Genomic DNA, 53,613 nt, shown 5'->3' with positions numbered 1-53,613 from the left:
CGGCAACTCTCCGCTCCCCACTAGAGGCTGAGCTAGATTTACCCAACCCCTCGAACATAGTTTAGTCTTCAATGGTATGGCGTCACACGTCACACACACAGATGCGCGTGTACGATAACGTCAATGTGTAATGTCTGTGTAAAACGAGGAACACTTCATTAATACTAAACATAGTATGAAGTGTCTGGGGTGTGGTAGTGGCAAGAAAAATATACAATTAAGTGAGTAGGTACGTTTTATTTACAAGCATCTTATCCTCGTATCATATTTTTTAAAGTGAAAAGATACGTAGGTCAGCAAGCAGAAATAGGTAGGTATTTTGTTAAGGTAAGTTTACCTGTCTGTTTTCATTGTAAGTTACCTTTCTTTCTGTCTCGTCTGGTCTGTTCTATAGTATACCTACATACAAATGTATATATTTTTTTAATCACTGTACGTTCAGATCTACCGCTATGCGCAATACAGGTCAGACGTTCAATTCAATGTACAAAAAGATGTTTAACTAATAATTAGTAGTTAAAAACATGGACATTACACACATGTGTCGTAAGTAAAAAAACTAGCTGACCTTGAATTATAATTTCTCGAAATAAAGTGAGGACCCGACCTCTGGAAAGGTTAAGAGCACATCACTTTTATTTGCGTCTGCATATCTACGCGGGACGAGTTTTTCAAACGCCTTAAGTTATGCATACTTATTATCACTAACCTATTGGTACGGATACCTAGAGACGAATATTATTAATCTTCACATTGGCATCTTTACTTGTTAGTATTTTTCTTATTACTTTGACCTTTTCTATTTACTAAGTACCAGATCGTTTCGTTCGATGGTTGCGCTTGCATTGTATTATTTTGCAATAGGTAAATAGTTGACGAGGGTATGTAGGTGCTCTAGGTACACCAGAAATGGGTAATTTTATCAATCGGAGAGAGTAGATGTTGTGTGTTGTGTGAGTAGTCATAATGATGAACATCAGGAAAGCTATCTTAGTATTTTCACAGTTACGAATACTGTGGAATTAATATAATATTCATAAAAACCCGTACAAAATAGGTAACAAAGTTCCAGAAAAAACTTACCTGAAAGTATCTATGGGTAACATTTTTGTTTACTTACCTGAAACAATTCAAACAGGAATGTCAATCGTTTATAATGTTAACGTTCTCTACCTACACACAATACGTAACGGAATAACGCACAAATTCTACTAGACAACCACTAGACACGCACCTAATAAGGTCTAGGTTAAGCGATTCGTAATGTCATATATAGTATTACATAAGAAATAAATTGTTAAGTAAACAGTTGCGAATTCGTCTAATTGTTGCGTATGTACGTCGTGAGCACACAATGTCGAAGCACACAAACGCATCTTTTGAACACTGCGGTGACCGAATCAGGGGAGCCGGAATAACGACATACCTATTTGTTTTTCTTTGAAATATCTTCGAGATAGCTCGGGGAATAATATAAAAGAATTTGTCACCTCAGTATCGGCATCAGTCGGTCTTCTGCACTCTCAGTGGCAACCTAACAAAAATCTACCTATCAAAAATGAAACTGGTACGTACAAAGGTTTTGCATAGCTGAATAAAGTTAAATTAGAGAATATAGTTGAATAAAGTTATTGTTTGAATAAGCGTATTTGACATTATATTCTTTTACAGCTCGTGGTTGCCTGCGCCCTCGTGGCCGTCGCCTGCGCCGCTCCCCCTGCCTCTGACGTAGAGGCTAAGATCGTGCGCTCCGAATTCGAACAGCAGCCCGAGGGAGGCTATGTTTACAGGTAATTATACCTTTGTTTACATTGTCATTCCCGTTTTATCGTCTGTATCGTTTCGTGTGATGTGAATTTTGTTATAATTTGTAACAACAGAGGTCTCTCCAAATTGCTGACTCCTGTTATGTAACTTAAATTGTGTAGTTTATTAAATAAAATATTGATATAATAAGGAGCAGGAGTTTTTGATTAGTTCCATGTTAATTGTTAATTCTGTCCCTCCAGCTTCGAGACCGACAACGGCATCAACCGACAGGAGAACGGCGAGGTGAAGGAGGCTCTCGACGAGGAGAACAAGCCACACAACGTGGTGGTCGTCCGCGGCTCGTACTCGTACACGGACCCTGAGGGCAAGCCGCAGACCATCACCTACGTCGCTGACGAAACCGGCTTCCACGCGGAGGGTGACTCCATCCCCAAGGAGCCCGTGTCCAGGAGATAAGCGCCATCCAAATGTCGCCGGTGAGCCCCCGTCAGTGGATCACTGCCGGTTGATCTTCGGCTGTATGGTGCCTCTAGACTAAGACCAAGTTGTTGCCACAACTGTTGCTCGTTATTGTGCGATGCTCACTGCCATGTTTGTACCTTAAGTTTTGTTAAGTTTTATACGAGAGTACTACGAGAGTATTATCAATAAACATCACTGTACTACTATTTTGTATCTTTCATTAATAATTTCCATCTGAATTTGCAATCTTGGAAGGTTACTTTATATAATAGGTAGACTGGACAGTAAGTACTTGTTTAACACTTCCGTGAGTTTGTTTGGGTAGATTTTCCGTATAAATTTCGAAAAATCTTTCCTTACTTCTTGTTACAATAGTAAAGGTCCCCTCTGTCGTAGTATTTCTTTTTTGTGCCTTTGTGCCCACTGCCCTTTTTTCCCTAAAAAAGACAAGAGCGTGGCTCTTAAATTAGTGATGATGATGATGATGCCTTTGTGCAATGTTGTAGCTTGCTAAGTCCAAGGTCCAACCCACAACTTTTATATTAAGTATGTGATGTGATTACTGTAATAATATAATAAACACCCTTTTCTATAGTTTTCTTGTGATTAAGTAGTAGGTATAACTAGATTTTCTATAACTTACAACGTAGGGGACTAAGGTAGATATTTTCCGGTTCAATAATTGACATGACGTGATTGTGTTGAAAACAACATAATAATAATTGGGTAGTTTCCTAAGTCAAACATAAATTATGTAATACCGATGACTAAATAAAGACGGTTCTGAAGGTGACAAAATACGTTTTCTTTATTCTATTTAACTTATTTATGAATTTTAGTAAAGAAAAATATAATAAACTGTGCAACATGTTATCACGTTTTTATATGACGTCACAGGTTGCTTTTTCATAGTAATTTCGTGTTTTGACGTTTAACATACATCTCTCTCTCTATTTAAGAGTTGCGCTCTTGTCGGTGGAGTAACATACATACATACATAACATAATACATATATACATAAACTGTACCTAACTGATTTGACTAGTTAGAAACTACCCTATTGGTGTAGGTAGTTCCCAAGGATATTTGGTCTTTGGTAGTTCCGATGACTACAGTAGCTTATAAATAGACGCCTATCTTGTTCTTAATTCAAATTATTCATTAAAGATCTATTTTTAAATATTGCTTAAGTATTTCAAAACCGAATGCAAATTGATTCTGTGGTGCGAGATGAACTTTTAATAAATATAATTATATTTATGCTTATTGATTGATGGTATCCACTAAATTATTAAAAATCAAATTCAGAGAAAATAATCTTAAGAAGCAACTATCAGCAGCATCATCATAATCATGTGGTTGGAGATTTTGGCGACATTATAAACTTGAATTTTAACTTTCGCAATGAACATGTAAAATAATACGAGAAGCATTTACAAAAAACGGGCAACAATCCTTAGATACCATAGACATCAAGGGTCTCCCGACGTCATGCCATGACAAACTTTTAAGATAACGCGCCCACCAGCTAGCAGGGCAAATGAATGTTTGTTTTATTTCCTTAACATGCGTGGTACGTGATTTTGTTCGTATTTTGACAGAACGAAATGACTTATTTGGCTTCACAGAGGTAGTAGCACCAATCGACAAAACTACATAATTATATCGACAGAATCGATAAAATGTTCGTGACAATTTTTTATCATCTTGCGCATGTTAGCCCTACAGGTGATGTACATCACCTGTAGGCGTGTAGGCGTAGGCGTACATTTGATGATGTAACTTCTTCACATAGAAGAAGTCACATCATCGCATACTCCCCCTTGTTACGAAGAAAATAAAACAATATAAGTACAACAATCAATATCGTGCCACAGCCTGTCTTTGGACACCTGTCTTTTTTTTCTTGAATGGAGGACACTGTCTCCCGATATCATTTTTTTTTTAATTTTAATTTTTTTGCCATTTTTTTTCTTTTAAAATAACGCGTTTCCCAGCCAGGATGCTGTGCCTAGAAGAAGTTACATCATCACAGGAGGTACCTACCCCGGTCTTATAATACCCGACCCATTTGATTGTGTTCTTTGAAATTGTAAGTCATAGTTCCACCTACCCCGACAAATAATAATAGCGTTATTACTTAGGTTCAATAAACTCTTTGGAATTTTAAAATTATTTAGTAAGCCAACCATAGAAATATGAATTATTGTTACAAATTAATATTTATGACTCCATACTGTAAGTATTATGTATAGTATAGTAAATTACAAAAAGTAGATTGACCAATATACAGACCTCGCTAGCACGGTCGATGATTTCCTTCATTTTATCGTTATCTAATTTATTTTTAAATATTATTATTATTTTCAAATATAATTCTCACAGGCGAAATTCGACGTTTGCGCCCAACTAAGCACCCTCAGGCCTGTTGTCTTAAATTTTGTACCGGATGAGAGCCCTCAGCGCTCCTCATTTGTTCGGCCAAGTACCTAGTTAATGACATTTACATTATATAAAATAAGTCACGTCAAAAAAAAAAGTAGAAATAGTAGTACAGTGATGTTTATTGATAATACTCTTGTAGTACTCTCGTATAAAACTTAACAAAACTTAAGGTACAAACATGGCAGTGAGAATCGCACAATAACGAGCAACAGTTATGGCAACAACTTGGTCTTAGTCTAGAGGCACCATGCAGCAGAAGAACAACCGACAGTGATCCACTGACGGGAGCTCACCGGCGACATTTGGAAGGCGCGGCTTATCTCCTGGAGACGGGCTCCTTGGGGATGGAGTCACCCTCCGCGTGGAAGCCGGTCTCGTCAGCGACGTAAGTGATGGTCTGCGGATTGCCCTCAGGGTCCGTGTACGAGTACGAGCCGCGGACGACCACCACGTTGTGTGGCTTGTTCTCCTCGTCGAGAGCCTCCTTCACCTCGCCGTTCTCCTGTCGGTTGATGCCGTTGTCGGTCTCGAAGCTGGAGGAACAGAATTAACAATTAACGTGGAACTAATCAAAAACTCCTGCTCCTTATTATATCAATATTTTATTTAATAAACTACACAATTTAAGTTACATAACAGGAGTCAGCAATTTGGAGAGATCTCTGTTGTTACAAATTATAACAAAAGCTTCACATCACACGAAACGATACAGACGATAAAACGGGAATGACAATGTAAACAAAGGTATAATTACCTGTAAACATAGCTTCCCTCGGGCTGCTGTTCGAACTCGGAGCGCACGATCTTAGCCTCTACGTCAGAGGCAGGGGGAGCGGCGCAGGCAACGGCCACGAGGGCGAAAGCAACCAAGAGCTGTAAAAAATACATTACTAATTATATTTATATACATAAACAGCCTATATGAATCCGATTACTAGGCACAGGTTTTCCCTCAGTCAACCAGGGGGTATATGGAGCATATTCCACCACGGTGCGCCACTGCTGGGTTGTAGAGGTGTTTGGGATCGTACTTAGCTCACCAATCGGCAGAGTTTTCAAACCGTCTGATGGCCTCCAACTTAGCTTACTGATTATTGACGTAATTAATTAATTAGTCAATAGCCAGGACCGACATGGAGGGCACAAACATTTACACTAACGAATTATTTATTTTAACTGCACAAGTTTTTACGCACCAGTTTCATTTTTGTTGGTTTAGTTTTTGTTAGGTTGCTACTGAGAGTGCAGAACTGCGACTGATGCCGATACCGAGGTGACAAAATCTTTTATATGATTCCCCGATAGCTATCTCGCGTCATTTCAAAGCAAAACAAATAGGCATGTCGTTATTTCGGTTCTCGGCGTTCGGAAATCGTGATGCGCGAAACTACATATCGTGTGTTCTTCAAGTAAGAGCGAAAATACTTTATTTATTTTTTGTGTCTAGGACATTAATTCTTCTTCTATCCGATGAGTTAAATTACTTACCAACGTCATCAACCCTGGTGTCAGGGTCATTATTGAGCCGCCAAAGGCTCATGTAACGACTACTTACTTACATCGGGGGGGTTAAAATGGCCACATTGAAGCAATTCATCTAAGAAAGCAAATATTGCAATTTGACATTTGCGCATATAAAAGTAAGTGCGCAATGCAAACAAATGTCAAATAGCAATATTGCTTTCTTAGATGAATTGCTTCGATGTGACCATTTTAACCCCCCAGTAAGTGGTAACCGGCACCAACGGCTTAACGTGCCTTCCGAAGCACGGCTCATCTTACTTGGACAATCAGGTGACCAGCCTGTAATGTCCTAAACAAACTAGAGATCACAAAGTGATTTTTGAGATATGTCTCCACGGGGATTCGAACCCGGCACCTCCGGATCGTGAGCCCAACGCTCAACCACTGGATCACGGAGGCCGTTAGTTAAGTAGGTGGGTATATTTTAGCATGTTATAATATGACCAGATAATACTTGGACTGTATGTTTAGGAATACGGTAGCGTTAGGTATCTATATATTTACTACTACTCTACTTACTTTTGTTTTCCTTTGTGTTTTCCTGTGTGTGTGAAATAAAGTATTTATTGTTATGTTTTGTTACTAGTGATATCGTGTTTAAAGCTTGAAATACATGCGGCACGAACAGCCCGGTTCCGGGCCGGGAATTATGGCAATGTTTGAGTTTATTCATTGTTTTAGGTTTACGCGGTTGTTATGATAATTAAAACACACCCTGATAATAACGCGGTAAGAACCCGGTATTATGTGTTTTAATAATGTTTCAGTTTGTCGCACTCACGGCTTCTGTGTGTATTGGACTTAAAGGTGGTTCATAAGGTCAGGTAGTAGACGAATCACATTATTATTATTTTTCAGTAGCTATTAATTAGTTGCTAATGTTTGTGTACCGTCTATAACTAAAATTATTAAATATAGATCTAGAAAGCCGGTATATCAAGATTTTTACACTTCTTTTATTTTAGTATTAAATGTTCGAACGAAAATACTTAGGTATATAAGAATCTGTATTCGAGATTGAAAATTAGTTGCATTTCTGTAGTCTTTGTGTACCATAATATCATACCTAATTCAGAAAACTAACTCAAAATGAAAGTGGTAAGTATTTTTTTATATCTTCAACATCTTCACCGCTCGTTTTCGATACGGGACGGATTGATATCTTTAGGGTGGCTTATCTTTAGGGTATCTTAGTGTACGATGTCGAAACTCTTTCCACCGCGTTTACTCCTAGCCAGAAAGTTATAATGCTAATTTTGTTATCCCATTATTGGAATTGATAAGATGTTATGCCTATTTTTGGGTAACCTACATACATTTGAATCTACTAGCATAATAGTGTTTTTACTTCCGCTTCCAGTATTATAGTCAACAGAACCCGGTCTAGTAGCGAATGGCATTCGAAGCAAGATGTATTTACAATAAGTAATTTCACAAAAAACCTTTCGCATATAATTGTGCTGTCTCGTACAGGTAATTGTCGCCTTGGCTCTCGTGGGTCTCGCCGCCGCCGCCTCCGTATCCGACGAGGCAGCGCAGATCATACGTTCTGAGTTCGAACAAACTGCGGGTGGTTATGTATACAGGTACTGCTACTGCTTACTTCAATATATTTCATGACAGTTTATACAATACTTTAACTATATAGATATTATGTACAGTAGGCTGCGAGCGAACACAAATCATAAAACTCGAGTAAAAACCAACTGAGAGAATGTGGCATTTTTAACGTAATGGGTTTAGCGGCATGGATGTTTGTGTTCATGTGTACGTGTGTGTGTGCGTAGACAGCATCAAAAACACACACTCCAACTTTATAAGTATGTATACTGATATAGATTGCTATATTATGGTCAATTTACCTTTATACATTTTCTATTGACATAATAATATATTATTCTGGTGCTATAATTCCCAATGAATTACCAATTGTAACGATTTTATTTTATTTATTATAGCTACGAAACTGATAATGGTCTGTCTCGTCAAGAAACCGGCGAGGTGAAACAAGCTTTAGACGAGGAGAACAAGCCACATGACGTGGTGGTCGTCCGCGGCTCGTACTCGTACACGGACCCTGAGGGCAAGCCGCAGACCATCACCTACGTCGCTGACGAGACCGGCTTCCACGCGGAGGGTGACTCCATCCCCAAGGAGCCCGTCTCCAGGAGATAAGCGCCTTCCAAATGTCGCCGGTGAGCCCCCGTCAGTGGATCACTGTCGGTTGTTCTTCGGCTGCATGGTGCCTCTAGACTAAGACCAAGTTGTTGCCATAACTGTTGCTCGTTATTGTGCGATGCTCACTGCCATGTTTGTACCTTAAGTTTTGTTACGTTTTATATGAGATTTAAGCGAGAATATTATTAATAAACATCACTGTACTATTAATTTGATATCTTTTATTAACGCATCTACTTGTTAAAGGTGTTTTGTCCCGCCTCATCACTATTTTGCATCCTATATTGTAACTAAATGTATATTCATATACATTATTATCAAAATAGCTCAACGTAATATAAATCCTTAAACTAATCATTTTTTTTAATAAAAGCTTGTACAAATATTTTATTAGCGATACAATAAAATTCAGAATAATACGTACCATCTATAAAAGAATACCGTGGAATTCGTCGCCGTTGTCGCTAACTGACGTATCTGATATTTTAGGCGAATCTGATTTGCACCTTCTATAATTGTCTTTAAGACACAAATTGTTTTAGCAAGATATTGCAGATACGTCATTTTGCAAAATCAACCACGAATTATGACATAGATGAGATACTGAATTTATTACTTGTTAATTAGGTATATTAAATGATGTCATGTCAATTTATCGACATATTAAATGAATGTAAATTATTCCGTATGGCTCTTTTTAACCTTTAGGTAGACGTTTCCGCGTTCTGACCTGAGGTTCTGACCAAGATATGGTAGAGCGCAATGTGGTGTCACATGCCAATCAAAAACACAAGAGTTTATCTACAAACCGACTATACTTAGCAAATAAAAAAAATAAATAGAAGCTTACTTTATGTAAAAAAGCTTATTATAAGATTAATGATTACCTAAATGATAAAAATGCCTGGTATTAAATGTGTTCCTCTAGTTATTAAATAACTTGTAATATACCCTCATTGATTTAAAAGATGTGTTGCTATTGCATTTTCTTATCATTTCTTCTCCTCAGTCATAACACCTTGCGAAATGACATAAATTCAAAAATTTTACATTGACCTTCAACAAGTTTATCCATGATAATTACGTTGAATAAATGATTCTGATTCTGATTCAAAGAAAGCATTGAATCAGATGTAACTTGACCCTAGAGCAATTGTGACAGTATTACCTACAACACAACAACATCATCACGCCTGTATTCCCGGAGGGGTAGGCAGAGGTGTATATAATATTGTACGCACCTACTTCTCGCCAGCTATGTTTAAGTCCCATGTAATATGGGACGAGTATTCAAACCTAGCTACACATAATTAGTTTAGTGAACCAGTAAGTCTTTGTATGTGTGCAATTATTCTGTCATTTTCCGTGTTTATTGTAAAAAAAAACTTTCGTACAAACTATGTACAACACAAATAAAACAAATCAATCAAATCTCCAAATTTATAGTTTTTATCACGGAGCTACTTTTACAATAAGTACTGTAAGTACTTAGATTATAAGATAAAGACCAGTAGAGACGATTCATCACGTTTATTGTTCCTTAAAAACAATATAAGTAGATGGTGCTGTACAGATTTTTCTTCGTTTAATCTTCTAATTTCATTTATTACAGACATATGCATCTCTTATCTTTGTTTTTGAGCATAAACGATGACCCTTTTTTTACACCCATGCACAATTACATCGTGAACCCATTATTATTCTGATCAAAATAAAGAGAAATAATATAGGTAGCAATATAGTACTGTATAATGTGATCCGAATATCAAGCGATAATTATTTTTATATATGCTTCTGCCATTACATTGTATTTTGGAATAATTATGTACCCGAGTGTACGCCGTAAGCGTGGCCAACTATTGGTCAGCATAAATATAGCATCCATGGCCACCGACTCGCAAAGAAGAAGAAGATGTACCCGAGTAATGAGAAAATATGTAATTATCACGTTGAAACACACAGACAGAGGGATTGCGTCCTCTAACATGATGGACTAATGTTATGGGCGATAGGCTGATCCCTTATCACCATAAGGTTCATCATATCCATCTTAGGACTTCGTATCAACAGTGGCTGCAAGTTGTCTTTGATTACTTGTGGCTCTGCCCACCCCATTTGGGATTGCGGGCGTGGGTTTATGTAATTGTCACGTTGAAACTGTACAACGCCATCTATACCGTTTTTGGTGAACGTAGCCTGGAAAGCCCTCATGACATCGTATTGATAATACTTAAAGGGGGATTGGTATTTACAGAGCTTATAGAAAACCAACATTAAAAATTCTTTCTTTATTTGCGTTGTAACACTATAGTCATCGTCATCAGCCCATTAACGTCCCCACTGCTGGGGCACGGGCCTTCCCTATGGATGGAAAGGGAGATCGGGCCTTAAACCATCACGCGGGCCCAGTGCGGATTGATGGTTATTAACGATGCTAATGCAGCCGGGACCAACGGCTTAACGTGCCTTCCGAAGCACGGAGGAGCTCGAGATGAAAACTTTTTTTGTGGTCACCCATCCTATGACCGGCCTTTACGAAAGTTGCTTAACTTCAACAATCTCAGACCGAGCGCGTTTACCGCTGCGCCACCGAGCTCCTCAACACTATAGAACACTATAGTAAAAGTACAATAATAAGATACAGCATGTTCACGATAGTACTATAGGCATACCATTGGACGGCCGACCACGGCCCACATTCGCACTAGGATCTAACCTGTATTGCGGAGTTACATGTGTTAGGCGTTTGCGCCATCGATACTCTGTCATCCGACATCTACTTTAAGGGTGGTATTAATAAACTAATCTCAGCTGAGACTGCGCTCAGGACCATGCTCAAGTTGTACTGTTTTTATATGAGAACTGTCACATTGACACGATCCTGAGAGCAGATATGAAGCTGAGGTTAGTTTATTAATAACGCCCTAAAATTGACTTTTTGAATAACGCGCCATGTAACCTCTTCGAGGAACATCATCATCTATAATAACAGGGTCCCGTCTTAGTAATAAAAAAAAATTAAATAAAGATCTTGCAAAATGTTTCCTTATCATCATCTCCTTAGCAGTATCCCGTTTTTCACAGGGTCCGCTTACCTAACCTAAAGATTTGACAGGTCCGGTTTTTACAGAAGCGACTGCCAGACAGGCAGCAGACCTTCCAACCTACGAAGGGAAGACAAGCCGAATACAGTTTAGGTCACTTACGTGCGAAAATGTATTTCTCGGGAATGTGGGTTTCCTCACGATGTCTTCTTTCACCGCTGAGCACGTGGTAATCGTGATAAATGTTACCTTATCTGTTTTAGTATTTTTTACATGAGAAGATATGCAATATTACGATGCTCTTAGCAGCTCTTATGATAACAAATAATAAATAATAAAGTCGAGTGTGATTTACTTACATTTAGATTAGTATAAGCGTAGTGTGATATTGGTGATGACTCCATTGTTTTAAGTTATAAGTACCTGTTATTTTCTTATCTGCCGACAAGGAAAGGGACGGGTAATCGACAGGCATAAAGTTTATGAAGCACACGTCAATTTTAGGCAGAAATTTTAAAAACCTCCCCCGACAGAATTAAGTTGATCGCACACGTCGAACGTGTTGCATATCAGCGAGATGCCTATTATATTCGCCCGTGTTTTTTTAAAAAATTAACAGTTGTCAATCATCGAAAGGAGGTGTCTGCAGGGAGGTGTGATCGGGTTAGTTAATATAAATTGTACGATGCTGCTTATTAGGTACGTATTCGACTGGGATCAAGGCTTTTCTTTTATAAAAATATTACTTTTTACAGGTATGAGATAAGAGTGTTTATTCACAATTTATACGTATAGACTTTCAATCCCAATCAGACTAAGTAATGCAATTATATTTTGTACAACATGCTGCCGGTCGACACATGTCAGGAGTGCAATATAAATAAATTCAGTAAATCTTTATTTAAACATCTCATGCAAAATATGTATCTTTTAGCTGTTAGTTTAGGTGTGTAAGTATTTTAAAACATAATAACTTTAAGCGAACTCCACTCCCATAGGCAAACCGAGGAATTGCTTTTGTGGGGTTTTCATTGTACCAATATTTTCTATATTTTTATGAAAAATAAACATTTTACTTACTTACTTAATTATTAACAACTTAAGAATTTTACGACTGTTTTATGAACGAACACATAATGGGCATTTCTACGGAAGGGTCTATTTTTTCTCAATTCGGTGCCGAAATTGAAATTAGGCTTTTATGAATATTTTAATAACAAATATTGAACTTTATTCCATCTTGAATCTAATGATGCAATTGGGACCAGATTTGGTGAAGTGGTTTATGAGAAAAGTTAATCACCGAATTGGGCAACCATCGAATTGAGAAAATGAAACACCGAATTGAGAAGCGGCTCAGCGAATTGAGAAAATGAATCACGGAATTGAGAAATAAGCCAGCGAATTTAGAAATGCTGTCAGTTATTATAGAAATAATGCAATGAATGACCAATAATGATGTGGTATGGGCATCTGATGAAGAGGAATGGAAGTCATATTAGATGGTATGTGGTGAGTATGAATGTGCATGGACATAGGGGGTAGGAGACGACCGAAAAAGGTGTGGATTGGATTGCGTGAGGACGGATATGTGTATGAAAGATGTATTAAGATGACGAAAGACAAACAAATGAATATCGTAAAAAATAGGAAACTTTTCCCCACAAAGGGAAGAAAATGATATATTTCATGTCTTGCCTAGGCTTGACCATGTGAGATTACACCTTCCTCACTTCCCTTTGACATGCGTATCAACGCTGGTGGAGGAAATACCCAAGCTAGGTCGAAGTCCCATGTTTTGCTGAATGCATCTATGAAAATAGCACCTTTGTCCCCCACATCTCAGGCCACACAAATCGGAACTACTTTCGAATGAGAAGTTGCGAAAAGGTCTATCTGAAGAATTCCCCGCTTTTTGAATAGAAAGTTCGTCACTCGATCCGACAGATGCCAGTCCGCTAGAGAGGCTGTCGGCAATCTCGTTGAAAACACCTAGAATGTATTAAGCAAAAATTTCTATTCTGTTCCTTTGAGCAAGTTCCAGAAGTTTTGCTACTAGCTCTGTTAAGAGACTGGAACTTAGCTGTGCAGCGATCCAGTTTGATACCCTTGCAAATGTGAGCGGTGCAGTCGATAGGCCGAAAGGTAGGCAAGTAAACTGAAGTTTTCTGTGTTGATGTACTATTGTCAGGAATTTTCTGTGACCTGTCTTTATAACTTTATATCTATTTTAATGTAGCATGGTATTCATCTTGTGGCAAGATAGTATTTCTTCTTTGCTCAATAGCTTCTACCTTGCGACCGCATATATATTGTAGGACATCATCCGATATATTTTTGAAACCTGAGTTTGATCCTAAAAATGTATCCTTAAGATCCTGTTTCAGAGTAGGATGTTTGGTTCAAAGTTCCTTCATAGTATTGCCAAGCGTTTCTCGTTGCAATAACAAGCCGTGTAAAGTCGTCCCGAAACCGGTTTCGTGCTTTATCAAACAATCAGCTGTGGCATTTGACGAGTTAAACTTCTTTAAGCAAGGGTTAACTCAAAAGACCGGAAAGACGAATAACGTATCTGCTTTTATGCTAGTTCACCCAACCTCAAGCACTTGATTCCCTCAAGGATCTTGTTCCTTAGTCATGGAAGCGAAATCAAAATCTTCTACATCTTCTTCAGGTAATAGATCCGGAGCTTTTCAGGTGAATGATTTCGTTGTATCCTCCTCAAGACATCCTTTGTGCGAACGACATTCATCGTCTGAAGTATTATCGAGCCTCTTTAAGATGTTGGAAAGCATGTCCTTCATCTCACTAAAGTTCTGTTTTAATTTATCGACCCTGGACAATTTCTTTGACTTCGATGATGAGGACCGAACTGTAGATAGATCGTCTGTATCTTCACTATCTGCTAGCTCCTTAGACGCATCCTTACGGCTTAAAAGCAGTGGTTTTAATTCAGCGAGTGAAGCCACTATCAGCTCATTTAGAACAGCTGATCCTCTGATCCTTGAACTGATTTAAGGTGTGCCAATTATGAGACCTATACAAAAGGGACATCCCAGTATTTTAATTTTCATATCCCGGTAGGTCTTCTCCGGGAGGGATGTACATTCTGGGCAATATGCTCTTGCAAGCTCGACTGTCGGGAGAGCGAATCTAATTGTGTTCAGAACAAGCGGGTCCAAGTTTGGGCCTAAGAGGTCTTGTCTCGTGTGAGGAATGACTTTCCACTGGAGCCATCCCTCCGGTAAATACGTTCTGGCCAACTGCTTTATTCGCTTTAAATTTTGATTGAATTATTACATCTAATACTAATAATGTTCTCAGAATAATAATAAACTAACCCTATCCCTAACCTACTCCTTCGGGGTAACAGGCGTGATGCCATTTGTTATGTAAACATTATCAAATCTCAATTCGGTGCAAGTAATTCTCAATTCGGTGCCCCATTTTCTAGGGAATTGAGACCCATCGAATTGAGAAAATATCACATTTCATCAATTATCTAGTAAAGTTATCAATTAAATCAATTAATACAAAACATACAGTCAAATATCACCTAAATACTTAATTAATTTAGCACATATATTATTAAATACTTCATAAACAAAATTAATATCTTCCACCGATTTTAGAATTGACCCTACCCCAAAAAAAACGAACGATTTCGACCCTTCGAAAAACTCTCCTCTATGCAGCAGTCCGCCCATCCACACATCTCGGGCACTCGGGCGCACCTGGCTCTCTACGGGAACCGGGTAGTGATGATAGTACTGCGCGTAGGTAGTGATGTAAGTTGACAAAACTTAATTTCACCGAATTGAGACACATGCTGGCTTCAAAATTAAAATATGTTATTGTACTAAAACTAAAAGGTTCACAATAAACACAATTACGTATTTAGCTTTATTAACTATCCCTTGTTCTGTGAACGTTGGAATTATGTTTTGGAAACTAGTAGTTTAGAAGTTATGAAGCAATAACGAGTCAATTCTGGAATGGCTTCACGTCATTTTAAGCCAAATTTTGCCCGTTTTCAAACTTCGGGATTTTTTTTTTGACGCTTTTATAAAACTTTACGGTCTTCTAAATTACTCTCCACGCAGCCAAGAGTACTATAAATACGTGAGTATTTTTTCCAAGTACGTAATTAGATGCTACAGGTACTTTTTTCACTGGAATCACTCAATCGGCTCTTCCCGTAGAAATGCCCTAATAGATCTATGTCAGTATGTTGCTAGGAGATAGCATTATTGAAATATCCGTTAAGCTTAGATTTTGCTACGATGTGCAAAATAATAATTCTAGTTTGAAATCGGTCAAGGCGTGTCACATCATGTCACCAAGAGCTTGTTCTACAAACTTTTAGGCACCTATACAGGAAACCGGAATGTCGAGTTTTTTATTGGCATTTGAAAACGAAATTAAATGGATCGGGAGATGAGTATAAAAGAATTTGTTCACAGGATGTCGACATCAGTTGCTCAACAGGAGTCAGCCGCAAAAACAACCCATCCAACATGAAAGTGGTACGTGTCTTGGAACTATTTAATTTATTTGTTAATTGTCACCTTCATCATCTAGCCATAGCTTCCTAAGCAATTTCCTAGAAAGTACCTAACTCTTTGTTTTATAAAACAGCTAGTCATCCCGTTGCATCCTTTTCATTTGTTTTATACGGCCTCTGTGGTCCAATGGTTGAGCGTTGGACTCACGATCCGGGTCGTGAAAAGTAGATAGTGATCCCCGGATTCGAATCCCGGTGGAGACATATCACTAAAATCATTTTGTGATCCCTATTTGGGTAAGTAGTCGTTTCATGTGGCCTTTGGCGGCTCAATAATGACCCTGACACCAGGGTTGATGAGGTTGGTAATTCACCTCACAACCCACACGATAGAAGATTTGTAAATTAGGAAAGCCTACAATGCCACCTTCATCATCTAGTGGTAGTTTCCTAAGTTATTCCGTAGAAAGTACCTAACTCTTTGACTCTAGATTTATAAAACAGCAGTTAGTCATCCCGTTGCATTATTTTCTTTTGTTTTATAGAATTTATTTTATTTATATTTTACTTTTCATTTGTTGTACAATAATTCATGTTACTTCCCATGTTTAAGTATTTGTTGGTCTTAAATGTCATCACGAATAACGATTCCGGTTCCTCGTTAGTAACATCCTATGATATCCGCATAAAGATGGGTAATATTAGATAAAAATGTCAGCTATTGTTTAGCCAAAAGGTTAAGCTAAATAAATACCATAGGAAATAAACGCAATGGGATTCACGAATGTTAATGTCCTCTCTTTGTATCTTTAGAAGGGTAACACTGTATCTACTTTTCATGATTTTTTAGATTCCGTCGGTTATATATTTTTTTAAATCTATATCGTCATTTCAAAATACTCTTATCTGCTAATACTACAAAGAAAACATACTTTAATTCACGCCTAATACCTACGGGGGTAATCAGAGACTGCGGAATTCCTTTCCTTCAATTCTCACTTAGTTTTCTTAATTTCTCCACAGTAAAGGAAATAAATTGAAAATAGCTAGGTTGATAATATATTAGCGGTATAAGTTTTATATTATTGTATTCGTCGTTGGTTGTCAGTTAAGTGTATGTTGTATGAAATTTATCTATCTTCTTCTTCTTCTATCGTGTGGACTGTGAGGTGAATTACCAACCCCATCAACCCTGGTGTCAGGGTTATTACTGAGCCGCCATAGGCCCCTGACATGACTCATGTAACGACTACATACTTACATCAGTAAGTAATAACCGGGACCAACGGCTTAACGTGCCTTCCGAAGCACGGATCTTTTTACTTTTTGGACAATGAGGTAATCAGCCTGTAATGTCCTAACCAAACTAGGGATCACAAAGTGATTTTTGTGATTTGTCCCCACCGGGATTCGAACCCGGGACCTCTGGATCGTGAGCACAACGTTCAACCACTGGACCACGGAGGCGTTTGTCTGTAGAAAACCTAATAATATGACATTACTCCTCTTTGCAGGTACTAGTCGCCCTCGCCCTTGTGGCTCTCACCGTCGCTGCCCCTCAGGGCTCCGTGGAGCGCGTTCCTCAGATCGTGCGCAGCCAGTTCGAGGCCCAACCCGAAGGCAACTACGTCTTCAAGTAAGTTGACAACTCTATAGAAATACAAACAACAGGCAGAAGGCAAGATGGAAACCACTGCTCTATTATTCCCTAGAAAAGTAGCATGGAGAATGTTACACCGACAAGATCGTGGCTCTTAAATTAGTTATAACGTGATGTTGTATTAAAATCGCTCTTATATTATTTTAAATATCCCTATTGCACTGTAAAAAAAAATACAGAGGCTTATCTAGATAGGCAATTAGCGGCCTTATTTTATAATATAGGAACGGGCCTTAGCCAAGTTGCAAACGTATCCGAAAAGCGACAGAGTAATCGAGTAAATTGTACGGAATTGACATCTTACGTCTCTTTCCCACCTTAGTCTTTTTCTTGTCATTATACCCTTTTGAAATGACTTATTATATAGGGTATAAGTGTATACTTATAGGGTATAAGTGTATACTTATATACACTATCGGGGAGTATCCCCGAGCAAACTACCTATACAGGTATAATCTTAGTTTGCATACTCCTTTCTCACAACCTTATACGTCCGGGTCCAAACTCTTATACGGGTTTTCAAAAAAAAAAAAAAAAACAGTCGAGGTAATGTAAGTAGTGCACAGCATAATGTAAGAACGGTGATAACTGTAGTAAAAGTTACAACAAATAACAAAATCTACAAACCAAGCCCTAAACATCAAAAGGGTGTTAAATCTTAAAAGCATTTCAATACACATCATCTCCATTATCCCGTTTTTACAGGGTCCGCTTACCTAACCTGAAGTTATGACAGGTCCGGTTATTTACAGAACCGACTGTCATACGCTAAAAAAATATTTCACATATTTTTTTACCTCTTAAAATATCATCACCTTTTAAGTTTTTAAAGACAAGCGCATTTTTAAATGTGTCTAGATAGACATTTTATTTAGTAGTTATTTAACTAATGAATTTAAAAGATTGATGGTCAACCTCGATTTCTGCAAAAGTCACGATATTCCTACAAATTCTGTTAAATATTCCATTAAAAATATATAGGTAATATTAATTATGCATCTTATATCTAAATATTTTTCTTTGATTATTGGATTGGGGGAGAATAAAAAACATAGAATGTGTTCAGCTGTATATTTTCCCGATTGAGTCCAGTATATTGGCGATTACTTTCACCATACGGTTCGTCTTGGGCATTTCTTATCTTTGTCTTATAATGTGGTACTCTCCATTTTATTAGGAATTACGGGCCTGAGTTTACGTATGTATAAACATAAAACATAATCAACCATTATGTACTTACCTATAAAACATAATGTGCATAACACAGATACAACACACAGAAAGCTCGGTTCAGTGTGGGTACTTCGTTGGTTCATTTTGCGATGGATGTATAGGATATAGTCATGAGCTTATGTTATGTGTGTCAAAGTTCATTGTGTGTTATGTGTTGTGATATATGTATAAAATATTATTTTATTTTCTGTAGCTTCGAGACCGACAACGGCATCCAGCGCCAAGAGACCGGTGAGCTGAAGCAGGTGGCTGATGAGGACAACAAGCCCCAGAACGTGGTGGTGGTCCGCGGCTCCTACACCTACACCGACACCGAGGGCAAGCCCCAGACCGTCAACTACGTCGCCGACGAGACCGGCTACCACGCTGAGGGAGACATCATCCCCAAGGCCCAGGCCAGGCGATAAGCTCTGACGACCACATATGACCACACGACCACCAAAAGACCTACGGTCTACGGCGATGAACGCTAACTACTATGTTTCACACGCTACAATTCAGTTTAATAGGTTTTTATTTTAGTTCGATTGTTTTGTTTGTTTTTACAGGATTTTTGTAAATAAATGTCACTGTAAATAATTAATTATATCTTTTCTTTCTACCCATTATACTTGAATAGTTTATTGTATACATAAATACCTACAAAAGTTCGTGACCCTGGTAAGGCAAAGGTAACCTGAGTTTAAGGTACCATGAATACTTGCAGCTACTCTAGTATTGCTGTGGCATTATAATGTCCTAATATAAAGACTAAGATAGAGACCATAGGTCTAAAAAGGCTACATTGAATCAATTCAATTTAAAAAGCAATATTTCACTTTGACATTTAAACATATTAATAAAAGTGCGCAATGTTAACAAATGTCAAATAGCAATATTGCTTTTTAGATGAATTGCTTCAATGCGGCGCTTTTAACCCCCCAGGTACCATCCCGTCTATTAATTAATTCATCAACGTCCGTTTGTAATTCCTATCGACGAAAGCGAAAGTACCGGTTTTTAGAAAATTGGTACTTATAAGTTTCGTCATTGGTATCTCAATATTTTAATTGTACCAACCCAATAAAGCTCTACATATAAGTAATCTCATAGAGTTCAACTACATCTCCGGGACAATAACCAGCATTTACATGCTGGTATACAAATTTTCTTTTTTGTACCTGCCCACATGGTAACGAATTGAACAATAACATAATTATAATCGCACTATCATATTTTGTTTCGAAAACCTTGAATATTTTTAACATCTTTACAATTCTTTACCTAAAATATCACGTAAGTAAGTATTTTAAACATTAGTAACCGTCGAGTTAATAAACCTGTAGTTAGATGCATATTTTTATTATCAAACTTAATATTTGATGTCACCAAAGTCGCACCTTGGCCCATTCGGCGTTATACCGACGTTATAGGATTTTATATTGTCACAAATTATTTAGTAAATGTTCGTGAACAAAACCTTCAAATTACTGCGTGATCACATGTGCACACACACAGACACGTTCGCAATAGAGACTGGGCGTGCACACACGCAAACATTTGCGATCATCGATGACCGAATCCGGGGAGCCGAAATATCGACATCGTGTATTTGCTGGCGTTTGACATTACGTTAGATTGCCGGGAGAAATGTATAAAAGATTTTGTCACGATCGTTTGGGCATCAGTCGCTCATCAGCAGTTATCTGGTAGCCATCGAACCAAACTTAACCAATCAAACATGAAACTGGTATGTGAAGGTTTTTACCATCATGTTTATTATACAGTCAGTAAAGTTGTGTGAACGGTATTGCTAGTTTGTTTGTAGCCTGGTATAATGTGGTTGTGCGTTTGCGCAGGTAATCGTCGCCCTCGCCCTCGTGGCCGTCGCCTTCGCCGCCCCCCAGGGCCAGCCCGCCGAGCCCATCAAGATCCTCCGCTCCGAGTTCGACCAGCAGCCTGAGGGCGCTTACGTCTTCAGGTACTTATATGTATTTATATTTATTTCCAATATTTATATTTAGAGTACTTATAAGTAATATTTTCTAAAAAAAATGCAGTGTGCTCTTTTAAGTTTGGTTTCGTAAACCTTACAGAGCTTGAAATTAAATTCATGCAACAAGCAAATTTCAACAAACTGTGAAATAAAAACATTATTTTCCAGCTTCGAGACTGAGAACGGAATCTCCCGTAATGAGAACGGTGAGGTCAAGGAGGTGCCCGGTGAGGACAACAAGCCCCAACAAGTGGTGGTCGTCCGCGGCTCCTACACCTACACCGACCCTGAGGGCAAGCCCCAGACCATCAACTACTACGCTGATGAGACCGGCTTCCACGCGGAGGGTGACGCCGTCCCCAAGGCCCCCGCCCGCAGATAAGCAGCCCCACTGGACGCCGGTAAACCATCGACTGCCACAACACTCGGTGGTTCATCAGCTATCTGTAGTATAATAAAAATGTTGCCATAACCAGGGGCGCGACGCGGCATCCGTCGCCACCCCTATTGTTGCTCGTTATTATTTGATGCTCACTGCCATAATTTTTGTACATTTTTGTTATGTTTTGATATGTGATTTAAAAGATCAATAAACCATTTTTAAAATTATGCATGTATTTTTGTATGTTTCTCCTTTTCTATGACGTGAATAAGTTGGGTATAATTTTAGGATAGGTTTTGAATTTTATAATCAGTTTTATTTCTTTTATGTCGTTAAATTACACGTAAAAATATATGGAATTCTTGATAGTAATAGCCGCTGCTAAAATTAATAATACTTACTAATAAACATAATCTAAAGTCAAGTACATATATCAAACGATTTGTCATCACAATATTTAAGCAGATATAACATTTGAAAAATGAATGTTTCTGTATGTTAAAATGTTTTTTTGAGTTCTAGTTAACTTAATGAACATAAGGTAGTTTTTGTTATTCCAATTTTAAAAACAACCAAACATAAATCTGGGACTCAACCATCATCATACTATATGTAAAGAGAAGTTAGAGTTACATAATTGTATTGACAATAATGTAAGATATTATATTTTATTCGAAGCAATATGATCCTATTAGATACGCGTCACACGGTATTTTATACGAATATATTACTGTGAAGATATTAGCGTTGCAAATACCAATAGGTCAGGATAGTGTACGAAACAATCAATCATATATTTTTCCATATCTCTAAAATATTTATTGCATAATTTGTAGTTATATAATTCAACTGTTCCTCTTCAGTGGATTACTGCGTATGTTGACCGTGAGAACAGTGATTCAACCGATACTTCATCTACAAAAATACACGTAAAATTAAAAGCATGTAGTATTTCATTAATCTTAATAACAGACAAATCTGACAATATCAACAATTTATAGCTATTTTATGCTAACCGTTCTGAAATTGGACTCTTAAGGATATGAGGTTGAAGTCAGACCGCTCATTTAATACAAATAATTTTAGTTTAGAACTGACAAGATTTATATCACATTTTTTGTTATATAACGAATATTGAAGGCTGTTTACGATATCAGTTTAAAATAATAACACTGGTCGAAAATGTACAAAGTTCACTGAGTTAAAACTGTGGATAATTGGACATAATTCATTAAGCGTGGAACTAAAAGCGTATCTAATCTGATATTACTAAAGTTGCACGTACTTGGATACAAATTATTATTATTTTTATAAGTTTACTCTATCTTTGAATAATCAACATTATAATAGGGTAGTTTCCAATTAGTCAAATCAGATACTTATTACTAAACGTCAAACACGAAACGACCATGGAATTTGTATGAAAAAGTAACCTAGGACGACGCGTCGTAGTAAAACGCGACAAAATGTCAAAAAGCGAAAAAAAATGGAACAAGAAAACGTTTTCTGTCAGCTCTTGTCTTTATTTAGTAATCAAAATTTCATCGGACTGACAAAATTGGCTGAGGATCCAAATGTTTTAGAACCCATTGTATTATTTTAGATTTGATTTAAATAAAAACGTTTATCTGTCCACGTTTATTGAAGTTTCAGACAAGTAGCTAATACCATTTGGGGCAAAACAATAAGTCACGTCAAAAAAAAATCAGTTTATAGAAGTGAATGAAGAGATCATATGTTAGATGTCTACCATAATAGGCGAATTATTGGCCATAAATAGGTCATTGACCTCTCATTTTATATCACAACTACATGCTTGCTGCACACACAGCCGACAAATCAGAGCAAGCAATATTCCCAACGTGTGCATTAAGCCTAAAGGTGATTTAAGAATCTTTCAGTGACTTAGTTCATACTTTGCCTACTCCAGTATTGTTGTTGTCTTGTATGGGTTGTGAGACCAATGACCACCTCATGGCCCTGGACTACTGAGTGACTATTGAGCTGCTTTAGGCTATGCATTACTTAAGTAAGTAGTAGCCGGGACAGACAGATTCACGTGCAGTATTTAAAAAAAAATATGTTTATGTATGTACTGATTCAAAAAGAGTAACAACATTTAAATACTAAGTAGGATAAGGTGGTTAGTTAGTGCAGTCGTTTTTGGCGGATGAGACGTTCCTTATGTAAAATTAACGATTCAAAGTGTAACTATGTTACCTATTGAATAAAGATATTTTTGAATTTGAATTTGAATTGAATTTAGCATATTAATTACTTCTATATGAGATACGTACATCAATTAGATTATACATTTTTTATTATTATTTTGAAACGGGCTTACCCGTGTGTAACCAATTTTAAGATAAGTATGGTAACCGTATAATTCTTGAAATAACACAATTATGCATATTATGAGACACGAGGATTTATCATTACTGCAAGATTAAATAATACTTTTCAAAGTGATTGCATCTTTTTAATGAAATATTTGGAATAGTTCTTAAAGATATGTTAACCTATGGCCACAATCTAACCTGATGGTAAGAAGGGAAGAAGGAAAGATGTGACTTAAGATTGTTGCTTACGTAGTAAATGTCTATTCACTGTCGTTTTGAAGAATAATAATAAGGCAAGGAGATAGCAGTGGGGCGAGGTACTAATACGAAGTTGGTCAACTCGGGTCCGTACCTACGTACACCAGAACCTCAAACCTCTTCCTCTAACAGCTACTCCAGACATGCCGGAACACGAGTTTCGTCCCTTGGCGGCAAGACTTTGTGGTGGTGATAACCATCCTCGGCCAAAGCCTACCACCGGTAAATGTGTTTCTCGATTAGCACCACCAAGGGGTCAAGTGTATAGAATCTCGAGGGTAAGTATTACGGACGTGAGCTACTCCAACCTATGAACCTAATTGAAAGACTGAATATAAAATTAAAGAAAAGGGAAAGAAAGAAAATAATTTATTATTAGCACGCGTGACCTTTCTATACAAAAAACTATTAATGAAGAGATCCCGTTGATGTCTTTTATAAGAAGGTATTTTTTTCCTCTGGCTTCCGCAGTTAGCTATGCGCCAATGACAAATCTTGAGTGATTTTGATCTTCAAACATCTTCGTCGTCAATAATAATTATGATAATATGACTCTTTATGACTTTTTATTATGGTGCAGCAATTAAAAACGGGAAATCTTTTCAGTAATAAAATATACCAATATGACGGCCTTATTCAGCGTTGATATGACGTTCAGACATGTCTTGTTTTGTTCTTATTTCATGTTTTATAGCAATAAACTTTTTTGGGAAGGTTTTTTTAGAATACTCATTATATTTTTTTAAATATTCTATAAATAAACAAGTAGCGACGTCCAGTTTGAAGGCTTCAATTGACTAAGACAAACATCTCAATATCTGGTAGCTGTGCTGAGCTTAGTATAAATTATACAACATATAATCCCAGATTTCAAGATACCTCTCATTAACTGGTTCACAAAAAGTCAATCACATATAAAACGAGTACATAATGATATTCTTAAAAAAAGACAAATTATAATTACGTCGGATAATTGACAAAGAGATGCATATCTCAGTTGTTATGTGTTCGAGCTTAATGAAAACACAGTTTTCGACCTTCTTTTAATGAATTATGATTGGTTGCATGGCTTACCCGCTCGTGTATTTTATTTGGGTTTTGTATGGAATCATTGTTTTAATGACAGTTACTTTACACAAACTGTGTGTTCTGAAATAATGGTGCGTACATTCCGTAACTACGAGTTACCAAATGATTAGATATAATAACTCTTTTTTGTGTATGAATGGGAATGCGAAAATTTTATCCTGCTTTGTTTGTATTTTTTAGTATCAATTATTATTTTTAGGGTTCTGCACATTAAAAGGAAAGCTAAAGCTGCTTATGTCAACACTACCATGAGATACGGTGTTTAAGTTTGTAAAAGGTTAAACTCATTATCATATAATTAGTCCGTAAGACGATCGCTAGATGGCGCTGTACCGAATTAAAACGCGGTATCGAGATGTTCATAAGGAACTTATATTTTAGATTTAATGACCAATAAATTTTGTCTGATTTACCGAAACATTGGTTTTCATTTTGGTTATATCCAAAACCTTTTTTGGGACTTGTTCATGGTCCTTCGATTGCCGGTGTAGGCTTTCGGGGTAGACAGTGCACTGTCCAACTGCGCCGACGAGGTGGTGGTTTGCTGCCTATGGTGCGGGTACAGGCGAATGCCTGTTTGAAGAAGTAGCTAGGGGAGCTACTGGGTCACGGAGAAGCGGCGGAGGGGGGCCCCCCGCGGTACCCCCAAGTGCAGCACAAGTTTCGACGTCACAGCTAGTTCGAGTCATCACCAGTGCGTCTTCGTGGGAGTGTGGCTTGGCGTCACAGATACGTCATCGCTTGGGACGGATGACGGTGGGGCGGGAATGCCCAAAAGTGAATAAAGTGCATATATGTGTGAGTGAACAGTGCTATAGTGGTAACAAACTGGACAAAACTGTAAGTACAATTTGCGACCTTATATCTTAGAAGATCCGAACTTTAACTTCAAATTACTAGTGCATGGACTTAGAATAATTTTGCAAAAAGTGTTCCGACGGGGAACCTATGCCGGTTTGCGATTCGAGTGAAGTGCTAAACACTTAGAAAAATTTGGACATTTTTGAACTGGACTTGGAATATTTTTGTTCAACTTCGACTTTAAAAATTTTATGGACTTGTAATTTTTCAACATTTTGTGTTACTTTAAGTTCTCATTACTCTATTGTGTAAGCTCGAGAGTACTTATCAACTTGAAAAAGAAATTAGTCAGTAGTAAGAATTGTAATTAATTCACTAGTAATATTATTTTGTATTAATTGGTGTTATATACATAACTTACAATGGCAGAAAAATATTATGAGGTGCAAGAAAACATTGCGGAAACTACACTTCTCATCAAAAAAATCGAAACACCTTGCAAGTTTACGTTTTGTCAGGATTATCAGAAAAATGTGTACATTTAGGAATAAATGTTAAATGTCGTTTAATAGTGAGTAATATGAGCTTATCAAATCTTAATGTTAATGTTCTAAATTTAAATGAATTTTTCATAGGTTTCGTATTTTGTTAAATGAGTCATTTTTATTCCGTATGGAGTATAAAGGAAATGGATAAAACAACACACGTAAATGAAAAAAAAAGCTAAAAAACGTTTATTTAATAACTTGTATTCCCTCCCCGAGCTCTAATTACTGCTTCCATATGGTTCTTCATCGATCGGATGAGAGTCACGATCACATGCTGTGGTATATTGTCCCATTCCTCTTGGATTGCATCTTGCAGCTGGCTAAGTGTTTCTGGGGCAGGATCTCTTGCTCGAATTCGTTTCTTTAATTCATCCCACAGATGTTCAATGGGATTCATGTCCGGGCTTCTTGCTGGCCATTCCATAATAGAGATATCGACTTCGTTAAGATAATCTCGTACGACGCCCGCGGTGTGAGCCCTAGCATTGTCGTGCATGAATATGAAGCCGTTGCCAATAAAATGTGCATAGGGCATCACATGAGGCTCGAGACACTCTTCGACGTACCGATGACAGTTTAGTGCAGGCAGACGTGGCCCAGACACGAAAGCAAGCTCTGTCTTACCGTCGGCGCTGATTCCTCCCCAAACCGTCCACGAACCGCCACCATAGCTGACCTTTTCTTCAATGCAGCATTGTGCATAGCGTTCTCCGTCTCTTCTGTAGACCTTGTTCCTTCCGTCGTTACCATACAGCATAATTTTACACTCATCAGAAAAGAGAACTTTGCTCCACTGTAGGTATGACCAATTTAGGTGCTCACGTGCAAAGTTAAGTCGCGCTCTTCGATGGTCTGCAGTTAATTTCGGCCCATTTGCTGGCTTATGCGGTACCAGTCCACGATCCTTCAACCTTCTTCTAATTGTAGAGTCACTTACAGCCACCCTTCGTACAACACGAAGCCGCTGCTGCAGTTGAAAAGCGTTAAGGCGTCGATTTCTTAAAGAAGTTGTTACAATAAATCGATCATCTCGCTCAGAAGTGACTCGATTCCTGCCAGATCCTGAACGGCGCGTGAACAAACCAGTCTCCCGATAACGTTTATAGTCTCTATGAACAGATGACAGGCTTAGATGCAGTCTTGCAGCCACAACACGCTGACTAAGGCCAGAATCCAGCAATGCCACAACTTGGGCGGCTTCTGTGGGCGAGGTATCCATACGTTTTAGAAAAAAAACCTTTTTTCAGACGTCCCAAAGTCACAGTATTGTAATAAAAAACAAAAAGTTTAAGGATAGGCGCCAATTTTTAGTTTTTAAACGCTAAATGTACTCCAACCCTAAACACACATTTGTCTCAAAACAGTGATTCATTTCGTTTATAAGATAAACAAATGAAATTCTAATTTTGAATTTAGAATTTTCGCTTATTACTGTAATGGCCAAACTGCCAGCTATACATTTATGTATTTTTTTTCATCGTACGAATTCTTTTTTGTGTTAAATTCGGACAGAAACAATGAAAACGGAAGTGTTTCGATTTTTTTGATGAGAAGTGTATTACAAAGGCTCAAATTAATTTTAAAAAGGCTCCTAAAGATAGAATTACTCTCAGTTATATTGAAACACGTTTAGACAATTTAGATCAACATTGGAAGATTTTTGGTAGTAATCATAGAAAAGTTGTGTATGAAATATCACGTGAGGAATTAATTAGTTCAACTTACTATAAAAATGATACTTATGGAAAGGTTGAGGAACTTTATATCGAATATAAGTCACAGTTGAAGGATAAATTCGCAGAATTGAAACCCGCGGACAAATGTGCAAGTAGCTCAAGTGGTAGTAGCAATAATGATCAGGGAAGTGATAAAAAATCAAATGTACAATTGCCAAAAATTACAATCCCTAAGTTTTCGGGAAATTATTCTGAGTGGGCAAGTTTTAGAGATTTGTTTACTTCACTGATCCATGCTAACACTAATATTGACAACGTTCAAAAATTACATTACTTAAAAAGTTCTGTCACAGGTGAGGCAGAACAATTGTTACGTCACATCCCATGCACTGCAGATAATTATAAAAATTGTTGGGCTCAATTAGAAAATAGATACAATAACAAAAAACATTTGGCAACCAACATTTTAAAGAAGTTAGTAAATCAAAAATCTATCACTACAGAATCCTCTGTTGCTATTAGACATTTACTTGATTGCACTCAGGAGTGTTTGTTAGCACTAGAGAATATCGGTGTTAAAACAAAATCATGGGATATGATAATAATATTTTTGATAGGACAAAAACTAGATGCTGAATCCCGTAAGTTATGGGAACAAAAAAATTGTACTTCAACTCAAGAATTGCCAACCCTTGCCGCATTTTTTGATTTTTTAGAAACCAGGTTCCGGTCTTTGGAGTTCTTGGATGATTCCAATCCGGGAACGTTGAAGACTCGGAAACTGGAAAAGCTGGGTTATTCGCACGTTGTCGCCACTGTGGCGTCGTGCTCATTTTGTTCAGACAACCACAAATTGTGCAACTGCAAGAAATTTGCAAAGGAGGATATAGACGCGAGACGTGAATTTGTCCAAACTCACCGTTTATGTTTTAATTGCTTGTCCCCCGGTCACTCAGTTTATCAGTGTAGATTGTCTACCAAATGCCGAATTTGTAAGAAAAAGCACCACACATTGCTTCATCCCAAAGGTTTCAAACCAACCAACGACCAAGGTAAGTCAGACCAACCTAGTCAGTCGGTAGAGGATAGGGTAGTTGTTGCTACCACAACTGAAATCCCTTCGTCCACGACACCTGATGAAAATTCAAACCATCAAGTGTTCACAACTTGTTTTTCAAATCATAGCAGTCAGGTACTCTTAGCTACCGCTCTAGTCCGGGTGGAGTCCCAGAAAAACAAGACCAGTTTTGTGTTAAGAGCATTGCTAGACCAGGGCTCGCAAGCCTCATTCGTGACAGAGGCTGCAGTCCAGTTACTGAACCTCAGAAAGGTACCTGGGGCCAGTATTGTTTCAGGTTTGGGCGGCGACCAGGGTGCGACGATAGCTTCAAAGTCCACCGTGTTGATTAAGATTCAGTCTCGCCTTGACCCCAGCTTTAACATCACAGTTAAAGCTCATGTGCTCAGCAAGCTCACCACTGTACTACCAAGTAGAAAGATAGTTATAGACGTGTTACCAAAACTCCAGTCTACGGAGCTAGCAGACCCTTCGTTCGGTACGCCGAACAAGGTCGACTTGTTATTAGGTGCCGAAGTGTATAGTCAGATTTTGTTAGTAGGGTTGATCAGGAGTCCGTCAAGCTCTGTAATTGCACAAAAAACCAAGCTTGGTTGGATTCTTTCTGGCAGACTATACGAATCACCTGTAAATGACAGTCACATTAACACTTTTCACAATGCTGTGACCAGCATGCATTTAGCTCAATCTGAGGATAGCGAGCTACTAAAAAGATTTTGGGAAATCGAGTCAGAGCCTATCTCCAGCAAAGTCAAACATTTGACTCCTGAAGAAAAGCGATGCGAAGATCTCTTCGCTCACACTACCACTAGAGATGACTCTGGCCGATATGTAGTCCGGTTACCATTTATTAGAGACGACCCTCTCTGCATACATGGTGGCTCTAGAGACATTGCGATGAAGCGATTTCTCCAGTTGGAAAAACGCCTTTCAAAGGATCCGGTGCTTCAAACGGAGTACTCAAGAGTCATAGACGAATATCTTCGTCTAGGGCACATGGAAGTAGTTCCTTTGTCTGAAATAGACAAACCAGAGGTTATGTATTTGCCTCACCATGCAGTAGTACGTCCAGATAAAGACACCACCAAAGTTCGTGTGGTATTCGACGCGTCATGTGTAGGTACAAACGGTGTGTCGCTAAACCAAGAGCTGATGGTCGGTCCATCTCTTCAGCCTGATCTTAGGCATTTAGTCATGCGGTGGCGCAGTTACCCTATTTCACTTGTCTCAGACATTGTCAAAATGTATAGACAAGTGAAAGTGGCGGAGGAGGACGTGGACTACCAACGAATCCTATGGCGAGAAAATCCGGATGCTGATTTACAGCATCTTCGACTTATGAGAGTCACGTTCGGAACTTCTTCAGCGCCATACTTAGCTGTACGTGCATTGCAGCAAGTGGCCCACGACGAAGGTGCGCAGTTTCCACTGGCTGCACCCAGAGTCATTCATGATTTTTACATGGACGACCTCATGACAGGTTGCCATTCAATTGAAGAAGGTCTTCAAATTTACGAGCAAATCACTGAAATGCTCAGTCGTGGCGGCTTTCCGCTTCAAAAGTGGTCTAGCAATAGTACTGAATTGCTAGAGCTAATCAAAGACGAAAGTAAGGATACAGAACAGAACATAGAACTGAAGACTGATGAAACCATAAAAATACTTGGTCTCATATGGGATCGTAAGGCAGATGAATTCCGCTGCACCGTGAAGCTTCCCCCAGTGGGAGATACTGTAACAAAGCGACGAGTGATATCAGATATAGCTCGGTTGTTTGACCCTTTGGGGTGGATGGCTCCAGTTATTACAACAGCGAAGGTTTTCATTCAACGCTTATGGCTGTCGGGTATTGAATGGGATAGTGAGCTGCCAGCTCCATTGCTCAAAGATTGGCTAGTCTTCCGCTCTGACTTAGGAAAACTTGCTGAAGTGCGCATACCGAGATGGATCAACGCAAATAAAGAAGACAAAAGTCTGGAGCTTCACGGATTTGCAGACGCTTCAAACGTCGCCTACGCGGCGGTCGTTTATGCTCGCATTACTGATCAGAATGATGATGTTCATGTTCGCTTAATCACGTCTAAGACGAGGGTTGCGCCTGTTAAACAGGTTTCAATTCCCCGTCTCGAGTTGTGCGGTGCAACTCTATTGGCTAAACTTCTGATTGAGGTAGCAGAGATTTTGAGTGTACCTAAGCCGCAACTACACGCTTGGACGGATCCGTCTATAGTTTTAGCGTGGCTCCGAAGCCACCCCAGCCGATGGAAAACATTTATAGCGAATAGGTGCTCAGAAATATTAACCAATATGGAAGGAAACCAATGGTCACATGTGGCGTCTAAGGAGAACCCTGCTGACTGCGCCTCACGGGGTCTTCACCCCGCAGAATTGATTCACCACGAGCTCTGGAACCGCGGACCGGAATGGTTACACCTGAAAAACATAAAGTACGAACAAGAAAAAGTCACTGATACTAACCTAGAAGAAAGAAAAGTAAAGGAAAAATGTTATACGGTTACCTGTAACGTTGACGATGACCTGTTAGCTCGTTTCTCGTCGTTGAAGAAACTGCTCCGGGTCACAGCGTTCTGTAGAAGAGTACTGCAGTGGAAGAAATCTGAAAAGAAAAAACCTAGAAAAGGATTAACAGTGGAAGAATTGGATAAAGCACTACTTACATGTATTAAACTGAGTCAGAGGAAAGGTTTTAAGGAAGATATAGAAAGTCTAGAAAGGACAGGAAAAATAAAAAAAGGAAGCAAACTTACCTCACTGAATCCATTTTTGGATTCCAATCAAGTGCTGAGAGTAGGTGGAAGATTGCAGAATGCTCAACTCCATGAGGATATGAAACATCCTGCAATTATTCCACAGAAATCGCATTTCACGCATCTCTTAGTAACCGAGGCTCACACCAAAACGTTACACGGTGGTCCTCAACTCATGCTCAATTACTTGAGAACCAAGTATTGGGTGATCGGAGCAAAAGCTACTGTCCGTCAGTTTGTGAGAAGATGTGTGAGTTGCATTCGCTACTCAAGTCAAACCAACCATCCGATGATGGGTCAACTTCCCGAATCGCGAGTTACTGCTCATAAACCCTTCCGTAAAAGTGGTGTGGATTATGCAGGTCCGATTAACATTCGCACGACCAAGGGCCGCGGACATCGCTCCACAAAAGGATACATATGCCTTTTTGTCTGCATGGCCACAAGAGCAATACATTTGGAAGCGGTCAGTGACATGACTTCACAGGGCTTTTTAGCGGCGTTCAAACGCTTTGTAGCAAGAAGAGGTCATGTCTCTGACCTTTGGAGTGACAATGGAACTAACTTCGTTGGTGGAGCCAGAGAACTCCAAGAGCTACTCGACGTAGAGAAATCTCACGTCGCAACAGAGATAGCTGACTGGTTAGTTTCCAACGGTACAACTTGGCATTTTATCCCTCCCCGTGCTCCAAACTTTGGAGGACTGTGGGAAGCGGGTATAAAGTCGACCAAACACCACCTAAAACGGGTTATAGGAGAGAGTACACTCACCTTTGAGGAAATCACCACGGTGTTGTCTCAGGTCGAGGCATGCCTTAATTCGAGGCCTATATCACAGCTCTCAACCAACCCTGAAGATCCCTTCCCACTGACCCCAGGTCATTTCCTGGTGGGGGAACCTTTGGTGTTAGCACCGGATGCGAATTATGAGGATTCCAACTTAAGCGGCTTGTCCAGATGGAATATTACGCAAAAAATGGTTCAGAATTTCTGGCGTAGATGGTCCCAGGAGTATCTCACTCTATTACAGCACAGGTATAAATGGGTTAACCATGTTCCAGAGCCTGGGATTGGAGACGTTGTCTTAGTGAAGGAGGAAGATCTACCTCCAGCTAAGTGGCTGTTTGGAGTAGTAAAACATAAACACCCCGGTTTGGACAATATTACACGCGTTGTTACGCTTAAATATAAAGGCAATAATATTAAAAGACCTGTGTCAAAACTAATTGTATTACCATTAAGTCACACCTAGTTGTTTTAAAGGTTAACCATCTTATATGGTATGATTATTTAATTTTATTTTATTGTTTTGGCGTATTTTTTTGGCACACACTTTTGTTTATTTTTAGTCACTTTGTTTATTTGTAGACACTTGTTTATTTTTAGTCACTTTGTTTATTTGCAAACACTTTTGTTTATTTTTAGTCACTTTTGTTTATTTTTTGTCATTTTTGTTTATTTTTACTAATGTTAATTTACTTATACCAAGGTTAATTTAGTTTACTTTTCTTGTTGCTTAAGGTCATTGTATACCAACATTTAGTTGAAACTTAGAATTATTGTTACAAGTTAAGATTCTTTAATGGATTCGGTCCATGGGGGCCGGAATGTTTAAGTTTGTAAAAGGTTAAACTCATTATCATATAATTAGTCCGTAAGACGATCGCTAGATGGCGCTGTACCGAATTAAAACGCGGTATCGAGATGTTCATAAGGAACTTATATTTTAGATTTAATGACCAATAAATTTTGTCTGATTTACCGAAACATTGGTTTTCATTTTGGTTATATCCAAAACCTTTTTTGGGACTTGTTCATACGGCATTCTGTATATGACTAAATACACTGCATAGGATATATTTTTTTATAACCTGTAGAGCATTTCCTGTTCACCATTTAGGATCATAGACAGTTTGAAACTATTCAAGAAATATAGGTACGTCTTTACTAAAAACTGATTTACTTTCAATTCTTGAATCAAAAGCTCGTGGTTCGTGTTTAAATTCAAAAAAATCAAAAATTCAAAAATATCTTTATTCAGTAGGTAACATAGTTACACTTTGAATCGTCAATTTTTACATAACGAACGTCTCATTAAATTAAGTACTTAATTAGCTGTTTATTTAGGGTTCAGATTCAATGTTTCCTAATGATTGGAATATTGTATCTAATGCCGTTATTATACCTGCGTAGCATGGCTAGCGATACTTGGTTCATAATATCATAATGTCATTTTCCAAAAAAGGGGCCTGTGCCGAGGTTTTACTTGCAGCTTCATTTCCCCGGCTATACAAGTTGTGAGAAGCTGCAGTAGTTTTAGGCGAGAGAGATCTGTGTTATGTAAAAAATGACGTTTAATTGTGATACCTACTAAATAAAGATATTTTTGAATTTTGAATGTGCTGTGGGTAGTTTTAACAAGTGATGCATTGCACTTTCGAAGTCTGACTACGGTAGGGCTGATGAAGAAGTATGTTGTAGATGATGATGTTGTGATGGATAGGGAATTGTTATTGAAATATGAAACGCAATAGGGAGAGGGCGAGGGAGGGGTGGGGGAGACCTTTCCCCAGTAGTGTGACACTTTAGGACGAAAAAAAAGAGGCAGTAAGTGGATTCATTGCACAGCAAAGAACAGAAACAATCAACTAATCAAGTGAATTTCCCGCTCACCTGATATTTGGTGACCACGGACAGTAGCAGCGTTTGTCGTGTAGGTATTTGCTACTGGTGATTATGTCTGTGATGAAAACATGTTCACTTAATAAATCTAAACAAACCCCTCATTTGTGTGTCAGTCAGTAATCGTTGAAACCAGATAATAACTCAATGTCTGAAGCAGAGCAAAATAAGGGTACCTGTTTTGTAATAACCAAATTGTAAGTAATAGACCACCTTGGGATATTTGTGCAACTTATGAGTGGATAATAGAATACCATGTAGCGGGCTCGTAACATTTACTGTAATTTCGGGTTGAAATTAGTAAATGCTCTGGCTTACCGTGCTCGTGTTCAACAAGCTCAACAGAATACTCTAAGTATAACTCGGTTAATAACAGCTGGTAGATAGAAGGGACGTGTGTGAACCTCACGTTCGAGCGATGGCATAACAAAAAATATCAGCACAAAGCAACCCTGCTGCCTATAAATGGAATATTTGGATCTCACGCCAAACAGTAGCACTTTGAGAACACCGTGTGCAGTTGGATTTAACAAAATAATTAAGGTAAAAATGTTAATCATGAGTGCCTGAGTGTGACGACATAGCATTGTGCGAACTTAAGACAAGTGCGTGTTTTTGGTGGAATCATATCGATAGGAATGCACATTGTAGTTAAGGGGACTTGGTGAACCAATTTACTTGACTTTTGGAAAAATAAATCTCTTGTGATAAAATAATAATTTACTAAACGTTAGGTACTTACTTACGAAAACAGAAAGCTCGGTGAAGCATGGGTACATCCGACTAGTCCAATTGGGAGTATAGACATGAGCTTATGTTATAATTATGTTACTTATTGTTGGATATTTTCCAATCTTTATATATCATATATGATCCTTCAAATTCACTTAAAATTTCAGTCTCATAAAGTCATCAAGTATTATCTTGACAGTCGTTGAAACGGGTAACAATTAGCGCCGACAGGTATGGCAGCTTGTTTACGTTCTTATCTTCCTATCTATAAACATTAATTTACCTCTATTAAAACATTTACCGTAGTTTTTTAAAGTTTATGTCGAGTAGTTTATGTGTAGTATTAAAGTTACTTATTATAAATATTAAAGACAATTATCTCGAAAAAACACCTTAACTTATTTTGCAAATAGACTATTATTAGACACTTGAATATTTTGACAAAAAATATGTACCTATGTATATTATAAACTAAAAATAAATGTAGATTTATTAGACAAGGCGCAATCAGGAAATGATGGATCATTAATAAATGTCGTCACTGATCGATCTCCCGCAGTTTTTTATTATTATACATAAAATTAATATTCGAAAGACAACTGACAGCCACTGTAATATTGGAGTGTTTTTGTATTGGCGTCCCAAGATATTTATCATAAACTGTAGGTATATAGTGGCACAGGTACACTACGGACGTTTGTACAGTTATGAGCAATGTAATGTACCCACTAGGACTCTGTCGCACTAACATATTTGAAATTTAGTGAGACTTCCAGTTCAATTTGTCAAAAAAGTTAATGTGACATGGTACCAAAGTGTATACATATTAATGCTCGTGACCGTACCTTATTATTTATAGGTATAAGTAAGTGAGTAAAATGTTTATTTTTCATATTTTTTTTCTGTAGCCTAGTTAGTGTCCCACCGCTGGGCCTCCCCCTTCTTTCTCCAACTCTCCCTTCATTTTTCATATTAATACAAAAAAATATTGGTACAATAAAAACCCCACAAAACCAATTCCTCGGTTTGCTTGTGGGAGTGGAGTTGGCTTAAAGATATTTTGTTTTAAAATACTTACGGTTCACCTATAGCTAAGAGATCTTTTGCATAAGATGTTTAAAATGAAGATTTACTGAATTTATTTATATTGCACTTCTGAAGTATGTCGACTGGTAGCATGTTGTACAGATACGGTACTCGTTTACGGAGTCTTCTGTCACCGAAGTGGATGGCAACTCGTGGTACAACATACCTGCCCGTCGACATCGTCCACGTACACTGGCCATGCTCAACAAGTTCTCTATGGTCTGGATTGCTATGGTTATTTAATATATTAATAAATAAGTGTGTTTTAGACTAACAGGAAGTATATTACATATCTTAAATAGTGCTGTATACCATCGAGTAGTGAATTTCATCCGAAGAAAATCTTGTCCACTTATAAGCATGTGCCAAATCCTGTCGGATTACTAGGGTTGATTAATTCTTTCTAATAATAATCCTCTCAGAAGACGTTTTGAGCCAAAGTTCGGGACCAACTGGGCACACTTAGGCCTGTTGACTTTAATTTTGAACCGAGTGGGATCCCTCAGTGCTCCTCATTCGTTCGGCCAAGTAATCGAAGTTAAATATACGATAAGTCACGTCAATAAAAGCCCAATCCTGTGACGACGAAAACAAGACAAGTCATATCTAACATAAAGAAAAAGGGCGTGATCCTATAGCAGACTATTAACGTTATGCTTTTCTTTCAGATGTTGCGGCTACTCAGCTGTGTGTTGCTCTATCTGTCGCTTACAAGTGGACAGGTGGTCCCGTATGGCCCCACTACAGCCCCGTTCGCCCCCAATATCCCCACAGCCATAGCGCCCACCGTACCTCCTGTAATCCCAGCAGCAGGGCCGTTCCCCTTCGGTCCCACACCACGACCAATCGTACCCGGGTACAACGGATATAATAATGGATATTATAATCGATTCAATCCCGCCGCGGGACCAGCAATCCCGATCTTAACTTACTCGAATGATCACGTCGGGGATGGAACTTACTCTTTCAGGTGAGTTTTGTGATGTTCTTTTGAAAGTAGCATTATCGTACTAGGTTGTATAATCGGAATGTGTTAAAGTTAAATATAAATTGTAAGCATAATAAACGTGTTAAATTGTATGTCATCACCATGATTAACAGCCTGAGTTCGTCCACTGCTGGACATAGGCCCCTCCTATGGTACGCCACTGAGCTCGGTCCTCGGATTTCCGCCTCTAGCCGCTGCCAAATATCCTCATTCTATCAAATCCAAGGGCATGTACTTGTAGTCCAAATTTGAATACTTACCTATAAAAATAATATCAAATAATGGATGAAGACGGTAAATGGATGCGCCAGAGTCGAAGTTTAGGTTTCACGCGTGTGTATTCAAGGTAAAGGAACCAGTAGACGTATTTCGATTGATTAGGTATGATGTATTGGAGTTGAAATAAATAAATAATAAATAAATGTCCAAAATTCAATTCACGTGTATGCAAAATGTGAATAATTTGAGCGCTGAAGGCTACGTTATTTATTTTCACACCTGTAATCCCTAATGGGATAGGCAGAGCCATGTGTTATCAGTAGACAACTTGCAAAATCAAATCGTGACACATGATCAACCCATCGCCAATAGAATGGTCCACCATATTAAAATGGATATAATCCTCTGTCGGTTTTTATGACATGCCTGGGAAGATAAGCAGCTGGACGCGTCCTACTGTTTGTTTTCTGCTTCCAGTCCAATCAAAAGCAAAAAGCAAAGCTGAAGGCTACTTTATACCTTTTCAAGATAACATATAATTGTTTCTGTAATTTCAGCTTCTCTACAGCGGACGGCAAACAAGCTCAGGAGAGCGGGTACTTGAAGGACGCGTACATCGACAACGCCGGCGAGCCTCAGGGAACACAAGTTAGTTAACACTAACAAAAATAATGAAATAATAAAGATAAAGTTTACAGTTCGACCATTATAGATGGTGATACGGCTCATCACCTAACACGTTGGTCTAACAGAAAGCTCGGTGAGGTGTGGGTACTTATATCGTCTTACGATGGATGTACCTCTGACTACTCCATTATCTCGTGTTTTACAGGGTTCGCTTACCTAACCTGACGGTGACAGGTCAGGTTTTACAGAAGCGACTGCCTGTCTGACCTTCCAACCCGAAAAGTGAAAACCAGCCCAATACAGGTTAGGTCACATAGGTACCTCCGAAAATACACTTCTCGGGATTGTGGGTTTCCTCACGATGTTTTCCTCCATCGCTGAGCATGTGATAATCATTTATGATCCAAATATGAATTCTACAACAAATTCGATAATCATTGGTTTAGGCTTATGCTGGATTCGAACCTGAGACGTCAAAGTGAAAGGCAAGCGTTTTCTACCAACTGAACTACCTTTATCTACCTACCTCCCAATGGAGTAGCATTGGGATATCTATATAGTCGAATGTATTGTCCCAGACTACATAAGCTTAGGTACTTGTGAGCTCAATATAGCTTAGCTTTATATTGGAAGCTTCTTCGTCTTACTTTATTAGTAAAGCAAAAGGGTTTAATAATAAAGTATAATAAAATACTTTGCACTTACGAAACAATTTAGTACCTATTGTTTCTATAGAAATGTTTGCAACATGATGAACATTTCAAATATAACATATTGTGCTTCCATGTCGTTAATTTTGGCGATACTTGTTTTATTGTCTATACAAATTACCACAAATATGTGAGCGTACGATATGAGAACTTCTAGTTTGCGAGCAAATCGCTGACTCAACCGCTCTGCGCACACAACTTTAAGGTCACATGTCGCAAGGGTTCAAACTAATTAAGGACAGAGACACGAGTAAATAAAATGTTTTAGCTCATCTCCATAAATTTGTATTTCTTTGATTTATTACGATTTTAATAAACATTTACGAGTGAGGTTCATGTTTGGACAGGTGGTTCAAGGGAGCTACGCGTACGTTGCGCCCGACGGCACGCCCATACAAGTGAGCTATGTCGCTGATGAAAATGGTAATCCAAACATTTATTATCAACATACCCATGCTTGCCAAATCCCTATTACTTGACATACATATGAAGTTATGTTTCCCGGGTGAGAGCCTTCAGCAGTCCCCATTTGACTGGCCAAGAAGTTAATGCCATCTGAGTCAAAAAAATTTGCAAAATATTAATGAAATGCAATGATTTATTTCGTCTACGTAATCAGAGAATAATTTGAGTACTTACTTATTTCAAATAATAATTGAGTAACTGATTGCAAACTGAAATATTAGAATAAGCTTCGTGTAAGAAATACTGTTAATATGGAACTCGTACAATTCCAGGTTTCCGTCCCTCTGGAGTGCACATTCCCGCGGACGGGAAAGCCATCCCCCCCGTATTGCCGATCGTAGATGGGCGAAAAGACAAACTGCTAGACCCATTCAATCGATTCGACCCTTACAACCGATACGACCCGTATTCGACTGCTTATCGAAACCGTTTCTACAACAATGGCGTTGTCAACCGGCTGAACGATCCGCGGTATCCTTACAACCCCGCCCGGTATAACCCTCTGAACCCGCTTAACCCATTGAATCCAATAAACCCTTTAAACCCGTACCGTCCCATCCCGCCGGTCCCATACGGTCCCAATAATACCGCCAAGGACGAATCGAAGAAGGTTTAAATAAGAACAGTATTTACGAAAGAGGCATATTATTTTGTACCTAAGTAGGCTATTGATTAACTATTGTTTATGAATAAATAAATGCGTAATTGATGAATTGCGTTTTATTTCAACATGATTCTGATTTATATACGTCTATTGTGTTTAGGATTCCGTTGAATCGTCCCCATTTCAAAAGTTTCATTACAACACTTATTTCTCTACTTGTCAATTGCAACTAAGTCGATGGTCGCTGTCTGCATCCACACAGCATTACATTTACAATAAATGATTTTACAAGAATTTGAGCAGAGATTTAAATCTGTTTGCTGTTGAGATGAAAGATTTAGGTGTGATGTCCTTTGTGGACAGTCATTGCGCAGAACTTCGGCAGAGTTCGCGTGGTTGCGCAAGCGACGGTACAGCGCGCGTCCCATAGCCGTAGGGCGCATATTAATCAATGCGGCACGGGAGATGAATAGCCGAAACGGATAAGAACTGAGGATGTTGGAAAAGACCTTGCTTATATTGCTTTGTCGGCGAGACTTCTCCGTTGTTACCCAGGGCTTTTCAAGGTAAAGCCAAAAGGAACTTTACTGAACGTGCTTTATCTTTGCCATCTTACAAGATAAAATCTTGAGTTGTCTGGAATAAGATATGCGATTTTATTTTAAAATCTAAAAAAAATGATGTCGCTTAAAAAGTTACAGATGTAAAATATGATATGTTTTGATTTTGGGATTATTCCATGTTTGCGATGAAAATATCAACATTTTGTCCAATATGTGTTATCCCACCCTATGTTTGGTTCTGACAGCGCTGACGTTTCGTACTTGAAACATCGGGCATAAAAAGGCTGAGAAAAATGTTAATAATGCCTTGTTAAGTTAACGATAATGACTTAAAATGTACTTTATAGGAACTCAGAAATTGACAAATATTCGTAGTAATAATATATTTCGAGGTGTGTGTTGTTTTGATACGTTATGGCTAATGTTGGTTTTTTTAAGAAATAATTTTAATTGGAACTTATTATCACCTCCACCAACCCGCATTGGAGCAGCGTGGAGTATGCTTCATACCCCCTCCGGTTGATTGAGGGGAGGCCTGTGCCCAGCAGTGGGACGTATGTAGGCTGTTTATGTGTTATGTATGCTTAACTTATTAATCAAACATTTTTTTTATTAAAAGACCAATATCATACCTACCAAAGATTAATAAAGCTTAAGATTTTACCTATTTTTAGAGGTAAACCGAAGTTTTCAGAGATATATCTAAAAAAAATATTTTTATCTATAATCTTAAAAGCTCTTGTAGGCATACAGGCAGGTTGTAAGGATATTGTTGGTTGCGCAGTATTTACTTACGCACATGGCAATAAACTGTATGTTGCGAACCTTTGCAAATAAAATATATTCTTATGGAGATAAATGTCATTGGGCATTCCATAAGTATTCGTTTTGTGAACGAAGCCTTGATGAGGCAATTTCAATAATTTCTTCTTCAAAAAGTATTGGTCAGGTTGTAATTTTCAGCTATCGTTGAGGAGTCCGTACAATTCTTTAATTTGAAACATAAAAACAGCAATGTATCTTTTTTACAACTGATAGCTGATTTTGTACAGACCAATTCAAACAATGTATATTTTTTCAAATAAACCAGCGGTTTATTTTGGAACATGAGCACTTATTATATTATTTGTTTAGTTGGATCCAATTTTGCTTGGCTGTCAAATACTTATAAACATATTCACCGTTGTGTCTATTTTTGATAAGTAAGGCGGTTAGTATTTTAATAAGATGCCATATTATCACATTACTTACACATAAAAGTATATTACACAGAACCAACTGCCTACAAGTCAGTAACTTGCAACATAATGGTAATTTATGTCCCCATAAGTAAAAGCATTCTATAAAAAACTATTTAATAAGTATAGGTACTAAAATAATGAGAACGTGTTTTGGATCTGTTTCCTGTTAAAGATTTTGTGTTTTATTCGGGGAACCCTAGCAGCCTTCGTGAAGTATGTCACCGGAGCGTCTGTGGTTTGAGATCCGTCTGAAGATCTCATTTTGACGTAACTTATGGTAGACTGGAGCGCTTACGGTTTTAGAAGAACTCTACGAGCGCTTGGAACTTGCTGAAACTGTTTCATCATCATCATCAATTTAAGAGCCACGCTCTTGTCGGTGTAGCATTATCCATTCCAGTCTATCAAAGGCCAATTCCTTGACTTCCCTATAAGATACGACGTTAACCTTTTCTTTAATCTGTTCCATGTAAGATCTTCTTGAACTCCTCTCCTCTCTTCTTCTTCTCTTTTTCTTTCTGAAACTGTTTAGTATGTTTTATTTGTTATGCTAATAATTTCATTCAAAATTTAAACATAGAGAAGTTTTTAGGTATTTAGTAATTTGTCGAGTAATTTGATAAAAAATAATGCAATATGCCAAAAAGTAACATAATGGTTTTTACAACTAGTACAAATATATTATGTACTGCGCTATGTTCCAATCTCTCGTTTTTTTAAATAGGGTCTTCCTGATAGTAAATAACAACGCGATCTAAGATAGAATGGAGTATGCTTGCCTAGTAAACGCATGAATTGACTAAACCTTGCTTGCTATGAAAAGGCCTGAAATTCAAAATAAAATAAATTAATTATAAGCCCATCAATATTAAAAGTGATATAACAAAATTGGCCACTGTTTTATTATTGATTGTGGTAAATAAATTGGGATTGTGAAATATTCTTAAGTACTCATTAATATTATTTACAATTAGGAACACATTTGATAAACCCATACTACGTAATTCTTTAGTTGCTTTCTCCCAATGTGTAATAAACTGTTGTTGGGATTGCGAATTGTATTCAAACTATTATAATTTTATGCAAATTAAGTCGAAAAACGTGTAACCACACATAACATTATAATGTAAGTAAATGCATTCAAAAGTTCCTTCTTTACGGTCTTCTTCTTTCGTGTGGATTGTGATGTGAATTACCAACATCATCACCACGACATCATCGAGCTGCCAAAGGCCTCTGACATGGCTCATATACCGACTACTTATTTACATTAGTAATTTGTGACCGCAACCAATGGCTTTACGTGCCTTCCGAAGCACGGGTAATCTTACTTCTGGTGGTCAGCTTGTAATATTCAACCAAACTAGGAAATTCAATGTGATTTTTTGTAATTGATAAGTCCCTACCGGGAGTTGAACCTGAGACCTCCGGAACGCTCAACCACTGGACCACAGAGGCCGTCGTTTAAGGTAGAAAATATATTTACTTAAAAAAAAACATTGTTAAGTAGTAGCATTATTTTTTTTTCAAAAAACTAGATTTATCTAGCCAATTAGCATACATTTATTGACAGTTCTAAATCATTGATAAAATAATATTGGCATTAAGTATTTACTTAATATGATTTTATCTAAATAGCTTCAATGAAGATTTATTTAAAAAAAATGTTAATTTATTTATTTGTCTAATAAGTACAACTATAATTTACCATACATGCCCAAGGCGGTAAATTATACAAATATGAATATAAACTTAAATTATGACAAATATTTACAGTAGGTACGACGCTTATCAAATATCCTTAATTATCTCTATCATTAATACATATTATAATAACTAGGTACTTACCATAATTTCCTACAGAACCTTGTTAAGATAAGGGTCTTGGTACTTGCCAACTACATAAATACCATAACGTATGACACAGTTTCTGTGACGATACGTAATTGCGGTAAAAATTCACGTATAAATACTGGGGGTGAGTCCCGAGTGCATCATTCTCACAGCCTACTTGCAACTGCAGTTTATCCAACATGAAGTGCACTGTAAGTGAAACCTTTTATTCGGTGAAATTGATTCGTGATTTTTAAAGTACTTTTACGAATTAGTTCATCATTTAACCTTCGATTGGATAGCTTTAATTATTTTCTCATTCATACATGCATACATTCACCACGCCTGTAATGCCTGATGGGCTGGACAGAGTTACAAGTGTTTATTGTAGTTTTGAAATCTACATTGTTTGAGTTCATTGTTATCAAATCTTTTGGGGGATTATAAAGGCCACATCAAACCAATTATTTATCTAAAACAGCAATATTGCTATTTGACATTTGATTGCATTGCGCACACACTTTAATATGCGCTAATGTCCGGGACTCCCGGACTTTTGGAAGGCGTGTGTGGGGCCGAAGCCAACACGTAAAGGCCTCTACAATTTAATCTAAATTATTATTAGAAAGGTGAAGATGTAGGATTAAGGAATGACCTTTTCTTAGTGGAAGAATACAGGCTAGAGAATAAGATAAAATTGTTTGCATTTGCAGTTGGTATTATTGACCGTGGTGGGTGCGACCCTGGCCGACGTGATCAGCATCCAGCCATACCAGTCCCACCAGCAGCAGCAATACACTACCGAGCCCATCCCCATCATCAGGCAGGAGCAGTCCATCAACCCTGATGGCTCTTATAAATGGAGGTACTAATCTAATTCCTTTGATCACGCCATAACTTGAGAACGACTTTATTGCACCAAAATATAAGCATGATGATTTTATTCACATAACACATAAGTTCACGGCTATATGCCAATTGGGATGAACTAATTACCCACACTTCACCGAGCTTTCTGTTAGACCAACGTGAATGGTGGTGAGCCTTATCGCCATCTATAATGGTGATTTTATTCATCTTCTTTATTCGTTTTTTTAACAATATGTAAAAGGTATTTAATAGAAAATGACAATCTCAGTATACTTAACGAAATCGCAACGCCGCGGGCATAAGCTAAACAAGGGGTAAGTTAATTATAGTTCAAATTTCATAGCATTAAACTCATAAACTCAACCAAAGACTATTAACAATATATCATAACAATTATAAACCATTAACTATGAGTGGGGAGGTCAGATTGGCCAGATTGATAGTCTTCTGTAAAAAAGGACTTACAAGACCTCGGGTAAGGTAAATGAATGAAAAAGTGAATCTCTCATGCTAGACATAGGTACCTACTAGGTAAGCATTATTATTTTATCTTACACGGAACTTATTTTTATGGGAACAAACTTCTTATTTAAACAAAACAACATAGTGTACTATTTTTATTAAAAGATTTGAGTGCGTTTGACCACGATCCAGCTTGGTTTAAAGCAGCGATGTGGTCTAAGGTGAACCACACAAACCCAAAAAGTGCCTATTTACTCTTGCCTTGTTAATCCCCAAATTATATGTATCGGGTAACAGTAACGCAGGGCAATGGAATTGAGTGGTATGGAATGACGGAGGACAATGACTTAATACAGACAGTTTTTTAAAAGCTTCTGTTTCATTTTCTGTTTTTTATAAAGTATCTGCCACGTGTTTTTGTATTCGTATAGTACTACTAAATAGTCATATAAGCGTGGCATTGCATATACCTACAAATAGTTATAAGTATTTGACAATGTAGTGTAGTAAGTCCATTTCAAGATCACGGGTGTCTAGGTAAACCTAGGCTTTTAGGCCAGTAGTTTCACACTGATTGTACAACAATTTACATATTTTAGTACTGAAATTCTTTCCTCCTTTCTCATATCCAGGCACCAATTTGTTTGACAAGGCTATACGTGACGATGTTATAAGCTACTTTAACTGTTTATGTAAATATGAAGCGTATATTGTTACTTACGCAAATGAAAATGTCATGGCAAAATGTTGAGTTAAACTACGATTATCGGGATGGTCATTACCAACAATGTATGAGTATATGCTTAATGTAAACTTAATAGTGTAATCTGCGCTGATGAAATTGTTGTATCAATAACTGATACATTGGTACATCATATCTAAATATGGAAACGGGTCGCAATACAAGGAATTTTTCAATCTGACGATAGGCTACAAATTGCCAATATTTTACAAGTTTCACCTTCAAAAATCTATGACGCATAATATAAACCTATATAACATTTTATATACATCAATGCCTATAGGTGCATGATTATATTATGAATTATGAATGACGGAAGATCGGAGTCAAAACAAATAAAACAAAATGGAAACCAGTAAATAATAAATAAAACAAAAATATAACGAACATTTACACTAACGACATATATATCTCTTTAATAGAAGCTGTTCTCTGCGATTCGTCATTTTATAATTGATATTTTAAGATACTTATCTATTTCCATTTGTACGAACTTTAACCTGTTTTATGTACACCCATATTACACCTACCGAATTTATAACTTCTATAAAATTCAAGTTGATATATTATGATTTGTGCATCTTTTAAATACCATATTTCAATCAAGTCTTTAGGATATCCGCATTCTCGTAAGATCAAGTTATATGTTGGCCGCTGTCAAGCCGTGACATTTATTAGTAAGTATTTAACATCCTTAGGATTTGATAAAAGTATGTTTGCGCTTCTCTAAAATCTGAACAATTTGACCTTCTTTACACTTTGACTGCAATAAACATAATTTATATTCCTATCGTGTAATTACACCTGATTGAGTAAAGTAGTTTGGATGTAGAAATAGATTCAGAGTTGTAATTTTTTTGAAGAAAATACATATTTACCTACAGTGGTTCTATTTTATTATTGCCCTTCGGCAATCATCGTATTCCCCAATACAAAGGATTGATAATTTCCATATTTATGAATTACATTACATTTGGGAATACGATGTTTGCCGAGGGACATTAGGAAATAGAAGCACTGTACCTAAACTAACCCTAATCCCCGTTGGGGAGTAAATTGTAGCATTTTTACACACTCCGGACACTTCATACAAAACACCTTGTTTTACACAGACACTACACATTGACTTCAACGTACACGCACTTCTGTGTTTGTGACATCTGGCGCCCATATAATTGAAGACTAAAGTACGAAAGGGGGTGAGGTAAACCTAGCTCAGCCGCAAGTGGGGAGCGGAGAGTTGCCGTTCTATTCGTAGTATTATTCCTTAATCTATGCGTTTGATGCAAAGTTTTGAGATGTATTGTGAATAAACGCGTGGTTCTGTAAATGTTCCAATTAAATAAATACATAAATGAATGTTATTCTATTTAGCTATGAAACTGGCAACGGCATCGCGGCGGAGGAGCAGGGGTACGTGAAGAACCAAGGCGTCCCGGAACAGGAAACGCAGGTTGCCCAGGGACAGTACCAGTACACGGCGCCTGATGGACAGGTAAGGAAACCTTTTGACTTGAACTGTAGATTTCTCTCAAAAGCTAAGCCTGACGCTGCTTAATTCGACAAGCGAATTCGGGTGTGAATTCCGGCATGAAAGTATGACATAGTGTAATTTATTTAAAAAGGCCTTTTTAGATTAATACTTGGCTTAATCTAGAACCTAATATTAATAATTTTCGGCTATATTATAATATATGTTTTTGTCTTTAAGTATTACAATTAGTTACCCTACTATTGTGCCTTTTCTATGTTACGTTAAGTTTACATATGGATACTAAGAATAGGCATTGGGGCCAAAAAGTCATTTGAATCGATATAAACCTAATGTGAAGCTTGTAAGTTGTACTTTAATAACTAAATAAACCTCCTAGTTATGTTTGGTATCTAGGTTCAGTAAAGACAGCTCACACAGTGAAAACTCACTGCTCTGTATTTACATGACCGTTTTACTGGATCCGTCGCCACTGGAGGTGATGTTCTGTTCACACTGTATTTAAAAGGATACGCATAAAACGAACCTGTAAAATGGATCACTGAAGAAGAGAGCTCTCAGATGCTAAACTCTATTATTTAATTTGCAGGTTATCCATCTATCATACATCGCAGACGAGAACGGCTTCCAGCCTCAGGGCGCCCATCTCCCGACGTCTCCCCCCGTCCCTGAGGAAATCCAGAAGGCCCTAGACTACCTCGCGTCCCTGCCACCTCAGGCGCCGGACACACGAGATCTATACCGACCCGTCCTAGCACACCTGTAATTATAACTAGAATATTAGACGTGAAATATAAATGTCCTGCGCTCTCTTGTGATATTGTAGAAAATATTATAAAATAAAATATCTTTGAATAATCAAAATATACATAAAAATATAAAAAAATAATTTTGTATCATAACTATATAGTGTTGATATTATAATAAGTTATGTTATGACAATGTTGTATTGAGTTAATAAATAAAGAAAATCTTTTATGTTTCAACTTTTCTATTTTATTTATAGATACTTACCTAGTTCATCATCATCAGCCGTATGACGCCCACTGCTGGGCATAGGCCTCCCCCAAGGATCTCCACGACGATCGGTCCTGCGCTGCCCGCATCCAGCGGCCAGCGGACTTACCTAGTTAATTTATCTTATTATGATGTCTGTTATGATATCTATCTTTAACCTGATTTATTTTAGGAAAAAGTATTATGTTAAATGCCCACAAGATGATGATACTTATTTCACATCATCTTACATCAACAGAAAAGGAGTAGGTATACATTATACATAAGTACGAAGAATAGTATTAAAATTAAATAAATTAATATTTTACATAGTTTTCAATTATTGATATTATTGCCAATTTTTGCAGCTATTTTAGTGGCGATACAAGTTAGACTATAACAAATATACTTATTTTATAATATATAAAGCGCTGAGAAGAAGAGGGAAAAATACGCAGCACTGGCGCCACTGTATGATTTCGTGCCCGCTGCTGTGGGGACTTTTGGTAGCTGGGGGGCAGGCACCGTAATCCTCATTTCCGAGTTAAGTCGTAGGCTCAGGGAAAAAAACGGGAGATTTCTGTTCTTTTATTATTATTATTTTTTGACGTGACTTATTGTAGATTTGCCGCAGATGGCATTAACTACTTGGCCGAACAAATGGGGAGCGCTGAGGGCTCTCATCCGGTACAAAATTTAAGACAAGCGGCGAGCGTTATGGGCACCTTTGCACAGTTTATATGTAACATATTTATAACTATGACATTTTTTAAGATTATAATTGAGTACTCTGGCGCCGAAGAAATAATTTAAGTAACAGCGAAACAAACACCTATTATTAAATATATTAATAACTAACTTCAAAACTTTGATTGGCCAAGGGTCACAATACACGCCCTCTCATTTTGATATACTCATGCTCCTCTGAGCATGAGCTTGTGCATCATAATACCTATATGTAAAAGAAATATGCAATCGGTCACAAAAATGTAAGTTGTATAAATACAATAAACTTTACTAACAGTTGAGCTAAAATACTTCTTAGAATTGTGAATCACAATGATTGTGCATATATCGAGGGATTATCGCACTGTTATCTTCCATTCACTTTATTTCAGTGAATAATAACTTTTGAGGTCTATTTTAGATTGTAGATTTTGAAAATGTATATTCGTAGATGCACTACGTTAGACCTGCTAGATATGCTTCCGGTGAACCATATGTTCACAAATTATTATATTTTAACTTACATACAATATGAACTCACGCCTTACAAAAAGGGTTTCTTTGGGCCAAAGAAACTAAGTCTGCCTGTTAAGTGTTGTGTTAAAATATTATACATATTTTTTATGGAAGCTATAAAAGAGTCCTTTAAAAGGTTTTGTGCAAATATGCAGATCTATAAGCGTCAGCGCGGGCGCAGGGTTCGATCGCATCGACCCCGGTTGCCTAACAACCGGTCGGTTCACTTTCCCTCAACGGGTCAAGGTCGAGACCATCCATCGCCATAGGCCCACATCACCGACGATACGTCTGACTCAACAAAAAACCAAGTATGCATATTATGTGTGCAAAGGCCAGTACAACCCATTGACCCAGCTGGCTATATTGACCTTTATGCTTGATACAATTGTATATTGCTCTAGTCTCATTTTAGTTTGATTGGCACAGTATTTTGACGCGTGTTCATGTCAGTTTTGATAAATACGATAATGATATAGTACACGCAATATTTTCACCTATGCATGTTATAGGTACCTCTATATAGAGCTTTCATATCAACGGGATATTTGAAACAAAATATGTAAGTTTTATACGGTTTTTAACTGCGTATTGTGCTTCGGTGGAACGTCATTATTTATTGCTTACATTGTTGACACTTCTTAGGCAGTATTTAAGTACTCATCCGGCAATATTTAATAAAGACTAGACTCAATAAATGTCAAATGACTTCATCACATTATCATAGCCATACATCATTCGGGTGCCACTCCCAACAAACAATATTTGTACCAACAACTGGCCTGAAGACGTTCTATTGACCAAAACTGCCTTCAATGCGATTTACATAAGAGATATGGGTGAAATCTTTTGTTGTATGAATACCTATTCAATAACGCCTATCGTATTATGAAATTGCAGGCGATGCCAATACGGTTACAAAGAGATGCATCATATTGAACGAGACAAACGTGAACTATTGAACTTTTAATGATCTACAAGATTCGGAAATCTGATACATGAATAGCTACTTACAACTTGTCATATGTTTTTCAATTCTGAGATGAAAGTCTTCGCTTGCAGAATATTACGCTTGCAGAATATTAAGGATCATATTATCGTTTTCTGATCTTTAAAAAATGTTTCCTTATACAGACATGATACCTGCTATGTGCAACGTTGAGGCATACATACTTTATCATAAAGAATCGAAAAGCTGTTGAATATATGGTTTTATTTATATATGTGCGGAATCTTATTTGTATGTTTTCCAGATGAAGTATTTCTTATTCTTAGATTGATTGAAGCTTATACCAAACTCTTACCGCTCCACATCAATCCGGCCAAGTTCATAAATGCCATCCGGAACACTCACATTATAAAAGATGAAATGAAATATATATTATGTAGTGTCGGCCTATATGAAAAGATTATTTATTTCACAAAGCATTGACTGAATTTCTGTAGCATAGACTTTATGCAGACATACCGAAGCGAAGCGTGCCGTAGGTGTTAACGATAAACACTAGCGCATGCGTCGAGTCAAATCTGGACAAATGGAAATTCTGTTAGCTTTGTTTGACAGCCATTACGTCGCCCCGCCTGTTTGACATACTAGAGGTTCGAGGTAATGCATCTGTTGTTTACTTATTTCATAGATTTTGCGACATTCCAAGTGATTGTGTAACGAGGAGTAGGTACCTAGGAGGTGGTCAAATGAAACCACTATAAATACACAAATTTGCAGGATGCGTGACATCAGTCGTAACAAAGTTTCATATTGTCTAACAATAAGTAGCAGCTTCTCTAGCAAAATGAAATCCATTGTAAGTGTCAACTTGAGTTAATAACATTTAAATTGAAAACTGTCTACAGTGTCTATAAAGTTCAGTGACCCGGAAGAATAAATCAGTGCTGTGACAATTCATGATTATTAATTTGAATAAATTAACCGAAATCGGAAGCGAAAATGAATGATCAGTCTTGAACTTGATCTACAAAATATTTAAATGTAGTTTAACATAACCGGAGCAGCGCATACTTTGAACCTGTTTCTTGCAGTGCTTGACTTTGGATTGGCATTTGGATTTTTGTTGCATTGTTTGATGTGTCACCGCTTTAAAAGTAAATGTATTATAATTAACTTTTGTTTACCTTTTAGGTGTTAGTATCTATGTTGGTGGCTGCGGCGTGGGCCGCTCCTCAAGCTGCCCAGGCGCCCACGGAGCCCATCCCGATTCTCCGTCAAGACAGCCAGGTTAACGGCGACGGCTCCTACCAATATTCCTTTGAAACCGGCAACGGAATCAGCGCTGACCAGAAGGGAGACTTGAAAAAGGTTGGAGACGTTGAAGCTTTGGAAGTGTCTGGTCAGTTTAAGTATCCTGGTGATGGCGGTGATATCCAGCTGACGTATGTGGCTGATGAGAATGGCTACCAGCCTCAGGGTGCTCATCTGCCTACCGCTCCCCCAGTACCCGAGCCCATCCAAAGAGCTCTCGCCTATCTTGCCACCGCACCGCCACAACCTGAAGCGCAGGCGCAACAGTAACATGTAAATTAGACTTTTGACACATTGTGATACGTATACATTTTGTAATTTTATACCAATTATAATTAATATCAAATTGTATACCTCCTATTTGTTTCATTCTGAACTTTTAAATATAGAATCAACTTGCAGACGCTGCGTAAACCCAAGGTATCTACTTACAGTAAAAAATAAACGCATCATTTTATGATTAGCTAATTTAAATAATCTAGAAACTAGTAGAATCACGATGACGTCACTTTACATATAAAACTAGAAAAATAAATATTGCCTAATATTATTTTATTTTTTAACGTGCCAGACGGCATAATATAATACATTATAATTAGCAGTTAAGAGAACATCCTGTTTCATTTATGGTGATATTGTGGGGAAACACGCTAAAAATCTTGAGATTTTGAGACTTATTTAACGGACATGACTTATGCCTCTGCATTAAGAATATGGACTCTCCCATTTTCAGGTATTTTATTTTTGCCTGTAATTCAAATATTAAAGTTTTAAAAATGGAATGTAAAAAGTTATGATCTCAATTGCCGGTTCAACTTTCCGGGAATATTTTGTTTTTTGTAAAATCACCACTAAATCTGTATTAATTTTAGTTTGCAATTTTTGAACACTGTTTTATGTTCAAGAGTAATAAAGAATGCAAAACGTATAAGATTTAGGTTGCCAGCGTACGATCTATTACCATGGAATTGGTAAAAGAGATAAAATATGTACCTTGCTCTTATCGTAGAACGCATTTTCACAACACTGGACTTACTTATAATAATATCAATAAGTAAAATAGTGTGAAAAAGTTATAGGCTAATTTTAATAAGAAACCTAAGAAATATAGTTCCTTTTTCAAAGATGATTTTAATCTTCTTCTATCTTCTATCTATACTATAATAAATCTGTAGAGAGGTCAATTCTGTACATTAAATATATTTTCAAAATAACTATCAGGGGGTGATTAGTGATCGATACTGATGTCAAAAATGCAATCAGTAAAATTTTTGTCTGTCTGTCTGTCTGTCTGTCTGTCTGTCTGTCTGTATGTTCCTTATAGAAACAAAAACTACTGGACGGATTTTAATGAAACTTGGTACAATTATTCTTCATACTCCTGGGCAGGTTATAGTATACTTTTCATCACGCTACAATCAATAGGAGCAGAGTAGTGACAGGAAATTTTGGGAAAACGGGAGAAGTTACTCCATTTTTTAAGCTTCCGTCGCGTGAGCAGCCTTAATGGTTAAAGTTACATAGAAATCATGTATGACGGAAATATCTTCTAAATATGTAATCTAAATATATAAAGGAGAAACTGACTGACTGACATATCAAAGCACAGCCTAAACGGCTAAACGTAGGCACTTGAAATTTGGAAGAGACGTAGCTTAGGTACCGTAGAGGTGCACTAAGAAAGGAATTCCCGAAATTCCCACGGGAACGGGAATTAGCGGGAAAATCCTTTTGTATGAAAAATCTAAAACACTCAAATTAGACGTTTGAAATTTGGCATGCAGGTACCTTAAGTACCGTAGAGGTGCACTAAGAAAGGAATTCTCGAAATTCCCACGGGAACGGGAATTAGCGGGAAAATCCTTTTGTATGAAAAATCTAAAACACTCAAATTAGACGTTTGAAATTTGGCATGCAGTTACCTTAGGTACCGTAAAGGTGCACTAAGAAAGGAATTCTCGAAATTCCCACGGGAACGGGAATTAGCGGGAAAATTCTTTTGTATGGAAAATCAAAACCACTCAAGTTAGACATTTGAAATTTGGCACGCAGGTACCTTAAGTAC

At 37.6% G+C, this 53,613-nt stretch overlaps 7 protein-coding genes across 9 annotated transcripts; 6 read left to right on the top strand and 1 right to left on the bottom strand.

The window, feature by feature from the left end:
• Window positions 1–1,482: 1,482 nt before the first annotated feature.
• Window positions 1,483–2,438, top strand: LOC126366801 (larval cuticle protein 1-like). The gene is made up of 3 exons (XM_050010055.1): window positions 1,483–1,567; window positions 1,672–1,790; window positions 2,010–2,438. Exons 1-3 carry the CDS (start codon window positions 1,559–1,561, stop codon window positions 2,224–2,226), a joined length of 345 nt encoding a protein of 114 aa, XP_049866012.1. The 5' UTR covers window positions 1,483–1,558; the 3' UTR covers window positions 2,227–2,438.
• Window positions 2,439–4,778: 2,340 nt separating this feature from the next.
• On the bottom strand, window positions 4,779–5,932 carry LOC126366798 (larval cuticle protein 1-like). 2 transcript variants are annotated; one of them, XM_050010051.1, is made up of 3 exons: window positions 5,874–5,932; window positions 5,432–5,550; window positions 4,779–5,210 (listed from the first exon to the last, which is right to left on the bottom strand). In XM_050010051.1, the coding sequence occupies exons 1-3, from the start codon at window positions 5,880–5,882 to the stop codon at window positions 4,994–4,996; spliced, it is 345 nt and encodes a 114-aa protein (XP_049866008.1). In that variant the 5' UTR covers window positions 5,883–5,932; the 3' UTR covers window positions 4,779–4,993. The 2 variants fall into 2 exon arrangements, with proteins under 2 accessions (XP_049866008.1, XP_049866007.1); XM_050010050.1 differs by lacking the exon at window positions 5,874–5,932 and having other exon boundaries at window positions 5,432–5,565.
• A 1,310-nt stretch (window positions 5,933–7,242) lies between these two features.
• Window positions 7,243–8,567, top strand: LOC126366804 (larval cuticle protein 1-like). Its single transcript, XM_050010058.1, has 3 exons — window positions 7,243–7,299; window positions 7,675–7,787; window positions 8,160–8,567. The coding sequence occupies exons 1-3, from the start codon at window positions 7,291–7,293 to the stop codon at window positions 8,374–8,376; spliced, it is 339 nt and encodes a 112-aa protein (XP_049866015.1). The 5' UTR covers window positions 7,243–7,290; the 3' UTR covers window positions 8,377–8,567.
• Window positions 8,568–15,895: 7,328 nt separating this feature from the next.
• On the top strand, window positions 15,896–19,403 carry LOC126366802 (larval cuticle protein 1-like). Its single transcript, XM_050010056.1, has 3 exons — window positions 15,896–15,949; window positions 17,442–17,563; window positions 19,014–19,403. The coding sequence occupies exons 1-3, from the start codon at window positions 15,941–15,943 to the stop codon at window positions 19,225–19,227; spliced, it is 345 nt and encodes a 114-aa protein (XP_049866013.1). The 5' UTR covers window positions 15,896–15,940; the 3' UTR covers window positions 19,228–19,403.
• A 1,069-nt stretch (window positions 19,404–20,472) lies between these two features.
• Window positions 20,473–21,399, top strand: LOC126366803 (larval cuticle protein 1-like). Its single transcript, XM_050010057.1, has 3 exons — window positions 20,473–20,549; window positions 20,659–20,780; window positions 20,964–21,399. The coding sequence occupies exons 1-3, from the start codon at window positions 20,541–20,543 to the stop codon at window positions 21,175–21,177; spliced, it is 345 nt and encodes a 114-aa protein (XP_049866014.1). The 5' UTR covers window positions 20,473–20,540; the 3' UTR covers window positions 21,178–21,399.
• Window positions 21,400–23,917: 2,518 nt separating this feature from the next.
• On the top strand, window positions 23,918–47,897 carry LOC126366948 (uncharacterized). The gene is made up of 10 exons (XM_050010292.1): window positions 23,918–23,996; window positions 28,605–32,866; window positions 36,903–37,204; window positions 37,999–38,089; window positions 39,126–39,201; window positions 39,516–39,853; window positions 43,658–43,696; window positions 44,198–44,349; window positions 46,933–47,053; window positions 47,640–47,897. The coding sequence occupies exons 1-10, from the start codon at window positions 23,918–23,920 to the stop codon at window positions 47,814–47,816; spliced, it is 5,637 nt and encodes a 1,878-aa protein (XP_049866249.1). The 3' UTR covers window positions 47,817–47,897.
• Window positions 47,898–50,847: 2,950 nt separating this feature from the next.
• Window positions 50,848–51,899, top strand: LOC126366783 (endocuticle structural glycoprotein ABD-4-like). 2 transcript variants are annotated; one of them, XM_050010031.1, is made up of 2 exons: window positions 50,848–50,894; window positions 51,429–51,899. In XM_050010031.1, exon 2 carries the CDS (start codon window positions 51,441–51,443, stop codon window positions 51,816–51,818), a length of 378 nt encoding a protein of 125 aa, XP_049865988.1. In that variant the 5' UTR covers window positions 50,848–50,894; window positions 51,429–51,440; the 3' UTR covers window positions 51,819–51,899. The 2 variants fall into 2 exon arrangements, with proteins under 2 accessions (XP_049865988.1, XP_049865987.1); XM_050010030.1 differs by lacking the exon at window positions 50,848–50,894 and adding an exon at window positions 50,916–51,093.
• The last annotated feature ends 1,714 nt before the right edge of the window (window positions 51,900–53,613 follow it).

The sequence above is a fragment of the Pectinophora gossypiella genome, chromosome 5, assembly GCF_024362695.1.
Source record: "Pectinophora gossypiella chromosome 5, ilPecGoss1.1, whole genome shotgun sequence".
Taxonomy (NCBI): domain Eukaryota; kingdom Metazoa; phylum Arthropoda; class Insecta; order Lepidoptera; family Gelechiidae; genus Pectinophora; species Pectinophora gossypiella.
Note: the sequence above shows the minus strand (reverse complement) of the source record. Positions and strands in the feature narration are given on the sequence as shown.

Excerpts from the sequence above, each read along its gene's own strand:
- LOC126366801 (XM_050010055.1), top strand. Across the intron at positions 1,791-2,009 it reads GAGGGAGGCTATGTTTACAG|CTTCGAGACCGACAACGGCA; the intron begins GTAATTATACCT and ends CTGTCCCTCCAG.
- LOC126366783 (XM_050010030.1), top strand. The coding sequence starts at position 51,016 with ATGCGTGACATCAGTCGTAACAAAGTTTCATATTGTCTAACAATAAGT. Across the intron at positions 51,094-51,428 it reads CTAGCAAAATGAAATCCATT|GTGTTAGTATCTATGTTGGT; the intron begins GTAAGTGTCAAC and ends TTTACCTTTTAG.
- LOC126366948 (XM_050010292.1), top strand. The coding sequence starts at position 23,918 with ATGCCGGAACACGAGTTTCGTCCCTTGGCGGCAAGACTTTGTGGTGGT. Across the intron at positions 38,090-39,125 it reads GCGAGCCTCAGGGAACACAA|GTGGTTCAAGGGAGCTACGC; the intron begins GTTAGTTAACAC and ends ATGTTTGGACAG. Across the intron at positions 39,854-43,657 it reads CCAAGGACGAATCGAAGAAG|CCTACTTGCAACTGCAGTTT; the intron begins GTTTAAATAAGA and ends TCATTCTCACAG.
- LOC126366804 (XM_050010058.1), top strand. Across the intron at positions 7,788-8,159 it reads GCGGGTGGTTATGTATACAG|CTACGAAACTGATAATGGTC; the intron begins GTACTGCTACTG and ends TATTTATTATAG.
- LOC126366802 (XM_050010056.1), top strand. Across the intron at positions 17,564-19,013 it reads GAAGGCAACTACGTCTTCAA|CTTCGAGACCGACAACGGCA; the intron begins GTAAGTTGACAA and ends TATTTTCTGTAG.
- LOC126366803 (XM_050010057.1), top strand. Across the intron at positions 20,781-20,963 it reads GAGGGCGCTTACGTCTTCAG|CTTCGAGACTGAGAACGGAA; the intron begins GTACTTATATGT and ends ATTATTTTCCAG.
- LOC126366798 (XM_050010050.1), bottom strand. The coding sequence starts at position 5,565 with ATGTATTTTTTACAGCTCTTGGTTGCTTTCGCCCTCGTGGCCGTTGCC. Across the intron at positions 5,211-5,431 it reads GAGGGAAGCTATGTTTACAG|CTTCGAGACCGACAACGGCA; the intron begins GTAATTATACCT and ends CTGTTCCTCCAG.